This window comes from Callorhinus ursinus, unplaced genomic scaffold (genome assembly GCF_003265705.2).
Source record: "Callorhinus ursinus isolate GAN/ISIS: 27379988/994484 unplaced genomic scaffold, GSC_fseal_2.0 scaffold6, whole genome shotgun sequence".
In the NCBI taxonomy this organism is placed as follows: Eukaryota; Metazoa; Chordata; class Mammalia; order Carnivora; family Otariidae; genus Callorhinus; species Callorhinus ursinus.
In genome coordinates this window covers 50,684,994-50,757,082 of record NW_027397068.1, presented here as the reverse complement: position 1 = coordinate 50,757,082, position 72,089 = coordinate 50,684,994, and the positions used below count along the sequence as shown (strand labels likewise).

Below are 72,089 nucleotides of genomic sequence, written 5' to 3'. Positions count from 1 at the left end.
GTGATTCAACAGTCTTGCACAATTCACAGCACTAACATTATTATTCTTATTCATGAAAAAACACTTCTAAATTCGATAGAAGTATCATTTTCCCATGTGATTTATTTATTTAAGATTTTATTTATTTATTTGACAGAGAGAGAGAAACACAGTGATAGAGGGAACACAAGCAGGGGGAGGGAGAGAGGGAGAAGCAGGCTTCCCGCAGAGCAGGGACCCCGATGCGAGGCTCGATCCCAGAACCCTGAGATCATGACCTAAGCCGAAGGCAGACGCTTAAGGACTGAGCCACCCGGCGCCCCCCCCCATGTGATTTATAAACAGTGAAATTGAGTACAAGGAAATGAAAGAGTAAGTATGGACTTTCAACATGGAGGCGGTTCAGGTACCATATATATTTCTATCAAAAAGATCCTGGTTTTTCTCTTAAAATTCCATTCTGTTCTCTCTCTCTCTACTAGAAATTTGTTTACTCCAAAAAAAAAAAAAATTCTCCCTATTCTCTTCCTAAATGTTACTACCACTCACTAACTCCCTTGGGGGAAGAGTATCATTCTTTCCCATCATAGATATTTAGTAAGTGCTGCATAGGGTCAGGAACACCTGTGATAAGTTTGATTGCTTTTCTCTTGTTATCAATCCCTGTAGTTCAGTGTGACAAGGCAAAAACCTGAAGAAAATCCACAGAAATTCTATTTAAACTACATTTAGTAAAACTAAGCCAATAAGTTTAGAAGCAGAAGACCATTCTGAAGTGACCTTAGTTACATAAAACATATAAACAAAACCTAATATTAATGAATTCAGATCTCTTTGTTTAGGAATATCTGGACATTAAATTGGCAAAATTCCTTGAAGATTTGTCTTCAACTTACCTGGCAAGCCCTCTAGGTTTGATACCCACAGAGTACCACTTTAGTTCAAGAATCTGTTTCAATAAATATTTACTGAGTACCTAGTATGTGTGACATCCTGGGCAAGGCATTGCAGATACGGCTTGTAATGAGAGGGATATCAAATAATCTTCTACTTTTTTTGAACATCAGCACTATGCTAAGAATTATTTTGAGCTATGATCTAATTTTTAACCCAGAATAGGATTATCCCGTGGGTTTAAAATATGACTCTAGTAAAGTAACTATTGTCCCCATTATGCATTCCCGATAATAACAAATACTCAAATATTTTGATCACTGGAGCGTCAAGTGAGAGAATATAATTTCAGCAGAAATCCATCCTGTAAATGAGAATATAATCCTGAGGTCCTGAACCAAGGGCAGAGCATTTTTGTCAGTTGCACACTTTTTCTAGGCTCCAATTTGTACTGAATACGTTTGTTATAAAGATCAAAAGATCAAAATTGATGAATGTATGGAGAATTTGTGAATTTAAAGCACCATACAAATGTAAAATGGGATAATTCTGTGTGTTTTTACACACCGAATTTACGGAGTCAGCTTTTGATGAACCCATAGTATTAAAAGTGTATCTCTCCTTCCAGAAAACATTAAAAGTTAGTCAATATCTGTCTTTTTATTTTCCCACAGTTAATCTGAGAGAACTGTAACTTCCCTCCATGGTGGGAGTTATATTTTGCCCTTTATTTCTGGAATCCTTTTGCTTCTTTCCTTCTTTCTTTCTCTTTCTTTTTAAAAAGATCTTATTTATTTACTTTTAGAGAGAGAGAGAGTGAGCAGGGGGAAGAACAGAGGGAGAGGGAGAGAGGAGCTCAAGCAGACTCCACACTGAGTGCGGAGCCTGAGGGGGTGGGACGCCTAACCTACTGAGCCACTCAGGCCCCCCTCTCTCTCTTTTTTTAAACATATATCCTCCCTTCCTCAGAGAGCTTAATAACTGTTATTATTACTATTATTATTATTAGCATCTTGACTTTTATAGGTGAGAGAAACTGAGCCTTGAGCTCATCTGTAATATGTATTCATGTTACAGATGAAGAAACTGAGAACCCCATGAGTCATTGTCAGTCAGAGATAGTGGAAATGATAAGACTAAAGCCTAGAGTCTCAACTCCTAATCAGGTATTTTCTCTGAAGTTCAGCCCAAGAGGAAAGAAATAAGTTTTGAGGATTCCTAAGCTTTGGCTCAGAGAAAGAAAGTTATATTAAGTCAGAGTTGAATGGAATAAAAATAATGTAACTTATATATTGATTTGGGGTGATCCTTTAGTGAGAGACACGTCACAATAGACACTATCTATATTTACCTTGAAATATCTAAATTGTTGTAATGCATGGTGATTGACATAACAATAAAAAATTTAAAAAAAAGAAATATCTAAACTGTTTTGTTGAATTATATAGTTGAATGCATGGATTATTTACTCATTTGGGTATAGAGAAACCAAATCCAAATATTTCTCTGTGCACATTTTTCCTAGATTGCTTTCCACATATGGATTCATCATTATGGTGAAATGCTATTACCAGTATGTAAGTTTTTCCCCAATCAAATTTCCTTTATATTCATCCACTGACATGTAATTTCATGTATTACATTTTTCAGTTCTAAATTTCTATTTGGTTCTCTTCTATAGTTCTTTGCCAAAATTTGTGGTCTTGTCTTTTAATTCCTTAAACATGTATAACATTTAAAAATAAATCTCTGATAAGTGCATTTAGACATATTTCTATTTCTGTGGATTATTGTTATTTTGGATTTTGGTCATATGGTCTTGTTTCCTATCGTGCCTAGTTATTTTTGACTGGGTGCTGGACAACATATATGAAGAATTTGGAAGTAAGCTTTTAATGATTTAATCTTTCTCTAAAGTCGATTTATTCTTGTTTCCACCAAGTTGCTAGGTTTGAGGTATGAGCTATCTGAAATCATTGCAAATCCTATTATAGATTAAGATGACTCAAAGATGGGGTTCGTTCTCTATGAGGGCTTATCTGTTACTGGAATTGGCAATCATTTCAAGGCAGAAAAATGGTCCCCAAATACCAGGATCAATTCTCTGGCTTCTTTCCTCTTCCAATCTTTGTCCCACAATGTCTCACTGAATTGTTACTGCCCTAGGGTAAAATCAATAAATTCTTTAAAAATTTACTGAATGCTGACAATTTCATGCACTTAGCTTAGTACCAAGCACTGCATAAATTTGGATAGATTGATGAGGTTTTTCAAAACATCTTGAGCCATGCAATTCAAAAGGGTAATTTACATAGGCTGTAATCTACTTTTCCATAATTTTTTTCTGATGTTGTTCAACTATTTCATATTTGTTGAACTTGGGACAATGCTTCATGAAATTCCAGAGCCTTTGAGCCTTTTTGAAGTGTACATATCCACAGAAGACTTGGTGTGCTCTGTTAACTTGTTAACTTGATCCTATATCCCACCTCCCCAGACTCCTCCTCTATTTTTCCTCTCTTATCCAACCCTTAAATCGTGATTCTGCTAAGGTATGGTGAAATAACTAGACAAGACTAACTCTCTGAACTTTTGGGAAGCATTAATCACTACCCTTTGTAATTCTCTATTAATAGGCACAGACAAAGAGTTCATTCTAAAATATAAAAGCATTTTATGCTTCATAGAGACTTCCTCCAGAAGGGCTGAAAGAGATTTCCAAGTCTTGTATTACAAATCAGAAAGTAGATAGACATTCTTAACCTGATAAAAAAGCCAAAATACAGAGGAAATAAATGGCAAGGTCTTATCAGATTGATGTCAAAATTGGCAATACTAGGTCAGCCTCCAGATATTTACTTTAGATTTCAAACCATAAGAGGGTAGATATGTTTAAGTGAAATAAGCAGTAAGATGATAAGCTAGTAATATCATTCTCTTTGTTTTTTCAAAAATTTTTTTCTCATTGTTTCAGTTAGTTTGGGGACAATAACTTGTCACTTTGCAAACATGGACAGAAACAGTGAGAAATTTCATTTTATCTGTAATCTGTGTGGCTACAGCTGGAGAATATCAGTTCCCCCTTTAAGTCCCCAGTTTCTGGCAATTACATTCAGTAATTATGTGAAGGATGCATATTTCCTTGTTAATTAAATATTTTATTTATTTTGATTATAACCTGTAACCTTTTATATACTCTTTGCAAGGTGACAAGAAAGGTTTTTTTTTTTTGGTGCGGGGAGGATGTCATCCTTGTTTATATTGTTTTTACTCATATTCTTTCCTTGTGGATGACACTGCCTCTCCAGCAATCTCTCTCCTACCTCCAGCCCTCCCTTCCTCTCCATCCCTGTTTCAGAAATCTGGTTACCCAAATTATAAGCTATCTAATATAGAAGGGAAATAATTTTAATGAAGGATAAGTTTTTTTATTTATTTTTATTTATTTATTTATTGAGAGAGAGAGAGTGAGAGTGGGGGGAGGGGCAGAGGGAGAGGGAGAGAGAATCTTAAGTAGGCTCCACATCCAACATGGAACCTGACACAAGGCTTGATCTCAAGATGCTGAGATCATGACCTGAGATGAAATCAGGAGTCAGACACTTAACTGACTGAGCCAACCACATGCCTGGTAGGATAAGTATTAAATTTTTAATTAATTAATTTATTTTTAAGATTTTTATTTACTTATTTGTCAGAGACAGAGAGTGCGTGCGTGCACAAGCAGGGGGAGAGGCAGGTAGAGGGAGAAGCAGGCTCCCTGCTGAGCAAGGAGGCGGGTCTTGATCCCAGACCCTGGGATCATGACCTGAGCTGAAGGCAGACACTTAACCAACTGAGCCACCTGGGTGTTCCAATAGGGTAAATTTTTTAAATGCCTTACCTTCATTCCAGAATTTGCGACAATGGCAGGTATCTTAATAGAGGCAGTGGTCGCTAGATATATTTCTGTAAGGGGACACTGAAACCAAAGGGCAGCATCTAACATGGAGAAAGGACAATAGGGGTGAATACCCCCCAAATTCACATTATCAACAACAGTATAGAACATAGAATAGACTCTGTGAGCCTAGCATGTTGTACCACTATTTAAGTGCCGGTCACACTTGTCAGTGTCAGAGGTCACTTCTTCCTTTGTAGCTGAAAAGTGAAAGATGACTCTTATGTCTTTGCTATTGATGTAAACAAAACGTTATGAAGAGAGATGGAGAAGGGGTTGAGTGAGTTGGTAAGGAAGTAATTTTGCCAGCCTGCTTCTTCTCCCCAACTTGTGCACATGCTGGGCTTTGTAAGGTGTCCAAGGACATCTACTTACTGCACAGCAGGTGCAAACATTCAAGATTACAGTGAGTGCCGACCTTAAATAGCTTAGGTGGCCAATCTAAATTCCACAATCTGTTGACCTGACCTTGTCCTTTCTTCAGGTGTTTATATGGTGCTGGAACAGGAAATATTTCCATTACATAAAGGAAATTACAAAAATAATATACCCATACGCCATAGTCATTACAATACTGCATCAGTTTTACAACAGAGTAAGAATTACAGATCAGCATAACATGTTGGCCAGGGACTGAGTTAGCATGTTTTAAAAGTGAGCCTTTTGGATCTCGTATTTAGTTAAATCCATTGAAAATCTTTATGTCGTTGGCATTTTTCACGCACATTATCATTATAGGGATGTTTGGAGTTAACTTTCAAGAGAGAGAAAGATATGGAAAAGGAGCATCCTGATCCAGTTGTGAATTTTTTATATATGCCTAAATTTTTAGATCTTACATGACAACTGATTTCTGCAGGAACTGGCTTGTAGGATGGGATAAGTTATTTTTAAAGGCACATCTGTTATTTATATTTTAAGCTTGATTTGGGTTTCTTAAGAATTTCCCGTTAAGAAATGCCCTCCTTTCAGGGTCATATCTACCCGAACAAGTGGATACATCTATAATGGAAGAAAAGGGGATTTTAAAGGCAAGACTGTTACTTGAGAATATGTGACGTCTCCCCGTGGCCTGCCATTTCTCTGATGATAGGAGGGGGGTGTAAAGTGCCCCGGCCCTGGGTCAGAAGGTTCTCCGGGGAAGGCTGTCTTTCGCTGCTCCCTGGGTGGGCTGGAGCAGGACACATGCACTGTGACACAGAACACAGAAGGTATAGGAAGGAACAACGAAACAACGATGGCTGTGAACAAGGCACAGCCATCATCTCAAATGTCTCAGGCTGTCAAAACTTTCGTAAAGAAAAGATTCAACATATTTTTCAGCAGTCATAGTGGTGCTTGTTTGGCTTTTTATTTTGTTATTTTATTTTTTTTAAGATTCGATTTATTTATTTGACAGAGACATAGAGAGAGAGAGAGCACAGATAGGCAGAGCGACAGGCAGAGGGAGAGGGAGAGGGAGAAGCCGGCTCCCCACTGAGCTGGGAACCCGATGTGGGGCTTCATACCAGGACCCCGAGATCATGACCCGAGCCCAAGGCAGACACTTAACCCACTGAGCCACCCAGGTGCCCCTTGTTTGGCTTTTTAAAAACAAGCCATTGTCGGTGCCTACTTCTGAGCAGCACGTACCTTCACTGTAAATGTCCAGGGGCTTAGTCACACGGCCCACCCCTTCTCGGTGCATTTCAGGAGGACAAGGGGCGTGTCAGCAGTGTTTGCTACTGAGTCACTGCTGTCCTTACACTGAGCGTTCAGTAATGGGTGATCAGGAAGATGACACAGCCCATCATGGTTGTGGTTTTCAGAAACTAGTAAACACTGAAATCTTGTTTTGGCTAGAAGCAATACCAAACATTGTATTTCTTTTTCTTTTGAAGGTGTGTATGTGTGGATACGAATGTGCTCTCATATAAGAACACACACCCCTGGTAATTCAAATCCATGGGGTGAGACTCAAGAGAGGTGTGTGCTTAGGATCTAAGTAAGTATAAGTAGTAGTTAGCAGATGAGGTTCATTACCAAGGAAACCTAATGGTGAAGCAAGTGTAAATGATGGCTTTGCATGACCCTGAGTTTGCCCATTTCAATTAAAGGATGCCCTGTGGCTTTATCATCCCTGAGTTTTGCCTCTACAAATACAGCATTTTTAATAACTCATATAATTTTATGTTGAAATGAGAATTATAAGTATACAAATTAGAGCTACAAAAATTACTTGAGATTCTTCTATTCTTTCTTATTTATTTATTTACTCATTTATTTAGATCAGAATGAACACCTGGATATTTAATTTTATGCTTTGAGTTATAATCCAATACTGCTTTATCTATTTTCTCACTCAAATTATTCCAGCTTTGGTCATTGGGAGATTTTTCAGTTGGTTCCTGTGTCACTTGGACGTATTCCTGTCATTGTGGGGTTTGGTTTTTTGTTTGTTTGTTTGCTGTTGTTACTGTTGCTTTTCTTTTACCCCTTCCTTATCTTTTGGCACTGTATACAAATATACAAGGTGCCGCAGGCTTACCTTGTACATTTCCTGTCCCAATCCTAAATCAGCCACTTCTCCAAGGCGTCTTGGTTGCTTTTAGGGGAGAACCAGCAAACACCGCTGGCACGCCCTATAGCTCCTTGCTACTGGGCACGGTTATCCTTAGGTCCTCTCAGTTGGCAAAACAAGGAAGTGTGTGTACAAACCAGCATATGTACACACATCTATAAATACTTTGGTATGTATTCATTTGGATCTATATGAAGATAAACATGAATTCCTACTGATGTCTCCAACCCAGAGCCACATGAATCATTCTAGCCTCTCCCTTTTGCTTATCTGTAACCTTCTGTTCCAAAAGTGAGAAACTTGGCTCTCAATATTCACCACCCATTTACTTTTTGTTCAATTCCAGTACACCTGTCAAGTGGTTTTAAAATTAACCCACTCCAGTGGGGTTCATCTTCACCAATAAAGTACGGTCCTTTGCACAGTTCTTTTTCCCCTTGGTCTTATAGTCTTTATTCATTTCCAAAGTTACTTAGATCAGCAGCCTTCCCGCCCGACCCCCTTTGGTAAGATTATTTCCTACTTTCGTAATATAGTTAGATTATTTTGGCATAGCCTGCATTTCATCCTGGGATCCCCCAATCTCCTAAATGATTTTTTAAATTTGCATATATTAAAAAAAGACATATGTTAGCAGTTATATATCTCTGTTAGTACCCTAGCTTCATTCCAAGGCAAGCTAACATACTTGTCCATGAAGCCTCCCTAAATCATTGGAGTCTATAATAATTCCTCTTTGACTTGAGATCAGAATATAGAGACTTCTTTTGCTGTATTTTACCTAAGAGAAGGCAGAGTCTCACAAGGAAGAAATCAAATGACTTTCAAAATCTTATAAAAAGACAAACCATAAGAGACTCTTAATCTTAGGAAACAAACTGAGGGTTGCTGGAGCAGGGGTGTGGAGGGATGGGGTAACAGGGTGATGGACACTGGGGAAGCTATGTGTTGTAATGAGCACTGGTTATTATATAAGACTGATGAATCACAGACCTGTACCCCTGAAACAAATAATACATTATATGTTAATTAATTGAATTTAAATTAAAAAAAATAAATCCAAATATGGTAAAGTTGGCCTCCCTGTTCTGGCTCTGGAATTGATTTTCCTTCTCTGGCTTTGTTCAGATACCTGCCTGGCTTTTGCTCTTGGTCCCCAGCCCATTCCTTCCTTGCTTTGTCACCACACTGATTCTGACTTATCTTTTATCTCGCGACACTACTACTTGACACCAGGTTGACTAAATATGAACCTCATTTATTTCCTTAAAATAATGCTTACATTACATACACATGCTAAATTCTCTCATTTTCTGACTACCAAGGGTGGAAAAAATTGTGATGATTCTAGCTTTCTCTAAATAGGGCTTAAATGGAATAAACCTATTTTACTAGCATAGAAATTTTTGAAAACTTTGCCTTGAGCAGTGTGTTCTCTATAAAAGTGCCCTTTCACCCTCTAAAAAATCTTCCTCAAGGGTCACTTTTCATGCTGTAAAGTTCTACTCTTCACTGAAAAAGCTGGAGCATAAACCTCCTACTGCCCCCCAGTAAGGAGGAGGTGCACAAAATGATTTCCTTCCAAGGAATGGAGCGTGGAAGGAGAGAGAGGACAGTAACTCTATGGTGGAGAAACCTGACAAACACTACCTCAGCCAGATGATCAAGGTTAGCATCATCAGTCCTAAGTCATATTGATAGTAGGTACCCTGCTACGATATGATGAGAATGGCACTTTACCTCTGAGCTCTTCCTCCCAAAACCCATAACCCTAATCCTGAGAACAACATCCAGGAAACCCCAACTGAAGGACACACACACACACACACAAAAACAAACAAAAGAAATCCAAATGTACCATACTGATGTTACCAGTAGGGGAAATCTGTGTGGAGGCTCATGGGGCCTACCTTTTTAACTTTGCCATGAATCTAAAAATATTCTAAAATAGTTTATTCAAAAAAAAATAAAATGGAAAAAATTAGATCTGATACCTTAAGAAAAAAAGATTTGTAAATTTCAGAAAAAGGGACTATCGGGAGATTTTGCTTCCTTTGGCTTATAAAATATATTGTTACTACTAATCTTACAAGGTTTTGACTGTTTTCTCTTTTCTTTCTTCTTCTTTTTTTTTTTTATTTAAAAGTAGGGCACTGCCTATGAATTTAGCAAGTAGGAATGACCCAGAGGAACTCATCTCTGAAGATGCATTTAGATTGGGTTTCTTGCATTAAGAATGAATTGATGACCCAAAAACCTTATTTCAAATGCTAATAAGCATCTATTAAACAGAAAATTGTTATATTCTGGAATGCTATCTGGGTCCGATAATCAGTAATTGGGGTATAAATTCATGTCTACTCTTCTTTGGTATTGCTTTGGAACATAATAGACTATGTTTTTTTGAGGAGAAAACTGGATTTCTCAACCCTGTTGGTCAGCTCAAAACTTACACAATGGGGAATTTTTTTCTTTGTTTTGGTGAAATATATATAACATAACATTTTTAAGTGTATAATTTAGTGACACTAATTAAATTTACAATGTTATGAAATCATCACCACTATTTCTAAAACTTTTTCATCAAAACAGAAACTCTGTCTCCGTTAAAAAATAACTTCCCATTCCCCACTCTTACCAGCCCCTGGTAATTTCTAATCTCCTTTCTTTCTCCATGAATTGGCCCATCCTAGACTTTTTGTTTAAGTGAATCAGACATTTGTCCTTTTGTGTCTAGTTGATTTCACTGAGCGTAATGTTTTCAAGGTATATCTGTGCTGTAGCATCTATCAGAATTTCATTCTTTTTTTATGGCTGAATAATATTCTATTGTATGTATAAACCACATTTTATTTATCCATTCATTTGTTGATGGAATTAAGACTAGTGCCAACTTTTGCTATACGACACAATAGGTTTTACAAGTGTAACTCTTTTAGAAAAGAAAAAAAGAGGTTTGTTATACTTTCCTGGAATTCAAAATTTGGCTTCATTGTAATTAGCATTGATACCTATTGTTTGATGTCGAAGGATAAGTAAATATGCTCAAGATCAGTCACTGAAATTTGTGCCACTGGTATCATCAGAGGGGGCTCTAGAGGCCCAGGCCGAAGTCAGCGGAATGGATAGAGTTCTTCGAAAGGCTTGCTTTTGTCGTTTGCTCGGGTATATTTGGTTCTGCTTCTGCACAACTCTTAAATGTTACACCCCTGTCTTGTTTCCTTTTCTTTCTCCCTTTTCTCATGATTGTATTACTGTCAATAAACTTGGGTTTCACATTTTGATTGATGTAGGTTGATTATTAATTAACACACCAAGTACTACCACAGGTTTAAATTAAGTTCTGCAAGCTGGCGTAATTAACCAGGCTGTACATATGAGAATATGAGCTTGGTTGTGGTCGATAGGATTTATCTGTGGAGGCTGTGTGCCCAAAATGCAGCTCCTCTTTATCCGGAAAGTAGATTCTCCAGATGCTCTCCCTTAGTTAGTAATCTTACGATTCACCTAATTACTCAAGACCCAGGGAATTACTCTTGGCTCTTTCCTCTCCCTCATTTCCTCCTATAAATCGTAGATTTTGCCTTGTGTCAGTTTTTATCAAATCATCGCCTACTCTCTATTCTTTTATCCTTGCTTGCACAGCTATAATGGGAGCCCTCATCATTCCTTGCAGTACTTCCTGGAGACTCAGACAAGAGGGGCCCTTGCCCTGGGTGCTGTGCTATAGAACGACCAGCATATCCCGGACACAAGAGATTGTTGAGGGACACATGGTGACTCTGTCATTCAGGATGTGGTGCTCGGCACTGGAACAAATGTGGGTCAAGCCTCAGGGAAGCATTTTTCCATATCTCTTCTCCCCACATCTTCCCTCAGATCCCTCAAACAAAAGGCAACTATCTATATGCTCTTAAAGGTGGGAATTATGTCATTATATATGTAAGAGAAAAACGCTGCTTTCTTCATGTCACTGAGAAATTGAAGTAGGCAAGTATTTAGGTGAAAGGAAAGACAAATTAATGCTGTTATGGGCTGAATTGTGCCCTTCACAATTCACAGGTTGAAATCCTAACCCCTACTACCTCAGACTGTGACTGCATTTGGAGATAAAGTCCTTAAAGAGGTAATTAAGTTAAAATGAGGTCATTAGGTGGGCCCTAATCCAATATAACTGGTATTTTTATAAGAAGAGGAGATCTGGACACAGACACACAAAGACATAGGGAGAAGACCGCCATTTATAAACCAAAGAGAGACGCCTCAGAAGATATCAACCCTGACGCTAACTTAATCTTGGATTTCTAGCCTCCTACACTGCGAGGAAAAAAATTTCTGTTGTTGAAGCCACCTAGTCTATGGTACTTTATTACAGCAGCGCGAGCAGACTAATATATTTGCCAAAGTTCTTCCTCTCAGACAGCACAACAAAATATTGGCTTGCACACATTCAGATATAACATGTATGGCACATAATATCAATTTTAACATTAGCAGCAAAGTGAATATTGAAAGTAAAATTGCAAATACTTGTGTTGTTATAAACATTTAATAGGATTTCATTAAGTTTTTTAAAAACTCGACAAAAATTTTGTCGTTTAGGTAACTTTGGCCTGGCCTCGTTAAGTGACCACCCTTCAGGCGCCTATAGTTCCCTGTGTACACCTTTAACCTGCACTCTACGTGGCTTTATAAACATCTGCTTATGTGTCTCACTCTTCCAGGAACTAGGAGGGGCTAGGAGCTGCATCAGGAAGAGCCTTATTTTTAAGGCACTCCCTCATTTCACTTTATAAACCAAAGGAGATTTTATAACTCAGTCTACATAGAAACTGATTTGTTTTTATCCCAGGTAAACATATCTACCTACCATTGATATCAAATCATTATGAGATGAAAACGTATCACCTTATATTTTGTTCTGATGTCTCCATCAAATAACTAGTTAAGGGGCACCTGGGTGGCTCAGTGGTTAAGCATCTGCCTTCGGCTCAGGTCGTGATCCCAGGGTCCTGGAATCGAGCCCCGCATCGGGCTCCCCGCTCTGTGGGAAGCCTGCTTCTCCCTCTCCCACTCCCCCTGCTTGTGTTCCCTCTCTCGCTGTGTCTCTCTCTGTCAAATAAATGAATAAAATCTTAAAAAAAAAAAAAAACTAGTTAAAAGTGAAATTTCTCGGTTCTTTGCCAGAGTGAAGATGAGTTATTTAATAAATTTTAATAAGCTAAGTAAATTTTAATACATTCTATTTTCTGTCTTTCTTTTTATTTTTTTACTTTTAATTCATTAAAATCAGTCCACATGCATACACAAAAATGTAAATGTCTAGGAGTATTTAGCATTTACCATCGTTTTCCCAATTGCAACTTATATGTTATAGGTTATTACCACTCCCAAATTATTAATTTTAGGCTTTGATCTCTGAAGTATAATACAGATGTTTCCCCTTCTTTAGCATAAAATGAACATGATATTCTTTCACATAGGAACAAGAAGTGTTGGCATTTGGAGCTAAGTAAGTTTTGTTTTGATCAAAGAATTAAGGTTTTACACTATCTATAAACAAAGACAGTTTTGTTTCCAGTGTCATTGCCTGGCTCCAGGATTCTGGGTCAGAGCATATAGTGTTAGTGGTTAGGATTTCCTTCCATGAAATTAAAGTTTTCACACATCTTAAGAATCCTCTGAATAATTCATTCCACATTGCCCTAACAATAAAATATAATGTGGCATTATAAGATTCCTTATTAGAGCTCATAATGCACTAATCTCTGTAAAATTTTTTCCCCTAAGATTACTTGCATATCTTTCAGGGCTTATCAAGTCTTCCTTTTACATTTTTGGGCATCAGCAGTAGAAAAAGAAATGGAAAACTCATCCTCCAAAATAATATACACAGGCTTCCCTAACCAAAGTTGATAATTTAATTCAGCCAGTTGTTTTGTTTATACCGCACTATTTAAAAGTTTGTTTTGTTTGTTTGTTTGTTTGTTTGTTTGTTTTAGGGACACTTGGGTGGTTCAGTCAGTTAAGCGACCCACTCTTGATTTCGGCTCAGGTCAAAATCTCAGGGTGATGAGATCGAGCCCCACGATGATCGAGCCCAGCGTGGAGCCTGCTTAAGATTCTTTCTTTCCCTCTCCCTCTGCCCCTCGCCATGCTCACACACATTTTCTCTCTCCCTCTAAAAAATAACTAAGTAAGTAAAAGGGGTTTTTTTAATGCCTGATTTTTGATTCAACAAATATTTATTGAGGCATTACTATACACTAGCATTTTTCTAGTCTCTGGGGACACAGTGGTGAACCAGACATAATGGTCCCTGTCTCAAAGGAGTTGATAATCTCATACAGGAAATAAAACTAATGAGTACATAATAATAATATCAGGGTAATCATAATAATCTCAGATGATGCACTGAAGAGACATAAATTCTGTGAAGAAATGAAACTAGGGACAGGCGATACACGGGGGGTCAGGAAAGTGTGCCCACTCAGTGTTGCATGGCTTTGATTCTCTTTGACTGCATCATGGCCACGAGGCGGTCATCAACTTTCCCTGCCAGTCATTTAGTGAGTATTATAACTCTTCTACTCTTGCTGTTCTCTTCTTTCTTACTCACATTATTTGCTGTTTCAGTTCTCTTTCAGCCATCTCTAAGACCACATAAATGATGAGCCAAAGGAAGAAAGTGCAGAAATATTTGGGTGAAACTAATCTATTGGTTCAGCTCTTCTTGGTTTAATCCCTTGAGGCAAATGTCATTTGGTGAGAAGAATAAAAAAAACATGAAGCTAGGAAACTTGGCTTTGAACATCTTCTTTTCTCCTTATTAGCTCTTACTTAATCTGAATCATCGTTTCCTTGTCTCCAAATATTGAGAAAATGATCTCCCTGACATGATGTTTGTGAGACGCTAACTCAGAAGTAACACGTGCATCATCCAGCAAAGAGGAGGGCTCCTGCTTGGTATTCAGCTGACGTCAGAGCTGAGGTCTGCTATTGCCATTCCGATAATGTTGCTAAAAATGCAGGACCCAGCCTGTTCTATTAAAAAAATAAATCAAAATCAAAATAAAGGCAAAATTCCCATTAATATAAACATTCAAGTTCTAGAGACAACACAAAGATAATTTTTGAATAAAGTAAAAAGTCAAGAATAAAATTCAATTATTTAGATAGGTGGAGTCTGTTCATGTTCCGTTGGCAAGAGCATAAATGAAGAATCCATACGTACATAAGGAAACAACCAAAATACTTCGATTCACTGGAATCTGGGAGCATCCTTGACTTCTTTCTCTCCCTTACCTCACACCCCATGGGTCACCAAATTTCATTGATGCTGCCTTCTTAGGTCACCTCTCTATTTCCACAGCATGTTCTTAGCTCACACCTACAGCATCATCTCCCCTGGGCTACTAAAGAGCTTCTTCCCTGATAAAACTTTCCACTTTCATTTCCATTCCTCCTTCTTCTTGCCAATGCCAAAGGAGGAAAACATTCTATCACTGTCCCAAGATTAAGCTTTCGAAAATGCAAACTTAATCTAAACGTTACTCTTTTTCCTGAATCCATACAAAGCCTTTTCCTGGCCTTCGGTGTAAAATCCACTCTGTATCAGGTATTGTTTCCCCTGCTGCTCTTTCCCATCCTTAGCTGTGCTACAGCTAGGATGAACTGCTGGCTGCTCATTCTTGTGCTTCTGAGCTTTTGTGCATGAGGTTCCCTTTGCCTTGATTGGTTCCCTCAGCCCCCTTCCCCAACCCCACTTCATTCAGCTAACTCTAGAATGATGTCCTTTTAGACACTCTCCCTCACCTTCCCCTCTTCCTAGTCCCACATGGGTTATAGGTAAGATCAGCTACATAGGTTTTCAAACTCACAGCAAAATAAGAATGTATAGCTCCTTGCCTAAAAATTATTAGGAGCTTTGAGATAGTGACTGCAGAGCATTGAGCTAAGCCCTAGGTCCTTCTAAGTGCAGGGCTCTCCTTAACATCACAGGTGGTCCACCTGCAAAGATGGCCCCAGTTAAATTTCTGTCCTCAGAGTTTCTGTATAACCATCAGTATCATTTAAAGCAGCACCTTTTAACTATCTATTCACTTATCTGCCTCCTCTTGTAGATTGTGTCCATTAGGGAAAGAAGCCATAACTACTTCATTCTTTAACATTCACTAAACATTTATTCAGGGCACTATACATGCGTCCAGCCTGGGGCTAAATACTTTACATACAATAAAGCAGCATCTGGACCCAGTGGCCTGGTTTCCTGTTCCCACCTAGCCTGAACTCCCCAGCTCTCCGGTTTGCTATTTTTATTTGCCTCATCCCCAGCCTGGGCCCATCCTCTAGCATTGTCTCCCCCTGTCTCATGCCTGGTACTGCTCTACAGTCCAAATCCCCTATCCAGTTTGTGTGATCAAATGTCCAGGAACATCATGGCAAATCGAATCTCTGAAACACAGATACCTCTTATACCTCAGGATTTCAAGTACTAAAAGGTCTGCCTCAGCTTCCTTTATCTTTCTTTAGGCCTGAAGGGGAAAGATGGGGCAGTGTGGAGAGATGAGGTTGATCAGAAAAAGGACCTAACATCTTTCTATCTTACTTAATTTCCTTTTGTTGGTCATAGTTAAAATAACTCTAAGAGCTTCACAAGGCCTCAGTTCAAACACAGAAAAGGGGAATTTCCTCTGTTCCCCAGAAGACCATAATAGAAATTATTCTCTAGTTAGAAGAAATAGCTGGTAGCTGCAGAAAGGGAAGCAGATGGGCCCTTGGAAAGTAATGGCACCAATAACACCTTCTGGGGACACCAGTAGGAGGTTCTAGAACCTTCCTCCCAGATCATTCTCTTGCTCCAAAGCCTCAGGTTGCTGAGTGCCTGTCCAGGCCAGGAGATTCACCAAGAATGTTGAGTTTGAGCTGAAAGTGACTCTGTTGGCCCTGGCTGGAGAAGTAGGGATTGGAATATGAAGAGGAGTCCCTAATTTTCCTTTTATAATTACAGCTTGGCAGATGTCCTAATACCCCAAACTGCCATTCTCACCTTAAACAAGTAATAGGGCTTCCATTGTGCCATTATTAACATTCTTCATCTATATAGTGTCAACTTGCAAGAATACTTTGGGACTAATAATAATCGGTAACATTACTGATTATCTTTTATATTTCATGACCTGGGCTAAGAATTTCACATATATCTTGCCTAGTCCTTATAACAACTCTATGAAGAGCCAACATTTCTCTGACTTTCATTTTGTAGATGAAGAAACTGATGCCTGGAGTAGTTTAGTTGCACGATTAGGAGGACGTGGGCCTCAGATCCAAATCCAGCTGGACTGACTCCCAAGTCCATGCTCAAACCCCCAGTGTTCACCCTGTCAGGTAATGTTAATCCCATGCTTTGTGAGCCCGGACTCACTGTACTTCTTTAGTCTTTTATCTCTTTGTGTACCTTTTTTTTTTTTTTTGACACTATGTAATTTTTACCAAATATTAGAATTCTTTTTATACCAATCTTACCTCTGTTCCTAGACTTTGAGTTCACTGATCTCCTGCCCTGGATTTGATTCATCTTGGAATCTGAAAAGCTCAGAATTGTGCTTTACACATATCAGGCCTTAAATAACCTTTTTGAATGGAAAAATGAATGTAAGTAAATATAAAAGTAGATTCCAAGTTCTAAACAGTCTGTTTAGGAAGAGCTTTTTAGAACATCACCATTTTGTGAGTTGGGAACTGTCTGTATTCATACTTAGTAAGCAGTATCTCACAAACTATTCATCACACATCAACTTTCCTTAAGCACATCAATATCTAAAACAATATCTAAAACATTTTTCCTCTTAGAAATTCTTTCTTGTATGAAACTATATAAGGAAATATTCTTAATATGTTAAGTATAATAGGAAAATTCCTCAAACTTTCATTTGGCAGATTCTTCAAACACACAAACAACTGCTACCTATAACAATTGTCAAATTCTCCTTTTTCTTAATTCTGCTTTAAGTTTTTTAAAAATAGTCATTCCTTCCTACAAAGATTGTCTTCTAGGTCTCTTTTCTTTCCCTTTGGGGATATTAAACCTCAAATATCCATTCTTCATAGCTTTTGTTCACACACTTTGTACACTTTCACTTGTATTTTATAGTCAGAGGAGAAGAAGAGTGGGAGTGGGCAACCCAGTCCCATTCCTTCCCCACCCCCACCTGCCAGCATCACTCATATTCCATCTTCCCCAGACATGGTGGCCATAAACTTGTCTAACTACTTCTTGGTTTCCTTTTTCTGGACTCTCCCAATATTAAACATGGCAGCTCTACAGAAAAATACTAACTTTATTTCCACCTGAGTTTCCTGGGTTGGTGCAGACAACTGGACAACCACCTCACCAACTGACTCACATCACATCACTGGTTCATGCCTGTGACCATGCTCTAATTTATAGACCATAGAACGTTTTGTCCATCTGGTTGGAGAGGCAGAGGTGACTAATAGGGGTTGTTGCTATTGCCGTTGGTGTTTTGTTTTGTTTTGTTTCACAAAAAAAAACTCCATCTTTTTCATTTTGCAATGGAATGTGAGGCCTCAGTTGCTAAGAACTTTTGCCATTTCATTGGGGGATTTTCCATCCAGTAAAAAAAAAAAAAAAAAAAATTAGGACATGATGAAGAAGTGTTTAGAAATAGCTATTTGTGCTTCTGTTTTGTTTTACAGCACTTGGAAGTTGTATTGTCCCAAGATTTATCTGTATTGACCTCTATGCATAACTGAGAAAGATGAGCTCAAAATCCCAGAAAAATATATCTGACTTTTCTTTAACTAATAATGCAGTGGAGTGAGGAGGTGGGAGGTAGAGATGGACAAAGGGAGGAAATACATTTTCCCTGGTGCAAAGTAACCCTCTGGTTTTATAAAATTACAAGAGAAATTTAGTAGGTGCTCCATGTTAAAAGTAGCCTTAGATTTCCTAAAATCACTATGAAATTGGACAAGCACTATTATAACAATTCATTTTTTTTTAATAAAGAGAAAAACCACATTACACATCAGTCTAACAAATCAGCTGCTTTGATTTTCTCTGGATTGAATACTTGGATCTCTTTTGAATTGTTATTAGATTGGAAAAATATGCATTACGTTATTATTTTTCTTCTTTCATGGACCCTTCTATTTACTTAGGACAAAATAAATTGAAAGTACATATAAAGATCTGAATCACCATCATAAAAAATACATCAATTATCATATGGTTTCACTCATATGAAGAATATAAGAAATACGGCAGAGATCATAGGGGAAGGGAGGAAAAAACAGAATGGGAAGAAATCAGAGAGGGAGACAAACCACGAGAGACTCTTTACTATGGGAAAGAAACTGAGCGTGGCCGGAGGGGAGATGGGTGGGGGGATGTGGTAACTGCGTGACAGACATTAAGGAGGGCACGTGATGTGATGAGCACTGGGTGTTATACGCAACTGATGAATTACTGAATTCTACATCTGAAACTAATGATATTCTATATGTTGGCTAATTGAATTTAAATCTAAAAATACACCTTTTGATCTAATTTGAAGGGATACATGCACCCTGATGTTTATAGCAGCATTATCTACAATACCAAATTATGAAAAGAGCCCAAATGTCCATTGATTGATGAATGGACGAAGATGCAGTATATATATATACACACAATGGAATATTACTCAGCCATTAAAAAATGAAATCTTGTCATTTGCAATGACCTGGATAGAGCTAGAGAGTATTATGCTAAGTGAAATAAGTCAGAGAAAGACAAATAACATATGATTTCACTCATATGTGGAATTGAAGAAACAAAACAAATAATCAGAGGGAGGAAAAAGAGAGAGGCAAACCCAGAAACAGACTCTTCACTATCGAGAACAAACTGATGGTTAACAGAGGGGAGGTAGGTAGGAGGACGGACTAAATAGGTGATGCGGATTAAGGGGTGCACTTTTTGTGATGGGTATCTGGTGTCATTAAATTGTACCTGAAACTGTACACTGTATGGTAACTAACTGGAATTTAAATTTAAAAAATACACCTTGAACACCTCCCCACCCCACTGGCCAAGTGCCATACTAGCTACACTGGGAAACACAAAAATTCCTGTTTTTCAAGACTTTACAATTTGGTGTCAGAGGCAGAACAGATGTATGAAAAAAAAAATAAATGTAGAAGAAAGAATGGATGCTCTGCCTCCCCATGAGATATCCATTTTTTTTTAATGAGAGAGGTCTTAGGCTATGTGAAAGCTGACTTCCCTACATCATTTTCAGGTCCTTTGGTGCTGACTCTAGGAAAGATTAACTAAGATATCATTGTGATATCCATGCAACTATCACTGTGGAGAGCAGACCCTGATCGAAGAACAACAAAAAAGGTGATTTCTTTTCTTGAAGATTGAATCCTTTCCTCTTAACACTTCTGTAAGGTTTTGTTTTGTTTTTGTTGTTGTTGTTGTTTGGGTGTTTTTTTTTTTTTTTTTTTTTTTTTTGCTGAGGATGAGAAATCCAGCCCTAAGGATGTCTGAAGGAAGGAAGCCTGGTGGTCTTGGTGGAGAGAGTGTGAAGAGGTGAGGCGAAGTCCAGATTCTTATGCCAGGAAGAGTCTGGATCATCCTGAACATGAAGGTAAGCCTCAAATCTCTGAGCAGATAAGAGACATAGCGTACTTCAGAACTTTGAGACTGTTATCTATAGGAGGCATGGAGAGAAACAACTCATTAGCTCTATAACAATCAACTACATTGTCTTAAATGAGTGGTCATGGCCTGGCCTAGCCATGGGGATGTCCTCATCTTCTACAACATTGTTGCTACTAAGAAGTATATTTTAGATTTCAAACAACCTACAGGCAAACATACTTTTGAAAAACAACTTGTTCATAAAACAAGGTTCTCCTGCAGTGTATGGGGTCATGAACTCCTGGATTCTAGTTAAAAAAAGAAAGGGCATGGGGCACATGGGTGGCTCAGTCTGTTAATCATCTGCCTTTGGCTCAGGTCATGATCCCAGGGTCCTGGGATCGAGCCCCACATTGGGCTCCCTGCTCGGCGGGGAGTCTGCTTCTCCCTCTGCCCCTCTCCCTGTTCATGCTCTTGCTCTCTCTCAAGTAAATAAATAAAATCTTGAAAAAAAAAAGAAAGGGTAACAACAATATAATCTCTAAAATATTGGGAAGAACAAGCAAAGCAAATGTGCCTTTTTTTCTGAAGAGATGAGAAGGTCAGTCAAAAATTTTGCCCTCAAGTTTGGGTTATTTAGATTAGTTTCCATCTGTCATCCTTAAATGGTGCAATTAACATGGTGCAGTCATTCATTCTGAGAGCTATCCATCCAACATGTATTGATTGAAACTATGTGCTAGGCATTATGCTAAGTTCTTTGCGCACATTATTTAATTAGCCTTTCAATTCTGTTAGGTAGGTATTACCATCTTGTTTTTCAGATGAGGAAATTGAAGCTCAGAAGGTTAGCTGATTTTATCAGGGACATACAGTTATCAAGAAAGCAGAACCAGAGATGAACTCAGAACTGTCTGAGCTCAAACCCAGGGCATTCAACCACTTCCCTGTATGCCTCTGGATCACTTCACCCTCAAACAATTTTTATTTGTGTTCTTTTCAAAACAAGTCCTTTTTAATTGAATGGCTGGCTCAGGTAAGAAGTGCGTTTAAACTGTGCTATTTGTCCAAACCATCCCCACCCCTTCCACTTGAATCTTGTTCAAGTACTCAAACGTGATGATATTTATGCATGCTTTTCAAGTGTATCATTTTACATGTCCAAAATCTTCCAATACCACTCAACAGTAAGTAAATATTAACATCCATTAGCTATGGATTGGTTAACCGAGGTAAAAAGAGGATGAGTGACGAGTTCTGCGCTGTAGCGGAGGTGGGAGGTGTCTCACAAACCCAGGGAAGGTTGATGGACTCATGAGTACACAGGAAGAAATCACTCACCTCAGCGACAGCCAGGACGTTGAGACCTCAGGGTGCATTCTTGGCTAATGATCTCGAGTCCTTCTTCCTCCTTTTATCATCAAATCATAAACACATAAATTATCGCATTTATGAGCCCTCGTCTTTGTCGTAACTGATTCACAGTCTGTTCCTGGGAGTCCTTTGGTAACACATATCAGAATCATGAACTATGTGCTTTCTAGGTCAGAGCAACACCCCATATCCAATTAACCCCAGTTAAGGAATTCCATCCCGTCCAACTCAGGACCACACAGTGACGCCATCAGGGCTTGGATCTTGTGGAAAGGATGAATGGGTGAGGAGGGTAGACTAACCTCTGTGTACTTCCCTACGTCCCTCTTCTGAGGCGCAGGCCCCAGGAAGCCCTTCCAGCTAGCCTGCACGAAGGCCTCAGGCTGTGAGGAGCCTTATCTTGAGGTGCCTCCACTGTATCACAACCTGTCAGTACAAGGCAAGAAGAAGCAATCAAATTCTATTGAACCACAGATGTATAAATCAGAGTGTCCCCAGATGCTTTGCTCTGCAGCAGTTTTCACATGCATTTTAAAGAAATTCAGTGTCCTTGTGGAACATTCCCCAGATGGTTCCAAATTGCTGTTTGACTACAGAATCAATTTATACATGCACACTTGTGTGTATATAAATATAATGTATATAAACGTGTGCGTGTGTGTGCATACAACTTGGCATTTACCATTCGCCAGATGTTGCCCTGAGTGATGTAAACACGTTACTCCAGTTAAACCACATAACCACACACTGAGATATAGGTGGTGCCCTTCTCCCCATTTTATACATGACAACTGAGGCAGAGGTTTATCAAGGACAGCTGGGAAATAGGAAATCAGGCTGTGAGCCTGACTCATCTTAACTGTCACACTCTACTGATGGCAGCTATTGTGAAAAAGACCAACTTTGACAAAATCTCTGTTGCAAAGGAGCCCGACCTTCTGATTTCAACTTTCCTACTGACCAAATTGGATTGCTTCTTCGGCTAATCCAACGGATGGTGCATGCGTAGCCTCAGAGGAAGTAGGCAGCAACAGGTAAATGATTCTAGGAAAATACCCTGGATCAAATTACCTTCTCTCTCTATGAAGGACTGTTCGTTCAAAACTTCACCATTATGACCTCAGCTCCCTTTCCTTTTCTTCCCCCAATATGAAAGAACAAGTGCTTTAAACGAGAACTTAAGAGTGATCATACAAAAAAGCAAACATATGCTTTAAACTGTTCACCTTGATAACTAATTGCTTCTGATTAATGCCCAGGGGAAAAGTAACACTCTGGTGGCAACAAGCATTTCCTTTATTTCTAGTGCTCTCCTTGTGGATCTTTTCCATTCCTCCTCTCTAATGCAGACTCCACAACCATCTGGAATCCCTAGCTGCCACACCCCCCACCCCATCCCTCTTGCTCCTTCCCATCTTCCAGGCCCACGTGGCCGTAAGATTCATGGGCCTCACCGAGGACCTAATCTTGCTTCAGTCAACTGTGCGTTCAAAGATCCACTGATAGAGAATCTTTTGCATGTGTACGGACTCTAACAGAGAAGAAGAGGAGAGAGAAATGTGTAAGAGAGCTTTCAAAATCTCTTTTCTATTACCTTACAGTGGCAGATACTACTCTTCGAAGGGTTCAGATCTCAGCTCCAGCCCTTACCAGCTCTGTGCCCTTCATCTATCTCAGCCTCTGTGTCCACATTTTCAGAATGAAACCAGTGATTCCTAGCATATTACATTGCTTTCCACGAGATAATACATGTGAGTAATTAATTCACGGTATTTCTTAAAAATGCCAATCCCTCAGGAGAACTGAACACTGTTCAAAGGAGAGGCTTTGCTCACAGAGGAAGCATGAAGCCAGGGCCAGGTCCTTTCTGCAGAGAACAAGAGAAATTGGCATTTCCAGTCAGATACAGCAGAAAGGTAGGGAGTCACACTGACAAGTCCCGGGCTTCCCACCGTCTGTCTACTCTTTGAGTAGAGAGCCACTGGCTTTGAGCACATCACATGTAAGCATTTGTGTGTGGGGTGGGGGGAAGGGGATCCGCTTTTCCCTCTGAACTGGAAAGGGGAACCTAAAATTGGGTCAGATGCCCACATTTAACACACAAGGAGATTCCACCCAGAATGCCCCTTTTTTCAGCCTAGTTAATGGCTGGGCCAAGAAGAGCACTGAGGTCCCTAATGCATCACGGCCCCCAGGACCTCTGTACTCCACGTCACAGGGCAAGGGCCTGGGAAAGGAGGGTGGGAGGTGGGAAATGGGGTCACAGCAAGCTATAGCCACCTGCTTTCTTTATTCAGCAGCAAACCACCCGGGCGGCTTGCAACATGAAGCTAAAGGTGATGCAGGCAGCAGAATAGAAAACACAAACCTTAGAAAGAAGTGAGAGACCAGCAGGTGCAGGAAAATTAAAAGTGCTGCAGAGCCCCTGAACACATAATGATCATGTAGGTGTCTGCTTTATTTCTGCTGTGGAACATTGTGGTAAATTATTAATAAAATGGTTTGTGCACGTGGTGATGAAAAAGAGACCTATTTTTGTCTAACTAACTCAAGCAAATGGGAGACAAAGGCCTTTTGCTTTTTGGTCTGAATGTTAAAAATATATTAAAAGCAAATGTGTACTTGGCATCTGTGCTCTTCATAAATAAAAAAGGGAAAGAACAAAGTTTGGATCTGAGTAAAGTTAGCTTAGAACAGTGGCATTCTTGATATATTACCCCTATACCTCCAACCAACCTTAATCGTGGAAGGTATGTTTTACATTTTAAGACTAGAAATAGTTTATTCAGTAAGTCTCTTTATTTTTGGAATAATGGGTTTCCTTCTTAGATTCCTTGACCTGGACACATAGGGACAGACCATATTAGATTTATTTTATTTAGTGGGGTTTTTTTAAGTTTTAAATTTTCTGTGATTTTTATTTTTGTTTTAAATGTGTTTTATTTTAAATGTGTTTTTATTGAGTCCATTATTTTTTAATGGCCAATAATGAGAAATTAAACATCAGATCCTGTTTTTTTTAACTGGAAAGACTGAGAAGTTTTGGGCCCACACTCTTAAGCCAGCAGTGAATCAACTGCAGACTGAAGAAGCTTCACCTGAGGATGAGCAGGTGCTTTTCCTCTCTCCCTGGGCTCCTGCACTCCTGGGGGCCTATCTTCTTCCCACCCACCCCACCGCTCTTCACATGTTCTTTCTCTGGCTTGCTTTTGAAGGTATTTAAATCTGTTTTAAATTGTTCCTCTTCCTTCCAGAAAGAGCACTGAGTTAGATCGGTTGTCTCAACACTTTTCTACTCACTGACCTTAAGCTATGGCACACAGGTCATGGGTAGACAGAAGGCACATTGCCGAATGGCATGTTTTTGAACTTCTATGACAATTACATTGACTTTTTTTAAGACACTCATATCATGTTTAGCAGTTAAATGTTCGTTATTGTGAGGGAAAAGTCATCTTGCGAGATGTCTCTCCTTCAACTCTGTATCCCTTCATTTCTGTGCCTGTCTCGGAAGAGGGAAGTAAGAGATCCATAACACCTTCTGTCTAAGAGTGTTAAAATAATTAGCAGGCACCAACTAAATTGTTTTGAGATATAATTAATGCCATAAGTTTTACAAGTATTATTATTTATGCTGAACAAATGGGAAGCCAGCCTGTGAGCCATACCCCCAAGAGCATTTGGTAAATAAAAATTGACTGGGGGTACTGAGGCCAAGTCCCACATCTTTGCAGATGGGAGGGACATGTACTAAAAGAAGGCAGCAAGTGTTAATCCATCCCTGGTCTGTTCCGTATGTCTTACAGACCCCAAAGAATGCATAAAGAAGGCAGCAAGTGTTAATCCATCCCTGGTCTGTTCCGTATGTCTTACAGACCCCAAAGAATGCATATGCCCTTCCTTGGTGTCTATGCTGGGGAACACTTGGGATTAGAGCACATGCTGTGCATGGAAAGCGGATTCTCTCCCAACAAGCCTGCACCCACCACAACCACCACCGTCCTGCCCCAGCATCTCAGAAGCATACAACGTGAGGCTCTTCTGCAAGCTGCTGAAGACTTCTGGGATGAACAGAAACAGGAAATATGGGTGACTTCTTGGTTCTCCGGGGAGGTACCCTTCCTCCCCTCCATCCCCTTCATTAATGGAGGCAAAGCCATCAGGGTTTTGAACCTCAGCTCTGAAGCCTACTAGCCATGTTAATTCACCAAACCACTCAGAGCCTGTCAAATGAGAAGAGCAGAATTTTCCTGAGCGGGCTACTAGGAAGGTCTGCATCGCACTAGGAAACTCATGTGGGGCCCTCCAGAACCATGTGTTCCTCTTTTCTATCTGAACGGTGTCCTGGGAGGTTGACCATATGCATGCATCAGTAGGCTCTATTGCTACCTGACCTCCACGGAAGCACCTGTGGAAGGCCATGGATGGGAGGTGAGGGAGATCCAGATATTTACTCCCCCAGCCCTCTCCCTGCCAGGTGGCCATGTGATGGCCACTTGTCACATGGAAGCTCACAGCTCCTGTCTGGCCGCGGTCTCTAACAGCTACACTCTGTGGGTTCCAGCCCTGGGGGCCTACTCTTCGTGGCCCCAGGGTACTACCCCATCCTTTGTGGTTTCCTTAAACCCTGCCCACACTTTGTAAGTCTTTCCTTTGTTGACCTCTCTTCCAAGTACCCAGTGGGACTGTTTAGTCTCTCTCCTGCCAGGACCCTGAATGATACTCATGTAAGCCCCTAGCTCCCTGCTGAAGCCTCAGTAGACAGTGATGATGTTCATTGATGCTATAATTATGGTCAGCTTTATAATGTGTTTTAGGTGACCCTATTTCTTGTTTAGAAAAGAAACTATCCTGCAAAAATGTGATTCTGCATCTACATCTGCACAATGGCTGGAAAGTAGAATGCATGAATGAATTCAGTCAAATACGCACTGTATAAAAAATGACTCACTAGGCTAGATACAACCTCATAAATTGACACAGCATCTGGAAAAATCAGAGAGCGGCCCTGAACCCATGAATCAGATTTGCTTCCTGAAGGATGGTTGAAGCCCGAACTTCTAGAAGAGGCAAATTTATTTGAACAATCAGTAGAGTTGTGGTAGTTCTCAAAGTGTGGGGCCCGACATCACCTGGGTTAGAAATGCAAGTTTCCTGACCCCACCCTCAGGCCTGCACAACCAGAAAAATCAGAGTTGGAGCCCAATGATCTGTTTTTTTAACAGGCTCTCCAGGGGATTCTGAAGCACTCTTAAGTTTCAGAACCACTGGACCTGGGTGGTTATTAGAAGTGAGCAAAAGCCAATATACAGGAGTCTAGGTAAGGAAATGGCTTAGGTGGCAGCAAAGAATTCAGGAGCAGGTAGATTCAGAGAGGGTTTTCTTTGGGGGAACTCTGTCATCATGGAGAAAGAATGGGGTCAGAGCCAGACTCTAACATATAATTGAGAAACGATCAAGGCAGCACCCAACATTACAGATGCTGGGGGCTAATGTAAATTAAGAAGCAGAGCATTGTGCACCAGCAATAGGAAAGGCAGGATCTTTATGAGAACTGGGGCCCTCTGTCCCTCATGCCTCAAGTAGAACTGGCCCCTACAATGTAGGGAGCTCTTTCTGGCAACAACTGAAAGTTTTGGCTGTGGGGAGAAGGTGAGTACAATAGCCCAATCTTCAGGCAGCTCTTGACCACCCACTACCCCTCCTCACTGACCACTCTCTGGCTGGCTGGCTTTCTGATTCAGCTCACCATTTGTCAGACTAACTTGGGTAGCCCTGTGGTTGTTAGGCATTAGTGTGTGGTCAGATATTTTATTGAGATACTACTCTGTGCTTTGTTCTCTGTGTTTTCTCTTTGCCTTATTCCTAAAAGTTCACCAGGCTCTTGCTGTAGCCATCCTCTGTGGCTTTTTCAGGGTTGAGAGTAGAGGCTGCTTGAGCATCCCTGTCTGACATCTGGGAAAGCGGAAGCTTATCGAAGGGCAGGGAAACTGAGGAACAGGGAGGTGGGCAGTGTCTTCATAGATGACAAGAAGGGAGGGAGAGACTGTGACAGTTAGGGGAGCTTCCACTATTGTTACCCCACCTTCAGGCATGGGATTCTCAGCCTCTCGAGAAGGTCCTATCCCCCCAAATCTAGCCAGGAAGCAAAGCCTGGGACACTTTATTCTGAGGCAATAGAAGCCTCTACAGGTTTACCCCTAGCCTTCTGATGGGCATAATAATCACCTGCTGAAAGTCAGAATCCGGGGTTCCACCCCAGACCTTCTGATTTGGTAGGAGCTCTGGGGAGGGCCTCAGGCATCCACAACATAACAGGTGTTTCTGATGTATGACTCCACTTAGAAACATTACCAGGAAAGGTAAAGGAGAATCTGCAGTGTTCGACTCATACCTGCAGGAGAGGCTTTTCCTTGCCAATCAGCATGATAGAAACTATCTTCCTAAAAATAAGCAGTCTTATTTCTTTGCGGCTAAGGCCCAGCAGCCCATGGCCCTGGGAGCAAAGCTGGGAAAATTTCTTCTGTCACTCCCAGAACGCTTAATTTCTCTCTTTGCCCTTTATTATGAAACAATTTATAACTAGTGAAAATTAAAGTAGCTTAATCAATTTCACTGTCCATACAAACCATCAGTCAATGACATAACACTCTGATGAATAATGCTACTACCCTGTCTGCAGGAGAAATGTTTCCTCCAAGTGAATTTCCACTGTGTGCTCTTCCAAATGTAATTATTAAGTGGGACAGTATTTGCATGAGTCAGTTGTGAACATGCCATTTTGCTTACCAGATGTGAATCCACACTTCACTCCCACCATGGACACTTGGTGTATAATCTAAATAGAGTCACCATACTGTTCTGGGGCTGCATCATCTTTGTGTAATAATAATTGTTTCCATAGGAGAGATCCTAATAATACACTGTAATCCCATAAGTTACTTGTACAGCTTGCCAGGATCCATGAACCTTCAGCCTACGTGGGTGGAAACACCGAGGATCTGTAACACCAGTCAGCAAAGCAGAGCCAGAAGATCAAATCTGACCCACCACCTGTCTTTGTACAGCCCATAAGCTAAGAATGTTGTGTACATTTTTTAATTGTTGGGGAAAAAAATCAAAAGAAAAATATTTTGTGAACATCAAAATTCTATGAAATTAAAAGGTCAGTGTCCATAGAAATTGTTATTGGCACCCACGCACCCTTATTCATGATGTGTTTATTGTGTGTGGTTGCTTCCGTACTTTCACTGCAGAAGTCAGCAGCCGGGCAGAGACCACATGGTCTGCAAAGCCAAAACTACTTACCCTATAGTTCTTTACAGGAACATTTTATCAACTCCTGACCTCTAACTTTGGACTTTTCGTCTTTTGAATTTTCTGAATGAGGGCAAGATGATAATGGGGATTCTAATAAAGACCTTTGGGAAGTTTGGCATTTACTTATAGTAAGCACGGCAAAGTTTGTTCATATGCGGTCAATAGGTGAATACGTATGGTAGGGGAGATTCTTCCCCTTCGGGGTGTTAATGCTTGGTGTGTTTCCTTCCAGTTTTTTCCCTGCATGTACATGTTTGTTACCTAACTGGTATTATACTATAAATGCAGGCATATGCAGACTATATACTTACAATACTGTGTCCATCTTTTGTTTATTTCCTCATCATCAATGGGTTTCATGTCAATAAAAAGTCTTTGAAATCATGTTTAGATGACTGCATGATATGAAAAGGAGCATTTTAACTTCTCTATTAAGGAGTACAGTATTCATTAAAGACTAATCAGGGAAGTTATTTTGTCCATTGAATTCTCTTCCTTGGAGCAGGTGCCACAAACCAGTACCTACGGAGGTCAGGCAGGTGCTGTAAATGTGAGAAGGAGGTCGGCCCCAAGAAAAATGTACTCTTCCACACGCTTTTGAAATGCATGGCCTTCTCAGTGTATATTTCATTTTCTTATTTTTTTATGGTAACGTATAAAAAATTCATGCTTCCCAGTTATAAGAAAAGCAACAGCACAAGCAAGATGATAAATGACAGCTGACTTGAGGCTCAGTAACACTTAAGACAATAGGGAATGACAGAGATGGTGACAAATGGAATACTGTATTTCCCACCCTGGAGCACAGAAATCACGTGCGAATACCTAGCATTTCTGGATTAAGCATCATCATCAAGAGTAGTATCAAGAAGAGTTGGACATATCCATTTTGGTGAAAGTCTCTCTGTTTTTAAATGCTGGCAACAAATTTTTAAAAATAGACACTCTATTGGCTGAATCTGTGGTCCAACAGTTTGCAACTTCTTGTGATGTTTGGCAACACTGAATTTCAGACCACAGGCTACAGGATCTCTATGTCTAAGGATGCATTATTGTGACCAACCAGCCTGATTTGCCCAAGAGTGTCCTTGTTTAGCGCTGGAAGTCCCATGTTTCAGGAAACTGCCTGGGTCCTGGATAAATCTGGAAGGTTAGTCACCCCCAATCAACGTGCACCACACTCTAATTTGTTTTTTAACATGTGGTCCACACATACACACACACACACACACACACAGGCACGCCCACACACAGATTGTTTTCAAACTTATAGTGAATAGTTGGCTTTTTAGATTTTTTTCCCTTCTTTTTGTACTTTCTTTTTAGCAGCTTTGGTTTCTGATAAACAGATCATCATGTTGAAAGGTCTGAATTGGTCACAGATGTTACATTCCATTTCTGGACCCATTTCATCAGCTCTGCCTGCAAGCCACATTGACCCACAAATGGCAAAGCCAATAGTGAAACTCCATGGCACATCAGGAAACCTGACGCCAGCCATGGGTAGCCTTCTCTTAATAAACATCCTATCCAAGGTCAGGCATTTGAAAAAAAATTAAAAATAAAAGAAAGATTACCAGAGCAGTAGAATTACTTAACATCTATTCTATTCTACTTATTGTAGGTCGAGCTGAACTAGGGTGCTGAACAGTTAAAAAGGGTAGCTCGCTGTCATGGAGCCAATGAACAGGTTGGAGATGCAAGAGAATCTATTCTTCTCCTTAAAAAGAGATGCCCTTGTTCAACTGAAAGTTTTGCCCTTACCAACAACTTGGTGATGGTTCCTGTGGGTTACCTCATTGTCCCTCCACTCCAGGCCCATTGAGGAGTGCTGAGTCTGAAAAGCTAAAACCACATTTCCCAGGTGTGACTTATGGTGCCATTCTGTATGTGATTTGGGAACCTCCAATTCAATGTGTTCACACAAGACGTTGATTCAGAACCAAGTCACATGGGGGAAAGGGCAGGTCCAGGGTTCTCACTGTGCCGGTGCAGACTAGAGCCAAGAGTCCTGGGTCTGAGGAAGCTGAGGTGGCAACTTCTTGATGTGATAGTTTCTTGCTCAGTGTACAGGTGACCATCACTCTTAATGGCCTGGTTCTACAGGGTGGTTGGAGGCTCATGCCTGGTAACTCAGCTTAGATCCATTTCCTCACAACTCCCAATAGCCGGGGAATTATTGATACCCCCTGGTCCGTGCCATTCTGCTTAGCCAGAGAAGATTCTATTCTCTGCAAGAAGAATATTGATTAATACATTGAGTTGTCCTCTCTTAAGGCCTGTAACTTCAAAAATTATTAAGACTAGAGCAGTGGAGAGTAGGACATTTCTTTTGAAGTTCCCTACAGTCCATGGGAAGAGACAGAGGACAACGAAAGGCAAGGGTCCAAATGGTTCAAAATAGTAAAGCTTGGATTGTTGGATCACTGATGGTCATTTCACATTTTCTGATCTTTTTCTGCCTAAAGATTACTGGTTTAATGTCCATCTTCCTTCCCGAAGTATAAACTTTATTGGAACAAGGGTCCATACCTGTTTAGTCAACAATTTCTGTGTGATACCTAGCATCCTTCTGGCATATAGTAGATGCACAATAAACACTGTGAGACTAAAGTCTAGAGGCAGAAAATATTTCTTGAAATATTTCAAGGTAGCAAGTGTATCTGTTTAATAATGTCACTAGTTATTGTTTATCAAACAATTGCTAGGAGAATAGTATTGTGCTAGTCATGTTACACATGTTATTTCACCCTTCTATAGGATAGATTTTTATTACCTTCATTTTACACAGAAGAAACTGAGTCTCAAAGAGGTTAAATAGAGTCATAGCAAAAAAAAAAGGAGTCAAAGCTAGTAATTGTGCTGTATTCAAACCCTAAAACTCTGATTACGAGGCCCATGATATGGTTTCTATTACAGTCACACTCCACATGTTCAGTTTTAAGGATTTAGTGCCTGCTTAGGTGATTATGAATCTCCTCGTGGTGGCTCAATCACATAGGAAAGCCAGAGCTTCTAGCTTCTACAGTACTTTCTTCGATTCATGGGAAGTCCTTTTAAAAGGATTTCTGGGGGCGCCTGGGTGGCTCAGTCAATTAAGCATCCAACTTTTGATCTCAGCTCAGGTCTTAATCTCAGGGTCATGAGTTCAAGCCTGGCGTCGGACTCCACGTTAGATGTGGAGCCTACTTAAAAAAAAAAGGATTTCTGGCATTTGGCTGTATCTATGTATGAAAATATTCCATGTAGGGGGCTTTTCCTTTCCACTCAGAGGGTCATACCTGGAAGTGGGGAGATTTTTTACTACAGGCTAAGAGGCAGGTTGACTGATGTCTTGGTGACTCTGCCAGCCAAACTGAAGTCATATTCACCTTGAGAGCACTTTTGGACTCAACTTAAAAACCCCTTTTAAAAGCCCGTGTGACCCTAAAGGAACTTGGTTGATTCTGTCACACTTTATCATTCACTCATATATTCATTTATCCATTCAACAAACATTGTTATAGCCTCAACCACATGTCAGGAGCTCCACCTAAATGTAGTAGCTTGCTCTTTGCAATCACTACAGTGAAACAAGAAAGGTTGACTGAAACACGCTGTGCTATAGTGAACATTTTGGGTGGTTACATCTTTGGAAACTTGAGGCCTGCCTATAGGACCATAAGAAGCAGTTTCTTGTAGAACTACCTGGACAAAGCTTAGTCACAGAAATACATACACCTCAAACTTGGATGTGACTCATTACCATCCTGATATGTAACTGTCCCTTAGTTGCATATCAAGTTCCACATTAAAAAACGTGCCCCTAGTACCTGACATAAAATCCAATATTTAAAATGTAACATTGTCTTTTTGCTTTCTGAGTTTCTTCCATCCTGATGCCTGTTACAGGAACGACATTTTCTTCATTCTGCTTTGCTCGTCAGAATGCAGGCACCGATTTAGGAAGAAAAGAAAAGACCAACTTCCAGCAGATTTTAAATGAGATATTTTTGCTGGGGCCACTTTAGACAAAGATGGAATTTCCTTGGCCTTTGTGCTTGGCTGTCCTCCCAAGGTGGCAACTTGGACTCCAGCTGATGATTCATTATAGATTCAAAACCAGGTGGGGATACACTTGAGCAAGCGATCAAAGCTCATTATAATTACACCTGCAAAGAAAAGTCTTTGTGGCTCAAGGTCTATTAGAAAGGTTATAGCATGCTTATGAAAAGTTAGCTCTGGGCTAAAATATGGCATCTGAGTTTCTAGTCCTTAAGTACCTTAAAATCAGAAAACTCAATTAGGTAGTCCTAAATTAAATGACTGTTAATTGGCAGAAAATTGAATGTTGATGTTTTAAAACACCTTGCCAAAAGCTGAAGAGACATTTTAATGTTTAACAATATAGTGAAAATATAGCATAGCAATTAGAGTAAGAAATCTGAGAGGTCAATTCAAATCAGGCTCCCTTCCCTCACCCCCAGCCCTGACTATTGGGAGACACTTAACTACTGCTCTGGTGTTTCTCTATGCGGAGAACTGTACGGGTGTTTATCTTTTCCCAGCAGGTGTCACGGAGCCAATTTAATGAGTCTCCTCCTCTTCTCAGGTTCAATAAAGCACTCTTCCAAGGAAGGAGGCCAACATAGATTCCCCCATTTCCCAGGCCCTCTGTGGTGAGTGAGCACAGGCTCACCCCACCTCTCCCAAAACAGGAAGCCGCCATGATCATCTTATTCCTGTTTGTCTGGAGGGAGAAAGGGACTTTTCCTTTTGCTAATTCCCAGCAGAGAGGGTTTTTTTTTTTTACCTCAGAGAATAAAGGATTTAATAGCTTTACCAACCCAGGTTTGAAATTTAGCTTCCACTTTCTAGATGGGGGGAATGTTTTTTGTTTGTGAAGCGAGGATCGCTCTTTGTGAGGAATGGACAAGATGGGAGATGGAAAGTGCCCAGTGTACGGGGGCTGATCAATGATTGCTGCAACAGTGAACACCCAGTGAAAGAGTCCAACCCTGTAATGATCTGCTGGCCAGTCTTGCAGGTCTCGCTGCCAACCTTGGGGAGCCTCCCAGCCTAGAGAAGATCAAGTTCATGCAGGTGCTCTCTCACCTTCATGCAGAGAAGATCAAGTTCATGCAGGCGCTCTCTCACCTTCAGGCAGAGAAGCAAAGCAGATTTGGATTGGGGAAAAATATACTCAGACATTACTTTGGGGAAGTTGCTCCAGGAATAAAGGGTATTTTCATATCTTGTAAATATAAGGTTAGGATTTTCCAACCAGTAGTGTGGCTTTCCTTTTTCTAAATAATTAGTTTCCATAATGATTTCTAATGTGAATGTGCTTATTTAATGGGAATACAATATGCAATTCTGTATTTCTTGTTGAAACTCTAAGGAGCAATAATAGTCAAGGCTAGGAAAGCTTATTAAGACTAATACCCAAATGTGGTTAAATGCATTAAAATGCCTTAGTAAAGTATATGCACTATTGATCCCCCTCACAGCCTTGGCTTTTGCAGAGGGTCCATTAAAGCACAGCACGTTATCAGTGCAAATTAGTCCCCAGAGCGCAGCTCAACTCTATCTTAAAATGAGGTGGCATGAAATTGAAGCTGAAATACCCGGGAAATTGCTGAATAATTATAGCTTTTTTTTCTTCTTTCCATGTTTCATATAATTTACTCATATAGGATTTTCAATATTTAGTATCTCAAGGGCAAACAGCTTTCCAAATTGGTTAACAAGATATAATAAAATACACTTTGTTATATACCTCAAAAAATTGTTTTATCTTCCTCCCTGGGGACCCAATACAAATAAATAATAGACACCAGGCCAAGTTAGATACAAAAAAGCCTCATGATCCAACATTTTATCAAGAAAACTTCTAGACTATTCATCTCCATAAGAACCTACCTTTCCCTCTAATTATTATAATTTTATTCCCTGATGAGCAGCCCATGAAAAATATTTTAAGCATTTTCTGCCAGAGAGCACTAAATAAGGGTTTTTTTTCTCAGTAGATTATTAAAATTGAGGTGAAATTCACATAATATAAAATAGCCTCTGTAAGGCAGACAACTTAGTGGCATTTAGTACATTCACGATGTACAACTACCACCTCTATCTAGTTCCAAAATATTTTCATCACCCCAGAACAAAACCCCTGTACACATTAAGCACTTCTTCCCTATTCCCCTTCCCTCACCTCTGTTCCCAGGTTCTGGTGACCAACCAGATTTGATTGCTCTAAAGGTGTTTGCAGCCAATCACAGAAAGACATTCCTATGTCTTTACCATGGGATTCCTATTAGTGACCCAGACCACTTGATAAAAATGGAGATTCCTGGGTTTCTGCCCACAGATATTCAATACAATCAGTCCTGGACTCTCAGCCTAGAGGTCATTTCACCAGACATCTGAACACACTGGAGAGCTCTCTCTACCTCTAATAAACACTTCCAACATAATAGGGTGACAGAGATGTGAAGAGAAGGTCTCTTGGAGAAATTTCCTCTGATGGATATGGCAAAACATGGCGCAGGGGGGAACCAGGTCCAGTCAGGGGAGGGGTGCGAGTATAATGCAGTATGTCTGCGTATGCCCAAATAGAGATGTGTGCCGGAAGCTTCTATTGGACTGTGTGCTGAGAAAGAGGGAGGGAGGGAAGAAGAAAGGAGGAAGGAAGGTGGGGGGAGGAAGGAGGTAGTAGGTAGGTAGGTATGGCATTCACTGGACCTGTGATCAACTTTGACAGGGGGAGAGCCGACTGCTGTTTTTATGAGGGAGGAAGAAGGGAAGACAGGCCGCTGTGGATTTGGTGGTGGGGAGGGAAAGTGCTCCTTGACTGATGTCTTCAGCTTTCTCCCTGAAGCATGATACATGATTCACCGCTGAGAGTGGGTGGTGGGTGTGTGGGAGTGTGTGGTTCCTTACAGGAGCATGAAAAGTTGCAGAGAAAATGAAGTTGCAGAGAATGAGGGCTCGCTTTCTAGAGGAGCCCAGCGGGTCTGCAAGGCGTCCGTGAGGGTGCCTCTGAGGGGACCGCGGACAAGCTGGCTGCGGAGTTGCCCCAGCAGGCCCTTCTCCTCAGCACAGCCAAGGCAAAGCAAGTGTGCAGTCTCCTCCATGGTTCAGGTTTGCCAGGAAGAGAGAGGGGGTGAGGGCGTGAAGGCGTGAAGGCATTTGCAAGAGAAAAAAAAATCAGACTCTCTCAAGAATCCAGAGAAAAGATTTTCATCATGGGTGAAAAACGATAGGAACGATTAACTATTTTCCCCATCCTCACCTTGAGCTCTTTCTCTACTCCATCCCCTGCCAGGCCTGTCACAAGCATTCCTTTCCTACAGGCTACATTTTTAAGGACCTTTTAAAAATGTACTTACCGTGAAAAGGTAATGCACATAGTGCTCCTACGATCTGGTAACAAAAATGTGAAAACGCTTCAGCCTCACCAGCAAAGAAATGCAAACTTATTTGCTAAATACAACCAGCTTTATTTGTTTCTTATAAAGGAGATGTGTTGTTTTTATATGTCCAGCCTCCCTATCACCCACTTTTATAACCGAATCCTCTTCGCCTACACGTACACGCCCACGCGTACACGGGAGGGACCTCCAGTTCCCTTGACTTGTGTTGATTTGGGTTTCTGTTTGGACAGACCTCCCTCAGGAACATCCCTGATCTTTCTCCCTATTGCCGTCCTCTCCTCCCTAAGCAGGGAGAATTGAGTGCCTTATCTGACAAAACTGAGCTTTCCCATTTCAGACTTCTCTTGCCTGTTTTTATGAACCAGCTTGTATGTAAAGTACATATGTCCTCATCTGCTCTCTGACTTGTGGCAAGGGGTCTGTCCCTGGGGGAGACTGGAAGCAGCCTAGCTCCATCCTGTGATTAAGGGGATAAATCTGTTTCATCAGGTCTGAAGAATTAGCAAATCCACTTGGCCACTGAGGGAAACCCACATTTTCTAGGTTTATCTAAAATTAAGCTGATCTTTAGGTTAAAAAACAAAGAATTACCTAAAGTACTATTGCTTATTGCCTCGGACAGAGCTCAGAGCATCCCAGGATTTCTCCGTTCCTGGTGCCCGAGTGTCTCTGTAATTTTTCCCTGGTACTCCTCAGCCCAGGGACATACCTCACCATTCTGTTCAGTGAGCAGTTAGGTCCAAACAACTTAGTAAGTACTTAAGCCCTGACAATTTCATTGCTGTTTGAAAAAAATACGCATAATGTGAAAGAAGAAATAATGGCCATTTCAATCTTAAACTGTCACAGCTACTTGCCAATGGGATGTGTGTGCCATTTGGGTCCTACACAACTTCTGAAAGCTTAGAATCTGGCTGTGCACCACCACCCTCATTTCCTGTCTTACTCTGACTTTCCTGAGGTACTTTTTACCACAGCAATAACTAAAAAGCCAGCTTTGCAAAGATGTGATATCATCAAAAAAAATGTAATGTGTTCTCGTTTTGAAACCATGAGCTACCTTGAGCTAAGGCTTCCTGTGCTGTTCAACAGATGGTGACCATGGTCGTTTCCCTCAGAAACTGTGATCACCCCATCATGTCCCTGTGAATTTGTTGTGGTGCCCCAGGGCACGGGGATGTACACTTTGGAACCACACACCTGAGATGAGAATTCTGTTTCAAGTTTGGCACCGACACCATGGTGCCCTTCTGCTTCCCCACCCCTGTCACCATGGGGAAGATTATGCTGAAGGTCACAGAAAAGGCCAGGCCCAGCACCTCAGTTAGAGAGATTATGGAGATGAGACTTACAACCCATCCCAGACCAGACTTCCAGGGGCTGTAGTGAGATGGCACAGACACACAGAAAGAGTCAAACTGGGTCACAACTACTCTCCATTCTTATTGCAATGTTTTATAAATCCATTCAGTGTTGGTGCAATTCTTCTACATTGACATCTGTGTCTTGCCTCCTGGAGAGGAGAAGAAGAAAAAGAGAGTGAGACACAGCCTTCCCCAACCCTAGCATGGTCCTTCTCTGATCACTAGAACATTTCTGGGGTAACACACACAGAAAGAGAAGAAGCTTACATTAAACCCGTTTTCTCCCAATTTGGGGTCAGCTTCTAGAGCCAATAATATGTTGTGTGATCCTATGACATCTAACTTAGAGACAAAATACATTTCTATCAATGAGTACAGGAAGCAGCTTTTAAACATTTATTTTTTTTTTTAACATGGGGTACATAGTCTTATAGACCTTGCCCATTTTTTCCTGACTCCACTCTGGCGAAAGAAAATTTATTGTGTCAGAGGGAGATTCATTTTCAGACAAAAACATTTTGATCTTTGGGTCAGTCACCCCATGTGCTAGTGATTGTGTAATTAAGTATTTCATTTTGCCACTGAAATAACTACTTTCGTTTACTTGTTGCCATGATGCTGGCCTAAATCTCATATTGCAACATCATAGTCCCCTAGGTACAAAAGAGAGTTACTCTTCTATTTGGCCCTTCCAGGTTAAACATCATTATGTGATTGGTTAGCATCCATTCCACCTCAGATGTCTAGTTTAATGACAATCCCTTTCCTCCTCCACTGACAGGTCAGAAATGGGGAGTTTTCACCCATTTGAACTGGCGGGAAACACAGAGACCCTAACTCAGAGCTTCTGGGAAAAGAAGTCAATGTCTTTCCCCTGATGATGGTGAACACCATTGGTTTTGGCAGCTGGTATTAGCCAGGCCCCCATCAAGAAATTGCTACCACATTCAAACTGGAATCACTCAGGAGTGATTTTTTAAGATTTTACTTATTTTTTCGAGAGAGAGAGAGAGCGTGAGAGCGAGCAGGAGCAGGGGGAGGGACAGAGGGAGAAGCAGACTTCCAGCCAAGCAGGGAGCTCGATGGGGGGCTCGATTCCAGGACCCTGGGATCATGATCTAAGCTGAAGGCAGATGCTTAACCTACTGAGCCACCCAGGCGCCCCACTCAGGAGTAATTTAATAAAAGGGACTATCTGCAAAGGTAAGGGTAGTGTGAAGTGAAAGCACAAGGGTTCAAGAAGCAGCTTAGGGCAAGCTACAGCAGAACGCACATCACATCTGTGCCCAAGGCATAAGGTGCTGCGGTTACCAGAACCCAGGAGAGACTGGTAGAGAAAGGGCCACCTTGGGAAGAGCTCTGTACTTCAGGTAAGGAAGGTTGTCAGAACACCTTGACCTTGCAGAGAGGAGACCAGACAAATCTCCAGCTTCATTCTCTCCTCTCTGCTCTGTTTCCTACAGGGGCTTCCCATTGGCTGACTCCAGGTAGAAGCCAGGAGGTAAGGGAGCCTATTCATATATCCATACAGGTAGGTCTCTTGGGACACAGAGCAGAGAGAAGGGCAGAGTGTGGGTCTGGAGGAATAACTGAAAACATTCAACACACCAGTCTCTTGTGATGGCCAATGGAGGAGCCAAGATTGAAGCTGATGCTGCAGAAGTCAAAGCAAAGACAAAGTACCTGGGTGACGGGTGACAAGCAACCTTAGAGTCTGTCCTGTCTCTGGTTTCTCTGCTCTGTAAGACAAGTTTCCATATTGTTCAAGCAAGCTGAGCTCATAGGAGCTGGGCCAGCCCACAAACTATATGACCTCAATGCTTTTTCAAGCTGCAAGTGGTAATCCATTAGCGAGTTGTGAAATCAGTTTAGTAGGTTAAAACCAGCACTTTTTAAAAACGGAAGGGACAAACACAGAAAAATTATTGAATATATGAGAGTATAAAAAGAGTAAGTGTCTTTTCATGAAACTTTTATTTCAACCCTTTATGTGTACACATACCCAAACATACTTACACCAGGCATGTAAAATTTATTTCTTACTATGCGTCACAGTAAGAAAAAGTTTGAAAATCTCTCTGCAAACCAGCAAAGGATGTTCATCCCTCAAAAATTTCTCCTGAGGTATATTATGCATTCGAGAAATCTCCTTAGCATCAGAAGCCTGTGGGACATCTTCAAGAGCACAGTAGTCCTCATGGTCATAGCTTCTAGAATTCTCTGTATGTGAAAATAGGCCACATGGTTCACAAGGTTATAGTTCTCTTTATAGTAATAAAATGTTTCTCTCATATTTTTAATATACTATGTATTTTCGAAGTTTGCCACTTTCTATGCAAACAAATGTCCAAACCTTAATTTCAGCAGATACTAAAGAACAATCAGAGTTCCATGTTAACAGTGACTGATTTCTTTCATTCTGATTCCAAAATTCTCTCTAAGAGGACCCTGAGTGTTTTAACCACAGGGCCAACTCACAGGCCCTTATTGTAAAATTCCTCCTGCTAGCCAAGCTTACAATACTAGTAGGCACTTTGATGGTTCTAGCAAATACAAACAGCCCCCTAATATCTGCTAGTAAAATACTGAACAGAATTGTGAACTCATTTTTGAAAGATTATAATCATCTTATTGTCAGACAATGATCCTATCTGGTGTCACAAAGCATTTAAAATTAAGGGGTTTAGAGAAGGTGTATAAGTGTTAATGCCCTTAGGAATATTTTCAGCTGCAAGGAACAGAGAAGTGATAAAAGCATTTAATGTTCTCAGGTAACAAGGTGTCCAGAAGTAGACAGTTCTTGTTCCATTTTGGGGGCGGTAACTCAAAATAACATTAAGGATTCAGGCTCTTTTTACATTCTCACTCTGTACCTTGGCACTTTATCCAGTCACTTTGTCACTTCATGGCTATGGAAATATTGACACAGCTACTAGCTAGTTATGCTCTGGAGCTACTTTCAAGACAAAAAGAAAGGTTTTTAAAAGTTTCTAGAGTTTGAACCAGGAAGAAAATCTCTTCTAGAAAGCCCTTCCCCAACAGATTTTCCTCTTACATCTTTTCAGCCAGAAGTTGGTCACATGCCAAACACTGGCAAGGGGGAACCACATTACCATGACTACTAAGACCTCTGAGAGACACTCCCTGGAGATCACCACGTGGGATCTGAATGAAATCAGGGATCGGTTGGCTTGCAAGGAGGAAACGGCAGTTGGATACTTGCTTTCCTCCTCTCATTCTGCCAGCAAACTTGGACTGCCTTGTCAGAGCAGGTGGAATGACTTTTGTAATGTCAGCTCACCGGGAAGGCTCTTGGCAAAGAAGGTCACTGGTGGGCTTTCTCCATATGGGGAAAAGTTTTAAAAACTGAGGAAGCAAGGAAAAATGACCTGATACTCTTAAATCTTAGCTTCATCAGAAGAAGCTTTCACTGAAAATTTTTGATGCCAAATGCTTACTGTAGTGAGACTAATGGTGTGTAAGCCTCAAAATGTTCAGGTACATGAGTCAACTAGAACAAATGGCCAAGGACATCTCAGATTTGGGGGTTTTTAAAAAGATTTTATTTATCTATTTGAGAAAGAGAGAGTGCACATGAGAGCAGGGGGAGGAGCAGAGGGGGAGGGACAAGCAGGCTCCCCGCTGAGCAGGGAACCAACCAGGGCTTGATCCCAGGACCCTGAGATCATGACCTGAGCTGAAGGCAGGCATTTAACCAACGGAGCCACTCAGGTGCTCCAGGACATCTCAGATTTTGTTTTAAACCTCTGTACACCCATATTCCACAAAATCTTAAGAGCAATTCCAAGTGGCGTATTAGGTGCCCCTGTACGCATCCATGTTAAAATACATTTACAGCAAAGACTAAATTAGTTATTCCCTTGTTGGACATACATCTGAAAATACCTCCCTAGTAGATCACTTCATTATTTAGAATGAAATACCATAAATTCCTGGAGAAACTCAAAACTGCTCACTTGCATTAGTGGAAATCTTGCCTAGTTGCCCTTATAGAAATTAGCTCCCCCTCTTTTTTAACTTTGGTGTATCAAATCTATTTTGTTAAAACTAAATACCAAGTTGATCACTGTTCCGCTAAAATGTTCAAATTAGCAGATAAGTGTTTTAGTCTAAATATAACTATCTAGCAGTCGTTCCTGCATTGTCAAAGACTCAGAGATGTTACTGTATGACAAACTATTAGCATAATTAATTTAATGTTTGAACTTTCCTTGGACTGAAGTATTCACATTATACAGTGAATCATTATCATCATATAGACATTATATAATGACAGCAGCCAAAATATATAGATCGTCTACTTTATGGGGCACTGTGCTCGATATTTTCCAGACATGTTTTCATTGAATTCTCACAAGTCTGGGAAGTAAGCATTATTTTCAAAAATTTACCTATGAGGTAACTTCTTAGGAAGATGATGTGAGCATTCCACAGTTACCAAAATAATATTTTTTAATTGTCAAGTATGTTGAAGTGATTATTACAGAGCTATTAGATTGAACCGAATATTTTACCTTGGCTGCAGTCTATGGAGATTAAAATTATGATTCACTGAATTTGTTTAGGCTATTTAAGTTCTTTGGTTGAATAGCTAAACAAGAGAAACCGATTCTGGTAAACCTAAGTAAAAATGAAACATATTGGAAGGGCATGGGGATCACAGAAGGGTGAACGACTAGATCATTTGAAGAGTAAGAATACAGTTCCCATCAAGGCAGCAGGCACTAGGGGACCAGTTCTTCAGCAAAACACCTTAGAGATGATCAGCTCTTGTCACTTCCTGTTGGTGTGGCTCACAATGCATGTTCCGTGGAGGTTGAATCTGGGTGGCCTTGCTTGGGTCACATGCCCTACTATTTTTCCAGGTGGAGACAAGGATCTTGAGTATTGGCATGAAATAGGGAAGGAGAAGTTTTCTAATGGAAAAGGAAGGTGCTGTTTCCAAAAGATGGAGGAGGACATTGGGCTGGCAAAAACATGAGATGTCCCCAACAATATGAGTGTTTTAACCACAGGGCCAACTCACAGGCCCTTATTGTAAAATTCCTCTCCCCTCCCCTCCCCTTCCTTTTTCTCCCTTCTCTTCCCTTCCCTTCCCCTCTCCTCCCCTCTCTTGTCTTCTCTTTTCCTCTCTCCCTTCCTCCCTCCCTCCCTTCCATCCTTTGTTCCTTCCTTTCTTTTTTGTTTTTTCAATCACTCCTTAGTAATATAATCCCAGCGAGCACAATGAGATAAACCTATGGTAATTATCCCATAAGGCATAGCACTGCTGGATACAAATTCAATGATAGCACCAGCAATCACAGAAGGGTCTTAAGGGAGTACAGTGCCCTTTCTCACTGGGAGCATCTTGCACCATGGCCTGCTTGTTGGGAAGGCCTGCTGGCAGTGAGACTGGTCTAATCAACCGTAGCTGGGACGGCTGAGTTGTCTCAGTTCTCAGTGCAATTGCAGAAGTGGGTACTTCCTATTTCCAGGGGGCTGACATCAGAAAATTAACATTATTGCTACTCTTAGGATCTTCCCCCATTTCATTTGTTGCTTACTGTCTCAGTATCAGCTCTGGGAAACAGCATTTTAGTTTTTAAAATCTCCACATTCTCTTTTGAAATAAAGATCTGTTTTTCCCACAAAATTTCCATGGTCTTCATGAATGAGTAAAGAGACAACTCGGGTTACAAAATGTTGCTTTTAAACTTAAAGGTGTGTTTCAAATTGTGAAGTAGCTACCTGAAAGCCTCTTTGATATTTTAAAATTTCCACCATTCAATATCTTCATTCTTTGAAGCTATAACATGTATTATTTTGAAGTGCCCGAAGGCTTCATTTGGAACTATGAAACAAGGCTTCTTTCTTTTTTTTTCCTCGTAGAATACAGCACATCTTGTAGTGTAGCTTGGGCCTAGTGAGTAACATCAAATAACTAAACTTGAGCAAAAGAAAGAAAGAGAGAGGGAGGGAGAAAGGAAGGAAAAAAGAAAGGAAAAAAAGACAAGAAAAAATTATATAAGAATTATGTTTCGCTGCCATTTATTGAGCCTGTCAGGACATGGGGTCGGGGGCACATCTGCACACACAGTCTCATTTGATGGCAAAAGTCATTACTGCTAAAAATAAGTGTAAGTCCGTGAAGGAAATGAAAGGATGCAAAGAAGAAAGGAAGCACGGCATTGCTCTGACAGAATGGACTCTGGCTGTGCCATATTGAAGAATTTAAGAGGAAGGCATTTGCTATTTTTAAAAGGCTTCTGAAGGTTCAGTTTCGACTTAACCAAGCCGAGGGGGTTAAGGATGCTGCTCTAGATCTAGACCACAGGAGTTCCAATCCCAACTCTGTTGTTTAATAGCTATGTGATTGAAATCAAATCCCACACCATTTCTGTGGGCCCCAGCATCTTCATATGTAAAATGAGGACCATAAAACCACCTACTATATGTTTTTCTGTGAGATAATACTTCTAAGTTACTTAGAATGGTTCCTGGACTTTATATTATTGTATCTATGGGTGGGATACTATGGGACCATGAAAGTTATGTTGTAGAAACAATATCTATTGACATGTGGAAACATTTGTTATAAAACAGTATATAGAACACGAGTCTAATTTTATTTTTATAAGATGTGATGAGCACTGGGTGTTATATGCAACTGATGAATTATTGAACACTACATCTGAAACTAATGATGTACTTACTATATTAGGCTAATTGAATTTAAATTAAAAAAGTCATGTGCATATATATATTCATTAACAAAGGAAACATATAATGTTAATAGTGGTCATCTCTGAGTGGTAGGGTTGAGTGATAGGGTTATGAGTGATAGTTACTTTATTCATTGGGTTCTTCCATATTTTCCAAATTTGGCCAAATGTACCCGACTGATTTTATAGTCAAGAAAATAAAAAAAAAAATCACTGTAAATATAGCCAGTATTTTTTTCATAATACTTCTCTCTAAGCAAGAAAGATAAAATCAAGGAGAACAGGGCCTTTCTGTTTTGATGGTCAAGATCGTAGAAAAACTGGCTGGGTCACAGAGGAGTTAAAAATAAAGTGAGGCTCAGTCCAGGGTGCCTGCAGAGAAAGGAAAATAATATGGGATTCAGATTCAAGTGTGTGTTTAGATCTTAACTGCAAACCTCTAATTGTGTGACCTTATATAAGCAACTTAGCATCTATGACTTTCAGTTCCCTATTATACATTAAGGCTGGTTGATGTCTGTTGTGGAGAATACCAGCTGTATATAAAGAGTTAGGCACATAGTATACACATTTGATAATGGTATCTTTATCTTACAGTGCTGTCAATTCATCATATTCATTACTCATTAAATGAAAAAAAAACATTTTTATGCTTCCTGCCATAAGCTGGAACTTAAGTTAGGCTCATGAATGTAACAAATAACTCAGTAATCTGCATTCCTTTTATTAATGTTTGAGTCCAAAGGGCAAGACTGGCTCCATTTTTTGAAGGTATTATTTCTACCTGGTCTTTATGTAACTAAGGGGAAAAAAAGGTAGATGAGCAAACCAAGTCTCAATTTATTTAGAAAAAGAATGATTTTTTTAAATAAAATAATGGTATTTATATTATTTACTATGGACTTCCAAGCCACCCACCTTGACATCAGGCATTTTTTCCATTATTTTGGGGTTTTGTGACTATTTGGTCTCAAGGTCAAATGCTATCTAAATAAATGAGGGGTGGGGTGGGAGGGGAGTCACTCTATCATTACCTGGCTCCAAACCTAATTACTCTCAAAAGCTACACTTCTCAAATTTTAATGCATATAAGAATTTAATGGGCATCTAATTCAATGGGTCTGGAATAACAACTATGATTCTACATTTCTAATAAGCACCAGGTGATGCCAATGCTATTGGTCCATGGACCACTCTTTGAGTAGTGGATTCTACAAGAGCTCTAGGCATAGCAGTGTATCTGGTCTAAATATCCCTATATTACAGGGGACATAAATAGAGGAAAATGAAAATCTCATGATTTCAACCCCCTTTCCAGCTCAACATTGTCTTTAATTTCTAAGCTTCTGCTCATTTTGTTCCTGTTGACTTGCTCTCCGAAGTCTGCCTCCATCTGGTAAATTGCTACTTGTCCTTTAGGTTCCTCTCCAGCGCTGTCTCCTGGGACAAGACCCTCCCAGGACACGGTGGGAACCAGGCTGCCAACAAACGCCTGTAGGCTGGCAGGGATGGCCATTCTCCCACTGGTTCCTCTGCCCAGGCTCACTTGAGTCACCTGCTCAGTGCCGGTCAAAGGCCCCAAGAGCTCCTCCGGCAGGGCAGGACGCATTTTTAGCCACATTCCTCCCAACCAGACATTTCCTCAGGCTCTGCAGTCCTTCAGGACACCGTAGTTCACCTGCCCAAAAGGGATCAGTGGCCTTTTCACTCTCGAGCTTTTGCATAGTCTTTTGAATCCCTTGAGGGGAAGATCCCTATAAAAATACAAGGTCATATACAAATATCCAAGTAACACAACAGCATTAAGAGCTGTTCTCTTATTTTTTTTTAAAGACTTTATTTATTTGACAGAGAGCGAGACAGCAGAGAGAGGGAACACAAGCAGGGGGAGAGGGAGAGGGAGAAGCAGGCTTCCTGCCAAGCAGGGAGCCTGATGTGGGACTCAGTCCCAGGACCCTGGGATCATGACCTGAGCCAAAGGCAGATGCTTAATGACTGAGCCACCCAGGTGCCCCAAGAGCTGTTTTCTTTAAAACATAAAAATATTTCTGTGCCACTGAACCTCCTTTCTATCTGGCAAGGACACACCAAACGTTCTGGCATAGGTGGGCCAAGAAGGTAACATAAGTCAGTGAGGGTGGTCAGTTAGGGGCAGTGTCTGGGCAAGTTCCACGACTCATCTGAGCAGGGCTGCATCCAGCTACCCTCCCACAGGGAAATGCCACCCAGGGCTGCCAGATCTCCCAGGTGCCAGAAATTCGGAGTTTTATATGAAATCTCCTGCATCAACAAATCCAATTTTTGGTTGTTGTTTAAACACTGTGAAAGCCAAACCAAACAAATCTATGGGCCAGATGCAGCTGGTTAGAGGAATACAGGGAGGAACAGAGGATTTTTTGCATTTCATTTAAAGTGACTCTGCTTTTAAGTAATTTTTCACTTCTAGCCTGTTGAAATCAATTAGAGCCAAGAGTAAAGCTTACCAGTGCCTGACATAGTGGTCCTTGGTGATGGCTTCACTCTCAAGCTGAGAAGTGGGCAATAATGTCAAGTCTTGCTCAAGATACTCTTAGCCCCTATACATATAACCTGACATACAAAGCCCAAAACACCCAGAAGCATCTGGGAAAGTCTGGTTCCTATGTCTGCATCAACTGTTTTTTTTGAGTATTGTTTTTCCTGGCCTTCTTTTCAGAACTGCCATGTAACATGAGGATTCCAGAGGGCTGGGTGAGCACATCTGGTTCTGACCAAAATCTATATGGGCAGTGCAGCATCTGATTCCAATTCTAATTATGCAGCAACTTCTCAAGTCAGGCAGGAGAGGTAAAAGGCTCTTGATATTTAGGTTTAGAATGGCAAAAAGAAATCTATGAAACCTTCCCAGCTTGAACAGCATGTGGGAAGGAGAAAATTAGTGGGTGTATCAGCAATACATTCTGTATCATCTTTAGCCAACAGTAGCCTGCAAAGCAAATGACTACACCTATAAGAATATTATATTTGTGGTGCCCAAAGCACTCTTTTTATTGCTTTCATCTTTTGTGTTTTTCCGCCATTTTTGTCTTTATTTTTCAGATGGGAAAACAACCACCAAGATACCTGAAATAATGTCTTCATGCATTATACACCTTGGTGTCCTCCTTGCACCTCAATAGAAGTTCAATAAATACTTGTCAATTGAACAAATGGACAGATACGTTCTTTTAAATCACAGAGGCTAGAACAATGACATTTCAAAAATTTATTTTTATTTATTTTTTAAGTTTTTATTTTAATTCCAGTTAGTTAGCATACAGCGTTATATTAGTTTCAGGTGTACAATATGGTGATTCAACACTTCTAACACACCCTGTGCTCCAGTCAGAGAAAGACAAATACATGATTTGTGGAATTTAAGAAATAAAGCAAATAAGCAAAGGAAAAAAATAAGAGAGAGAGGGACAAAGCAAGAAACAGACTCTTAATTATAGAGAACAATGTGATGGTTGCCAGAGGGGAGGGGGGTTGGGGGGTGAGGGAAATAGGTGATGGGGATTAGAACAATGACATTTCTTACACTGTCTTATGTACTTAACAACAAGTCAGAGGTGCCCATTCATTGCACATAACAATGAATGAATACCAATGAACAAGGCAAGATGCTTACAAGCTCCTTCCGATCACCAATGGGCAATATAAAATTTCCAGCGTGGCCATTACCACAAAGGTATTAACACATGGCATTATGAAAACATGTAATAGGAGGATTTGCTCTAGTCAGGGGTATCAGAGGAGGCTTCCTTGGGGAAGACACAAAGGATGTATAGGGCTGTTCATTAGGAAAGAAGGGTGGAAAGAACAATCTGGCCTATTTTAGCAAACTGTGGCCCATGGGCCAAATACAGCTCATCACATGTTTTTATAAATAAAGTTTGATTGGATCACAGCTGCACCCATTTGTTCACACACTGTCTATGGCGGCTTTTGCATTATGATGGCATTAGAACATGGCTCATTGATACTTAGATGGACCTATTCTGAAGCCAAACTACACACAAACACACACACACTGTATAGTACATGGGCTTGACAGTATGTTAACTTCTTTTTTTTTTTTTTTTAAGATTTTATTTATTTACTTGAGAGAGAGAGAGAGCACAAGCAGGGTGAGGGGCAGAGGGAGAAGCAGACTCTCCACCAAGCAGGGAGCCCAATGTGGGGCTCAATGCTGGGACTCCAGGATCATGACTTGAGCCAAAGGCAGAAGCTTAACCAACTGAGCCAGCTACCCAGGCGCCCCAACAGTATGTTAACTTCTAACAGTATTTTTCAAGTTACAGGTCACCACCCATCAGTGGGTCATGAATCAACTTAGTGAATTATAGCCATCCGTTGTTTTTTTTTTTTTTAAAGATTTTTATTTATTTGACAGAGAGAGACAGTGAGAGCAGGAACACAGGGGGAGTGGGAGAGGGAGAAGCAGGCTTCCCGCTGAGCAGGGAGCCCGATGTGGGACTCGATCCCAGGACTCTGGGATCATGACCTGAGCCGAAGGCAGACGCTTAACGACTGAGCCACCCAGGCGCCCTAGCCATCCGTTTTTAAAAATAAAGTAGGAGAGATTTTTTTTAAAAATCATAGCACATCACACATAACAAGAAAAAATATTTAGTGAAACTTTTATTCAGATATACATACATATACCAGACCACAATGAGAAATAAGTATTTCTTATTATGGGTCATGGTCCAAAAGTTTTGAAAAACATGGACTCATAAAATAAATTGATAATTCTCTTCCTAAATGTTAGTTTTAAAGTGGAGGTCCCAGGTAGTTTTTTTTTTAGTCAATAGGTAATTTATGCATTGTCTCATTTGATGTGTTCCAATTTTTATGTTTGTTAGAATCAATGGGTTTTGGAGGGCTCAGTTGATTAAACATCCAACTCTTGATTTTGGCTCAGGTCATGATCTCAGGGTGTTGAGATCAAGGCCGGTCTGGCTTCCCACTCAGTGGGGAGTCTGCTTGTCCCTCTCCCTCTGCCCTCCCCCCTCTAAAAGAAATAAATAAATCGTAAAAAAAAAAAAAAAGAATCCATGTGTTTTTGAAGATGAATACTGAGCGACATTCACTTTGTGTTCACTCAGAAAATTTTTTAAAAAAGTATATTCAGGGCATCATCAACAACCACATGTAATGAAAGAGAACTCTAAAACCTGAAAAACAAAACAACAAAAAACCTCAAAAAGAGATCTAACACAAACCAGTGGACAAAAGGAATCCATCACCAAATTCTATTTCCTCTTCTGTGTTCAGTGCCCAAGACCGCTGACAGAAATCAAAAGGCTTACCCGGCCATTTCTGACCCTGAGTAATAGTTTCCAATAATATCCTGATGATAACCGATGTGGTTTCAGGGAAACAAAACAAATGCTTATTCTGCTAAATGATTTTGTTCCTGCAACTCGTCCATTCCTTATCTAAGTGACCCTGAAATACACATGCACACACAGCCCATAAGTGATTAAAGCTAACCAACCACAGACTTGATCTTGCCAGTCCTCCCTGGGACCCACTTCTCTTCGCCAACCAAGGTCACAGGAGTTATCAAAGATTTTCCTTGTTTGTTTAAGAATTAGAATAAATACTAAGTCATTAGTTAACCAAGCTGTCATCAAAGGACATTTCTCACTGTTATTTCATGATCATCCTACCATGGCAGAGTACAAAAGTGTGGAAGGTACCGTTTATAGCATCCGGTTTGCAAAAGCATGGCTGCGAAAAGCCTGGTATATATATTCCTAGTATGTTACACCCACAGGCAATACACTAGAGGGTGTTAGGGTTGGAAGGGACTTACAGGTCACATAGTTGGAACCTGTCATCTTACTGATGAGAAAACTATGCGGTGAAGTGACCTGTTGGAATTCAACCCAGGTGTTTGTGCATCAGTTGAATACATTCTGCCCTTGCTGTTCTGGGAAAATGTTGTGCAAAGCTGAGCCCCTGAGTTCGGTGTGGTCTGTGAGTCTAATTTTCTGAGAGAAGGGCAGAAGTCTAAGCAGCGTGGGACTCTGTATTCCACCAGGCCTGCTGATTCCGGGGGCAAACTGAGCGGTCATCTTGCTGCCTGCCTCACGCAGCACACTCCGTTCGTTTCCCGAGCAACACTGAAGACGGCGAGGCAGGTGCACCAAACAGATGGTCTCCAGTACACTCTGCTTCCTACTCTCCTCCAAGGGCAGCCTGAGCCTCCGTTCCCACATTTTAGGGAGAAGCTGGCCTTGCATTACATCTACCGTGAGTTCCTATACAGGTGTGTACGTTCATGTATTTATGAAACACGTATGATAAGCTAAGAACATGCTACGTGCTGTATGCATGCTGGAGCCTTCAGAGAGAGCAAAAGCAGCACAGCCCAGGGTAGAATGTTATAAATGGCACCCCAGTGGTACACACACAGAGTGAGAATTAAATCATATGTATTGCATTTGGATATATAGGTCTTGGAGTTATATTCAAAGACTTTAGATTCACACAAGATTCTTGCCCGCCAGCTGAATTTCCACCAGCTTGTCCCATGTTTTCTAGTCATGAAAATGTCACTGGAAGCAACTTGGAAGAATTTAGAAACCTGGCTTGGGGCCCTGGTGTTACTATTTACTAGCTGAGTGACCTTGAGCCAATTCCCCAATCTTCCTGATCATCGGTTGCTTTTTCCTTAGCAAGCATGACAGCACCTATCTTATAGCTTGTCAGAGGACGAAGATGATACATGAGAGCAGAGGGGCTAAAAAGCAAGTTACTTCATCTCTCTGTGCTTCTCTGTCTCCACTTATAAAATCAGCATAATAGAATCCCCATCAGGAAATTGCTGTGGAAATGAAATGAGATGATGATGTCTTCAGTACGTAATACACTTTAGTTATCCTAGGGAAGTGTCCTGTGAATTGTAAAATGTTATATAAAAGTGAAATGCTATTAACTATTAAAGTTAAGCTCGGTCAAAAGGAGAGTCCTGGGATCAGAATCATCCCCAGATGCTACACATCCAGGAGATTGGATAAAACAAGCCTTCAGGTTTCCGTGCTGTTCCAGAAGTTCACATAGATGGCTCTGCTTTGGTTGTAATGTCATAGACCTATCCAGCTGAACATAGGCTTCTTTTCAGACCCTCTCCTCTCTTCTTTCTTTTTAGATAGCTTCTCAGAGTGTAATTCCTTTAAGCATCTGTTCTAAAGTATTTATGTTAGTCCTGTGTGCGTAGAAAAAAAATGACACCAAGGTTTTCTGTCTTAGTCTGCTTATTCTTCCTATTCTTTAAAGCGGGAAGAATGATTTTTTCCCATCCTTGAAATGTCACCTCCTCAAAATGAGATAGCTCAGCACCAAAACAATTTGAAACCTAAAGGGTGATCTAGATAGAGAGGATGTAATTACCCACATGAATGTGAAATTACAAAAAGAAGACTCAATATTCTTTTCTTTGGGTTTGAACCCATCACTGTTCATGAGTATTAGTGAATTTCTGCCTCAGTAACCATTAGAAATTGACTGGTAGCCTATCTTTTGACCAATTTTTTAAGATGGTTCAATTCAGGTAAAAAAAAAAAAATCCATTGGAGACTTTATCTTATTCATTCAAGTGACCCATTTTCCAAAACAACCAATTGTTTTTGTTGTTAGAATTCACTCAGTTTCTATTCATACAATAGCTTGCATGTGGAGACAAAACTTAATATCTCAGTTGGGGGAAGAAAATGAGCCTGATTACAATATTAGCATTCCTCAAATCCAGATTTGTTCACTCAATAGTAAGCAAGAGTGTGTGAAGAAGGTATTTAGCTTAAGTCTGCAGAAAGAAAATGACTACCCATGCTTTTAAATTATTGGCCTTATGATTTTTTGAAATGCAAAGTAGAAGGAGGAGAAGGAAGAGATGAGAAGGAGAAGAAAAATCTTGTTACAAAGTATGGACAGATGCAAGTGAGTGTCGGCTGAAAATTCCAGCTACAGTCATCAATAAATATGCATGTCTGTGCCTGTTGCGTAGTTCCAACACAATGACCCTGGTTTTCACATTTTCTAGTGAAGAGTGCTATTCTGACTTAGCTGTCCTGGAAACACCTGCTCTGTTGTGTAATATTGATGAACTTGAGTTTGGAACTGCTAGCTCTATACTTCTCTCTGTGAATTATAGGACACGCATAAATGATTAAAACAAGGCAACCAGAAATCTGATCCTGCCAGGCCTCCTTGGGATCAAATTCATTTATCAGCCCACCAAGGTCACTGACCTTGATTACCCAGAGCCTAGCTACTAAAATGATTAATTGATCTGTTCTCTCATTTCACTCATTTAATTTAAAGGGGGGGGAGCGTAAAAGCAAAAATATTTTCAATGAATTGACCTGTAAGCAATCTTACTTCGCTTGCTGCAGCCTCTAAAGTATTTATTAATGGTAATGAGAAGCATTAATACAGGCTACAGCAGAGAGAAGAACAAACAAAGCAGCCGTAGCTCTTCTTATACATCTTCCTCATATTAATTAACTTGTGATCCCAAGTTTAATCCTCTCTACAATTCTCTATACCATTCTAACTTCAAAAGGTGTGTAGGCATATGAATTGAAAGAATATACTGGAGGATATGAAGATCTAATTTTATTTCTGCAGAGGAAATAATTAAATAATTTTTAATATGTTTATTTTATAATCAATGGATAACCTTAATTTGAGTAAAACATCATTTTTCTCAAAACTTCAAGGAAAAGTTGTCCATTAGAAGTTTCTTGAAAAAAAAAAGGAAATTTCCTTCAAATGATATTGTTGTCTTCTTCATGGAATGGTAAGCATAGAGAATATAATAAAAGCATATGTATAAACTAATTAATTTTCATTGTAGGAGCCAAATAATCAAAGAATTAATTTATTCTAACCATCTGGACAGCGTCATACAATATTGTAAAATGATTAAAATGGGTTCTACTCGAAGTATATTGGTAAATATTTAACAACTGCTTGGGGGATGGGAGCCCGGATTTGTGGTAAATACACCCGCTGGGACTGATTTCAAACTTTCATGTAAAGTCACTGAACACAGAGTTAGGAAGAAATGTGCTGTAATATACCACCGTATGTTATCTTCTTCATACAGAATCTGCAAGATTTAGCAGATAAAAAGTCAGAACGCCCAGTTAAATCTGAGCTTCAGGTAAACAACAAATAATTGTTTTAGTATCAGTATTTCCATGTAATATTTGGGTCACAACTATACTAAGGGATTTTCCATTGTTTATCTGAAACTCACATTTAACTAGGCATCCTAGATCTTATCTGACAATCCTAATGTAGACATCACAGACAGAAAGACCTCAGGTACATAAATAACAGTAAAATGTAATGATGAATTTCTAGTATTTATTACCTTTTTTGAATATAATTTAAATAATCTGCTTTTTCATAATGACTGTGTTTGACAACTCCATGCAAAATTCCTGAAAACTTAACAATCAGTTTTTTGCAAGTCAGCTTTAGCACACCTCTGATATTTTATGTAAGTGTAATAAGGTTCACCAGGGTTAGACTTTGAAAACACAATGATACAGAGTTTAAAGTGTATCTCAGCTCATAATACTAAGATTTTAAAATAACTTAAAATACTACTAAGATTTTAAAATAACTTTAAAATAACTAATAAAATAACTGAAAATAACTTTAAATAATTTAAAATGACATGGCTTCATTCAATTTTACCAGAAGTAAATTTCATTACAACCAAACTCTCCCAAACTCCACCCCGCCCTCCAAGCCCCACCCCTGGGGAAATTTCTCTGTCGCAAGGAAGAGCACATCTTCAGACTTCTTCCTTTCCATTTTTAGGGATTTGTGTGGTATCAGGCCCTCTTTAGAATTGGGTGATCTTAATGAAAAAGCTCTAACTTCAAAGTTTCTGCCATTTTTCTGTGGGACTGAAGGGGGGGACCTAGAGTAGAAGGTCCATCTGTTCCTGTGTTTAGCTGAACACTTTGATCAGATGATGGTAATGCAAAGATAAGCCTGGAATTTTGCTTGGGGTAAAGGGGAAAAATCTGCACTGATCCACAACAAAGTAATGGGGTTAGGAGTGTGTAGGCCTGCAGTTAGGGGAAAAACGTGATGAAGATGAGCTCTACAGAACAGGTTACTGAGGAAGCCAAAACAACAGTTTATCTAATTTTGTTTGTTTTGTTCTTTCTTTTTCTGCAGAGGACCACGTAATCACAGGCCCCTGATGCAGGTGCAGTGGGGGCATGGAAAGGGACCTGGCTGTTTCCAGTGTGAGCCTCTGGGGTGTCTGCAGCACCCCTGTTAGCTTCCAACACACCCCTCTTGCCCTGGGTGCTACCAGGTCCTTCTTCAGCTTGGGGAGCCAGCTGAGTGAAGCTTTTTTTTTTTTTTTTTTTTCAGGTGACAGCTCTGGACCCCATGAGGGTTACAAATCTGGAACACTTCACGAATTTGCCTGTCATCCTTCCGCAGGGGCCATGCTAATCTTCTTTGTATCATTCCAATGTTAGTATATGTACTGCCAAAGCGAGCACCAGTTTATCCAATTTTTAAAAATTAAATAGATACATACATACATGAAACAGATGTCCTTTACTTTAGTCAAACATTATGCTCAAAGGGATTTTTAAAGTCAAGTCATTTTTTTTGACATTTGGGGCATTCTTATTTCATGGTAAAAACTTGTAGGGTGAATGACAAATCACCCTGTATCTATATTATTTTTTTATTAGACTAGGTTTCCTTTTAGGTTTTCTTTAAGTGAGGAACCCCCAGTACAGATACTTTTTTGTATTTATACATTCATGTATGATCTAGTTTAATTTTCATTTAATTTAATTAACATTTGCCTTAAACGTTAACTTCAGATGTCAGTGGAAAATATAAAGGTAGACACTAACTGTAGCATTAAAAACAGTAGTCTGTATTTTATGTCCGAACACATATCTGATATAGACATCTGCATGAAAAATTGCAAATTTGGATATCAAAACCAGTAGCTATGTAGAAAGTTCTATTTTTCTCATTTCTAATATTAGGAAGTTATATGGCAAGTAGCAATAGTTATTAAACATGTTTGCAGTTTCTTCTAGTAATATGAATAGTAACACAGAAGTATTCCTACAAGGTCTTCATTGTTGTTTATAAACCTTTTTTAGTTTCCAAACTGAGGTTTGACTATACCAGAAATCTGTTATATTATTGATAATTATTGAGCTAGACAGAATTAAATCATTTCACTAGAATAACCAGGTCTTCTAATCACTTAATTAAACTGATATTGATTGGTTCAAAAGTGCAACCTAAAATTATTTTAAAGATTACATCATTTGTCAAATTCTCTATATTACCTAAGACACTCAGTGATGAAATTAATCCTCCTACATTTACCATTCTAAAATGAAATTGAATGTATTTCCATTTTTTCTTAGTGATGTTGAAGATGTACAAATCAAAAAAAGAGATGGTAAATTTGTCCCAAATAAAAATGTGAAACTAATTCAAAAGTTTAAACAAAATATTTCATAAATAGTATGGAATAAATAAAATACTAGAAATATAAGAGAAAGTGAAAAGAAATTATTATATCCAAAACTTTGTCTCATTTGTACATAATAGAGTATTATATTGTTGTTGTCATTGTTATTTGCTCTTATTAAAAAAGAAATTATTGTATTTGGGATTTTGTCTCATTCTTACATAATGCAGGGTTATTGTGGTTTCTATTATTATTTGTTCCTATTAATTTTTACTTAAGCCTACTGGAGAGGTTGTAGCATTTTTGATCACACAATAATGAAAAGGTCACCAAAATGGTACTGAGGATCTCAAGTTCACCAACCAGCTGGGTGACTTGGGCAAGTCACCTTGCCTCTCTGCATCTCAGATATACCCTGCAGGAAAAAAAAAAAAAAATTGTGGAAAAAAGCTTAACAATGGGGTATTGGATAAACACATTAAAGAACTTTTAGAGATGGTATAATATACAGTTATTTAAAAGGATAAGATAGGGCGGCTGGGTGGCTCAGTTGGTTAAGCGTCTGCCTTCGGCTCAGGTTATGATCCCAGGGTCCTGGAACCAAGTCCCACATCCGACTACCTGCTCAGCGGAGAGTCTGTTTCTCCCTCTCCCTCTGCCTTCTCCCCCTGCTCATTCTCTGTCTCTGTCTCACTCTTTCTGTAAAATAAATAAATAAAATCTTAATAAAAATAAAAAGAATAAGATAGAACTATGTTTGCTGACATTAAAATATGTTAAAAGTAATTAAAGAAACAAATTGAAGAAGACTGTATATAATACAGCTCTATTTTTGTTAACAAATAAACATGCAAACATAGAAGTCTATGAGTACACAATGGAATATTATGCAGCCATAAAAAGGAATGAGAGCTTGCCATTTGCAATGACGTGGATGGAACTGGAGGGTGTTATGCTGAGTGAAATAAGTCAATCAGAGAAAGACATGTATCATATGACCTCACTGATATGAGAACTTCTTAATCTCAGGAAACAAACTGAGGGTTGCTGGAGTGGTGGGGGGTGGGAGGGATGGGGTGGCTGGGTGATAGACATTGGGTAGGGTATGTGCTATGGTGAGCACTGTGAATTGTGCAAGACTGTTGAATCACAGATCTATACTTCTGAAACAAATAATGCAACATATGTTAAGAAAAAAGAAAAAGAAGAAGAAGATAGCAGGAGGGGAAGAATGAAGGGGAGTGAGTCGGAGGGGGTGACGAACCATGAGAGACGATGGACTCTGAAAAACAAACTGAGGGTTCTAGAGGGGAGGGGGTGGGGGGATGGGCTAGCCTGGTGATGGGTATTAAAGAGGGCACATTCTGCGTGGAGTACTGGGTGTTATGCACAAACAATGAATCATGGAATACTACATCAAAAACTAATGATGTAATGTATGGTGATTAACATAACAATAAAAAATAAAAAAAAAGAAGTCTATGTGTACAGAAAAACATGGAAAAATGCATACTAAACCATTAACTATACTTACATTTGGGTAGTGGAATTGGAGTCAGTTTGGGAGAAAATTACAACTTTTATTTTATATGTTCCTATATATAAATCTTTACTGGGAACAAGTATCATTCGGGTGGCTCAGTTGGTTGAGCGACTGCCTTTGGCTCAGGTCATGATCCTGGAGTCCCGGGATCGAGTCCTGCATCAGGCTCCCTGCTTGGTGGGGAGTCTGCGTCTCCCTCTGACCCTATCCCCTCTCATGTGCTCTCTGTCTCTCCTTCTCTTTCTCAAATAAATAAATAAAATCTTTAAAAAAAAATGCCCAAAATCACTCACAAAAAGCATAATAAAGTTAAAAATATAATTGTTGGAAAGAAGGAATACATTTATTATTCTTTATAGATTATTTTAACTAGAAAAGCCCAAGAATTAATTGAAAACTATTAAAATTAATAAGAGTTTAATAAAGTAGCTGTTTATAAGATAGTCTTCTAAAATATCTTACCAATCTTCTAATCATAACCAGCTAAAAAGTATAATGTACAAACTGTAAATGATCAAGAATAATATTTTTGACTTTCTTTTTCCACTATCCATTCCATTGGTTTCTTTGTCCCTATCCAGAACCTCACCTAGTTTTCTTTTCCCGGTGGAATGACCCAAACTTCATTCCTGAAGGGTTTGAATCCTCAGTGATCCTGACTTAATGTGAGTGCTATAATTTTCTATCGACTTTACTCTGGGACATGAGAATACTAAAAGACAGCCCAGAGAATCCCTTAGCTTCCACATATAGGCCTTCAACTGTTAAGCAGTAACCCAATTTCCTCTTGGTAATTAGGATAAATCACCCTAGCCCTTGGACTAATTTCCTTCTTTTTCTTTTGGCTAAGTGGCATGAGGATTCCAAATTGGCCAGGTGGCAATCTTATGTTCCAATTCAACACAACTATTGTTGGTAGTCCCAGTAGACTATTCTTCCCTTGCAAAGCAAGACCCCCAAACCAGCAGATCTTGTAAGTACAAGGATAAGAAGCAAAAATTCTGCAAGTAGATTATAAACCAAAAAACAGTAAGTTATTAATTAGCCAAAGTGTTAAGTGAACAAACAGAATAAAAGATATATACATTCTAAGTGATAGACTAGAGAAAAAAAAATTAGAACCATGCAATGAGATCAGGATATTATAATAAAAGGACATTCAAAGAATAATCAGAAAAGAGATCTTGGAAATTGAAAATAAAATAGAAGAAAAAATGTTTAATTCAATAGAAGAGGATGAAGATAAAGCTACCGGGAATCTCGCAAAAAGCAAAACAAGAAAAATAAAAGGCAGAAAATAAAAGAGAAAAGATAATAAAATTAGAGGACCTGGCCAAAAGTCCATCATCCAATTGATAAAATTCCAGAAAAAAAGAGAGAGAGAGAGAAAGGGAAACAATGGAAAATATTTAACAAAATATTTTTTTTAATTTCCAGATTTAAAGAATGTGAGTTTCTTAACTGAAATGGCCCACTGAATGCCCTTTACAGTAAAAGAAAATAGATCCACCCCAAAGTTCATCAGAAACGTGAACCAAAGAAAAGATCCTAGAAGCTTCCAGAGGGAGAGAAAAAGTCACATACAAAACATGAGGTAAAAGAATTTCACTAGCAACACTCAAAGTTATAAGCAACTAGAGAAGTGCTTTCAAGATGGTAAAGGAAAATTATTTAATCCAGAACTAAATATCCAGCCAAACTATCAGTTAAGTGCAAGGATAAAACAAAGATATTTTCAGGCATATAAGATTTCGAAATTTACCTCCCATGCACCTTCTTCTGGAAGCTTGTGGAAGCTTCTGGAAGCTGTGTTTCATCAACAAAAGAAGAAATGGGATCCAATAAAAGACAGGTGATAAGAATGTCCAGGATGTGGTTCTAACAGCAAGTGGGGATGGCAACCAATCTATATTGGAATAGTTAAGAATACTCCAGAACAGACTTTTCCATTAAAGTAAAACTGATAGACAATTTAGTATGTCTGAATAACTTGAGAGATTTTAACAATGACAGAGAATCTATGGTTTAATTAGAAATAGCACATGAAAAATTAAGCACATTTATTAACTTGAAGGGAACAGAAAGTAGTGTAGGAAAAAAACAGTGATACCTAACAAATTATATAATTTCCAAAAGAAAAGATTATGCATTGCACATTTAAAAAGTATTGAGAAGACAAAATAGTAAGGCATTTTTGTACATAAGGGAAAGATGATTAATTTAGATTTTTAGATCTAATAAAAAAGAGATGGTACAGCATGATTTCAAAGGAAAAAAATGCTACTCCTTCAAGTAGTTAAACCAGTGGACTCCAAGCTTATCACCATAACTGATTCCTGATTGAAATGAGAGAGATCACAAATGGAACCCCTGGTTGAGTGTATCAATCAGGCTTTGACAGGAAGCAAGTAGCAGACTCCAGGAAGGTTTAGAGAAGGGATTATATATGAGGTATAGGCAGGTATAGGGAAAACATAAAGAAGAATGAGATGCCCCTGGGTTAGTAAGAGCAGGTGTTACAACATGTACATGTAAAGAAACAAGAGGAGGAAGCTAAAAAGTGTTGAAAATGTCACCTTGAGAGGGGCTGTGACCTTTGGCCTTTGGTGGCAGTTATGCAGCTAGCTCCAAGGCAACTTTACAGGGAGGAAGCAGGGAAATATAGGACCTGACCTCACTGTGTTCCTTCCCTCTGACCCCCTGCAGGGACTACTCTTGGGACAAATCCAGCTGGGAACCAGAGGTGAAATGAACCTATTAAAGGCGTGTACACGGGTCTGCCTCTGAGGCAGAGAACTAGGCACAGAAGGGTGAAGAGTGGTTGCAGGGTAGAAATGGAAGGCATCTGGCTCAGTGAACAGGGCACACACTATTCCACATGGTTGCTTTTATCCCACTTAGTACAGCTAATTGCCACATTAAGACAGACAATATATCATCACTATGAAAAATTATACACTTCATTTTAGTGTGTTTCAAATATGAGGCCAAATAATAATAATAATAATGATAATGATAATAAATCAAACTTTCTCAACAAACACTTTAGTGAAGCATTCTTTGGACACATTCTGATCCATTTGAAAATAAAGAAAAATATTTATGAAGATAATTAATTCATTGCATTTTGCATGTGACCATAGGCAGAGAGGATAATGCAATGGAGGGAAGGGCCATGACCAAAAGAAATTTTGGAAATGCATTTGAAGGGCCGGCATTAATATCATTTGGGGGAAGCGTTGATTATTTGATTTCTTTTTTGCAATGGGATTGGATGGATGGAAGAAACACTCAGGATATGGGGCAGATAATGCTTATAAAATTACCTGCAATGGAACAATGTGTTTCTTGATTCTGAAACACAATGGAGATCTGATCCTAGCTTTAAAAATGTATCTCATCCACAAGTCTGTTACCATCCATCAATATCCTTCGCCAAGGATTCAATGATCACACACTCAGTGCTAGGCACCATTCTAGGGGCTATTGATGCCACAATCTATAAAATAACATTGTCTCAGCCTTCGTGAAAGCTTTGTTCAGACAAATCTTGTGCAGAAGTCTATTATACTTACATAGAAGATAGAAAATGGACGATGATAAGAGCAGAGGTGCTCTAGTTTAATCAGGTGCAGGGAGCTTGGAGCCCTGTGCTTCCCCATTCTTTCTGTTGTTTGGAACCCAGTACATCATTATAAACCTACTGTCTTTATAAGCTTCAGAGTATTAACATCTCAGAGGTAGGGAATAGCAGTATCTACTGGAAGAATTTAGGCTCAAGGAAATCCCAGAAAGATGTGTGCCCATAATTGTCACTTAAAACTTTTAGAGAACTATTTACATTATTAAGTTTTAGAATACTCTTGTTTTATGATCCATTCATTCAATAAATGAGTGCCTTCTGTTTGCAAAGCACTGAGAATCCATGTTGAAAAGACAAAAGTTCCTGACCTTTTGTGATGTCCATTCTTGCCAGGAAGATAGATATTAAACACTTAATTACATAATTGGTTATTTAATTCCAACTGTTGGTTAAAAAGCTAACATCATGTGTTCCAAGCCAAAAGTTCTTCCTTGTTCCTTGTTTAAACAGAATCCATTTAGGACACAAATACATGCTTTCTCTGAGTGTGTGTGTGTGTGTGTGTGTGTGTGTGTGTGCAAAGTTTGATATTATCCAGGCTTACTTATTCTGGGAATAATTTAAACTTTTTTTAAAGATTTTATTTATTTATTTATTTGACAGAGAGAGAGAGAGAATGAGCACAAGCAGGGGGAGGGGCAGGCAGAGGGAGAGGGAGAAGCAGGCTCCCCACTGAACCTGACCCTGATATCATGACCTGAGCCAGAGGTAGACGCTTAACCGACTGAGCCACCCAGGCGCCCCTGGGAATAATTTAAACTTTTAATGTAAAGGTGTAAATTAAATGAACTGTCCCCAGACCTCAAATTTACTTTTAGGAGTAAAAGTCAGAATGTAATTTAAAAAAAAAGAAAATCATACTTGTGATGGTTGCCACGAAGGGAAAGTACAGGATGTTTTGAGAGTGTGGGGCTGGCATGGCCTCCTTGAGGAAGTGACATTGGCGCAGATTACCGTTTGGTTGATGGGGATTAATTAGTCCAGGGATTGCAAACTCAAATTCCTTTGTGGGGTGGGGGGCAGACAGGTAACACAAATGTGTGCATCTGGCAGGGGATAAGACTGAAAGAAATATTAAGGCCCAAGGTAGACTGGAGGAAGTCTACTGGCCTTAAGGCATTCAAATTCAAATTTTAAAAATGTATTTCATTTGGGCTGGCCAAACAAAAGAAGTCTGCAGCCAAAGACAGCAGAAGAGCTGGCACGCTTCTCCTGCCCCGACAATTCAGGCAGGGGGAGCAGCAGGTGCAAGAGCCCTGAGGCAGGAGGGAGCCATCTGTTTTGATGAGCTGAAAGAGAGCAGTGGTGGTGGAGGGCAGAAGCAGAAGGACAGAGAGGCTCAGAGGGGCAGGCGGGAGGAGGAGAGCCACAACACTCAGCCTCATCTGCAGGTGGGGGCTGAGGTTTTTACTCTGAGTATCCTTGGAGGCATTGAAAGGTTTTAAGCGGAGAAGTGAATGAATTAGACTTGCATTTTTCAAAGCTCATGGGCAGCAATGTAGGAAAGAATTAAAAGCAGACAGTTAGCAAGCTGCTGTGGTGTTTCCCCATTTTTCCTTTGGATTTTTTTAAACCACACTGTTTAAATAACTGTTCGTGTTCATGCAGTCTTACCCTGGTATTCCTCACTCTAGATAACCAAGCTGGACACTTCCTTCTTGGTCATGACTGTGACAAAGAAATTACAGGTGTCCATGCCGTGGAATGAAAAGCCTGAAATGAAAACCTCACAGCCCATACATAGAATCTTCTATCTGCTGGCAGATATGGCCTTTTGATCACTTTCCCGAAACCCTTATGGGTAAGACAGTCTCTAACCCCCAGAAATTCACATGCCTGGGGAGAGAGATCCTTAAGCCAGTAAATATTAAACGCTGTGGTGCCAACAATGTGAACGTAAATCCCAGGTATTATGGGAGCACCAAGAACATAACCTGCCCCATGTGGAAAATCAGATAGGGCTTCACCTGCAAATCTAAAACTTATTGCTAGATTTATCATTTGGTTCAGTATTTAAAAAGTAATTCTTATTTAGAGATTCTCTCATGTAGACTTTTGTCAGGTAAAAGACATAAATGAATACAATTATATGACTGTGTCAATAAATAACTTGCAACGTTGGTTGGCCCACTCTCTTGGTGGCCCCACTCTTGGTTCTCAAAGACCAAGCAGAAGGGAAGTACTGTGAGTCAGCAAATCTCTATGATTTTTATTGCAAGGCGCAAACTTGAAGATAGGAAAAAATTGAGTAAGCCAGACACATTTGCTTCTCCTTTTAAAAAACGGAAATGACAAACTCTTGCAACTTTCACACACAGCCCAACATGATGTATTTATATTTTTGTTGTTATTGTACAAGACAAATGGAGTGAGCATCTGATGTTAGAATTAATGCACTTTTTCCCCAACTTATATGTTTATTGGCATATTTAGGCTCAAAATAAATTCTTTCCCCTTTCTCTGCTTATGACTTTGTATAAAACATGGTCATACGACATTAGAGTTACAAATAAAACTTGGGGATTAAATGTCATTCCCTTTGTAAAAATGGTCTCCCTTGATGTAGTAATCATTCCTCGTATGATGTCTCTAAATCTAGATTCCAAACTCTCTAGGCTTGTATTAAGGTTTCACACTATAGCTATTTTGTCCTTAGATAAGCAACACAAAATCTTGCGGTGTTGGAAAATCAGCACATGAAAGGGTCATTTATTTCTGCTCATGGTTGAGGGAAGGGGTCTATGCTGCAATCTCTGGGGAAGAGGAAGACTTACAGTGCTCTGCAGAGTGAACGGAGGACATGGAAGTTTCTTTAACACAAGCATTTGCCTCTATGTTCCCATGAATAACAGTGAAGCACAGCTGTGGGACAGCAGATCAATCCAGAAGTCAATCAGGCAAGGTTGGCATCATCATGCTGATTAATTGATTTGTTTTCAGGATGTTGGTCTAATATCTTTATTGCTCAATGAATTAATTTATTCAAGAGTATTCATGAATAAATGCCTCAAAAGCATCTTTCAAATGATAATTCTTCCGACATGGCTATCATATGTCTCTTAAACAAAAGGCAAACTTTGAGAAGCGCTGACTAAGATGAAAGTTCTCCTTTCCACTCTTAGAGGCCTGTATTTTTAATATGGCAAATACATCATGAGGAAAGCAGATGGTAGAGTGGAAGGAACCAGAAGCACTAGCTTTGAATCCCACACTTACCTGCTACTCATGAGTCCTAGCCAGCAGCTGATGGTTGGGTGACAGGAGAATGGGACAAGAAGCTTTTCTCCAGTAAGATCTGGACAGATGCTAGAGTCACACTCCAGTGGACTAAGGTTGAGAGCTGAGCTGCAGGCCCGTGGGGGCACCCAGACTAGTGAATATTCAAATGGCAGCTGGAGGGGAGAGGAGAGTATTGTTGGGATAGAAGTTTAAGTTCACAGTGTGACTCAAGGCAGCCAGGTATTAGCAGCTCAGCACAGGCACACCAGGTCCTACCTGGGGAAGACAGAGGCTGCCAGGGGTATTCTCTGCCCTGAAAGCACTTGGATCAGTGTCTCTCTGGACTTAAGTATCTACGGTAGGTATCTACCAGTAAAGTTCAAATTCCTTAGCTTGACACCAAAGTACTCTGGGGATCGCATGCTACTAGAACTTACTCCTCCCACCTTCAGATGTGTCTTCTATCTACATCATAGCTAAACAGCTAGTTTATGGGTCCAGAAAGTACTCAGCGCTTTTCCAGGGCCATTTCCTTGCTCACACTGCTCCTATTACCTGGGGTACCCCATCTACCCCCACACATCATTACTTGTCCAAACCCTCCGCTCCTTCAGAACCCAGGGCAAAAAGCATCCCCTCCTGGGAAGACTCTCAGACAGGATCTTACTGTCCTCAGAAATCTCACTGCACTTCCTTTGTATTTCACATTTGCCACTTTGTATTTTGCATTAGTTACTTGTATCTGTGGCTGACTCTCCTTCACAGGACCAGAAGCCCCTGGGGGAGTGGTCAAGTCCTCATGCATTTTTGTACTAACCACAGTACCTGGGCTCAGTGCCTTCAATAAAGTGGTTGCCCAATAAATGCCTATTGAGTTGGTCACTGGCTATATTGCTGCCTTGCCTGTTCTACTGAGAGTGAATAAGTAACCATAATTTAATGGCTCATATTGGAGAAGAAGAACAAGAGTGGAGAAGGCAAACCATTATACTGCAAAGCATAAACAATGACACCTGCGTCTGTGTTTTTAAACTGATACAGAAACATATTTCCAAATAATATTGCTCCTACAGGTAACAATAGATCTATTTATTATTAACTGTCACACAGATTTTCTGTAAACTTCAAAGGAATAAGAGGAATGAGGTGAATAGAGGGCTTGAGGTTAGGAATTTCAGACTTCCCCTGGAAGTGGGTGTGCAGAGAAACAAGAAAGCCGGATTCCCTCCTGCAGTGAAAGTGTGCCCCTATGAGTGTACACGGATGCATTGTTTCATGACTTGAGACATTCCTGCTTCACTGAGAGCAAAGGAGGGAGAGATTACAGGAGGGGGTGCCTACTTCACCCCCTCCACGGGCCACAACCAGGACTGTTCCCGCTCTTCCTCTCTCAGTTTCCTTTACAGCACAGGATGCTCTGCCATGAATCCTACCTTCAATGGAGAGAAAAGCAAAGGGGTGTTGAAATGTAGGTCAGGAGAAATTCACCCTGTCAGTCAAGCTAATCATGAGGTCTAACTGGTTGGTTGCACTGATCTGGGTTTTGTGATTGGGATAAAGTACCTTGTATGACTGTGCAAGACTGATTTTCATTCTGGATGTGAACCCGTTTTCCTCACCTGGTGTGTAGTCAAAGTCCCCATGGCTCTTGCCCTCCGGAGGGTGTTGGGTGCCCTTGAGAGGTTGTGAAAGTCGGGCTGGCTCCCATAGCTGCCGAGACAACCAGAAGCTCAGAAAGTGGAGCCTTCACGCTGCTGCCAGAGGGAGTGCCAGGACAGTGCTCAAGCTTTTCAAGTCCCTCTGCGTGCTCACATTCTGTGCCCCAGCTACCACCGCAGTGGAAGAGATTGCCTTTGCGACAGTCTAGGTCACTTGACCCTGGCTCACATGAGGAGAGAGGAGGGCCTTGGAGAGGCAAACAGATCTTCATTATTTCATATGAGGAAAATGCTGCCTATCGAGTAAAGGCCAGGGATTCAAAAAATAAATGGAATCACAGGCAATTTAAATGAGATAATCGAAAGTATAAGTTTAATGCAATTAAGTTCATCAAATCCCATGCGTTTTCATTTTAAAACTCCATTTTCATTAAATCCAATTACTTCCCTCTATGACTTCGGCTTTAAATGAATGTCAGCAATGATTACAAGGAATCCCTCCCTCCTGCCATCCCCACCCCCAACCCCCCAGCCGCTTTCAAGGTAAAGATGCAGGTGGTTGCAGCTACCAAATGCAAGTGCTTCCCAATCCACATAGGGGCAGACACTAGTTAAGGACACCATCTCAATGAATGCACTTGAAAATACTGAGTTTCCTAGGGAGGAGTTAAGATGGCAGAGGAGTAGGGGGACCCTACGTTTGTCTTGTCCCTTGAATCCAATAAAAATACTGAGTTTCTTTTGTTCTTTCTGCCCTCTTACTCAACTTGCCCCCTAGCCCTCCAGAAAAAGGTTTTCATACGTGTGTTCCTCAGACTTTCCAAGGGATTAGCAATTTAGCTCTCATAATTTCTTCACATTTATCTTTCACCAACATCAGAAGCTAACAATTCAACTCCTAAAACTCATTCCATCACATTGACGGATGCAACATTAGGCAGAAAGGACATACTACTGTCCGGGCAGGTGTCCAACCTCCTCCCCATCAAAGGGAACCTGGTGGGATTATTCTCTCAGGCGGTCACTGTCCTCCGAGGACAAATCAGCCTTTCCCTTACCTGCTATTGCTCTCATGGACGTTATTCACCTTCTTACGAAAGGAGATCAGCATCGGTGGCTAGACGGAAGTGCTTCAGCTGGCTCTGTGGGCATAGGTTTGCTTTAGATGAAAGTCCCCACAATCAATCAAGTGCAACCTAACCACAGAAACATCACAGCAGATTTTGTTACACTTGTTGGACTTTACGAGACAAAATTCTCTACAGCTTTGAGGTTAGGAGTTTTATGGACAAATTGAGAAAACAAGCTTTCACTAGCAATCTTACCGAGTGAATAACTTGTTGAATTCTGTTTTCAAAAGAGTATACAAATATGAATTTGGGGATTGTTGTTACTACTTCACCATTGTGTGATGGGAGATCTTCTGTCTGTCTTTTTGGAGTATTGAGTCCTAGAATTCCACTCCAGTCCCTTAAATGGTGAAATACAGTCAAATTCCCAGAAAAACCTCAAACTAAGACCAATGCCTCCGTAAATGACTGAACTGTTAGGATTTGTCAAATCAAAAGCTTTGTTGTCATTGGTGGTGTTTGATCTTAATACAAATGACTCCTTGTAAATGTTATATCATAAAACTAGCAGTGATTCTTAGAACCAGCTGGAAGCTTTGGAACACGTGATGCTAAGGTTTTGAATGGGATGCTAAGGCCCTACCCAAGACCAGTTGAATCAAACTCTCTCTGGTAACAGGACCTGGGTGTTGGAATTTCTCACAGGTCTCTGGATGACTCTAATATGCAGCAAGAGATGAAAACCACCAAGCTATAGCCTGAAATGCAAATTTAAGAGGTAGAAAACAGAAAAAAAAAAAAAGAACTAATCTTTTAATTAACTAAACTCTTTATCATCTAATTAACTCAACCCTATCCTAGGCACTTCAAATAAAATCCTAGATGTCCAAGTCCCCTAATTGTTATTTGGGGGACAAAAAGAGAGCCAAAGAATTTTATTTGTGCTGACTGTATGATGTAAAACAGTAAGCCTTAGTTCCAAGGGATCTCTTCAGATAGCTTTTCTGAGGACTTGATGACAGGAAGGCAGTGGAGATCCCTGACTCAAGGTGGTTCCAGGAGCAAGGCTGCCCGGCTCCCTCACCCACACGCATGGGAGGCAGGAGTGTCTGGGTCTATGTTCCCAGTAAAGTCCTTCACTGATTCCCAGGGAAGAAACAGGCCATCCCTTAGCCCTGCAGGAGTAAATACTTCATTAATTTTTAATTTTTTTATTTTAGAGAGAGAGAGAGAGAGCATGAGCAGGGGGAGGGGCAGAGGGAGGGAGAGAATCTCAAGCAGACTCCCCACTGAGTGCAGAGCCCGACACAGGGATCGAACTAATGATCATAAGATCATGCATGACCTGAGCCGAAATCAAGACTGAGACGCTCAACCGACTGAGCCTCCCAGGCGCCCCTGGAGTAAATACTTTAAAGAGATAAGTGAAGTCTTCTATATCTAGAAGACAATATTCTTTATCCGGTATCCTCCTTCCATTGTTCAAGAGAGCTCCATTAATCAGCAGGAATTGGAACACTCTAGTGAAGTGACTAAGGCCTTCCCTTAACCTAAGATGACTCCACTTTCGGAAGCTCTACTGTGGCTGGCAGGGCTATGGTCCCAAACGATGTCCTCATTTGTTTCCAGGAAAGGATTGAATCATGCCCACAGGATTTAGCTGAGGAGTTACTATTATTTTATATTTCCAGAGAATTCTCTTTAAAGTTGATTTTATTCATCACCATAACTGTAAACATCAATTTTAAAAAATGAGGATATCTGAAGGTTAACAAACGTTTGCAGTATCTATGTCTAACGTCTCATTGTCCTGGCATTGTTTTGAGTAACTCAAGCTTCACTGTGTAGTGCTGCCAGATGGGAAATGGTCCCTACTGAGGCCCAAAGTCCAGAAGGTGGTGGCTCTCAGACTCTAGGGCACTTTAAAATCACCTGTTGAATTTGAATGGGCATTTTAAAGACATACCCCAGGTGCCTTGAATTAGTAGATAGTCCTCAGACCCCAGAGGTAAGAGATGACTACAGGAACCCTCTTTGTGTGTTTTCAGCACAAGGACAATGACTACAGTATCAGTTACATCTGACAATGGTCTCCTGAAAATAAATAGGATTCTTGTAGTCTGGTCCTTATTATTAATGTTTACCATATGAATAAGATTCTGAGGCCTTACAGCCCATCTTAAATCTCTAAAGGAAACAGTAAGAATACCATCATCTTCCACTGAAGGATACCTACAAAGTCCTTCCATCACAACTGAAAAGTCCTATCTCTGCTCCAACTGCCCACCTTCCCCCAGTCAAGTATTCCCCATCAGCCTCCTTGGCTACACGATAGGGAAGTGTAGCAATATCTGGTGTTGTTAACATTTGGATCTTGATCTTTATCTTTGGATCTATTTTGTAATTTGCATTTTAAAAACCTGTGTCTATACATAACCCAGTTTAACTTAATGAAAATTATTATTATTGTTGCTGTTGTCATGATTGACTTCAATGTCGATTTTATGGAGAAAAGAGGCACCTAGCTTTGGGTGGCTGGCATATAAGGAAGCTAAAATAGAAGTATTGTGGATTGCCTGTTTGTCAAATAAGAGATTTGACTAAATGTTTCACCTGGTATGTGAAGGTTCTCTATTGAGACCGGGGACTGCAGAGGAAGTTTAGGGCTCGATTGTGGGAAAGGTCAGAGGGGTAAAGAAACAAATGGTGGTGGTGAAGAAAGTGTTTATAAAGGAAGCAGTTATCTGTGAAGTAGAGAGACTTCAACAGAGTGCAAGGGTGTCCCCAGAAAAACTTCAAACCAAGAAGGCTGCTCTTCATAATGGAGAAGGAGGGAATAGAACGGGGTCTGTGAAAGCCAACCATTGGTCACTGGCAGGACAGGAGGAAGATGGCCTCCTTCAATACATCCCTGGGCTGAGGGAAGTAGGTTTGGAGAGATAGAGAAATAGAGACAGAGACAGAGATAGAGATATGAGAGAAGAGAAAGAGAGAGAGAGAGAGGGAGGTAAGGATGGTACATAAAACAATGCTTCCAGGGGCGCCTGGGTGGCTCAGTTGGTTGAGCAGCCAACTCTTGGTTTTGGCTCAGGTCATGATCTCTGGGTGGGGAGATCAAGCCCTGGTATCAGGCTCCAAGCTCAGCAGGGAGTCTGCTTGAGGATTCTCTTTCCCTCTCCATCCGCCCCTCCCCCAGGTCACATGCTCTCTCTCTCTCTCAAATAAATAAATAAATCTTAAAAAAAATATATAAACAAAAGAAAAAATACAAGACTTCCAAAGAGAGATAGCCGTATTTATTATGAGCTCTTACCACAGGCACTAACAGTCACATGAGGCCAGAACTAGTGAAAACTGCACTTTAAGATAAGGTACAGAAAGCTTAAATATCTTGCCCAAAGTGCTACTAAAGCTAAAATTCTAATAAACCAGGCAGTCTGACTCCAGAAACTGCAGGATTAACTCCTCTGCTTTAGAACTGGAAAAAAAAAAAAAAAAGCTCACAGGGTAGGAATGCCCTACCTTATGTACATCTTTATTGACCCCTCCTATCAAATTTATAATCATATCTAGGACACAAACAGAGAAGATTTTAGAATTAGAAACAGGCTAGTTTTTAAAATATGTAGACTGGGATTTGACAGCTATTAGTTTATTAATTAAATAAAACACAAAGTAAAACAAGATAAGACGGCTGCTTACCATATCCCAGTTATTTAAAAAAGAGAGAATAGATACCTGAACTTAAAGGGATGGTGCTCTGTTTACCCAGCCATCACCAGGAGAGTTAAAATCCCTCTATTTCTGAATGTCTTTATATTACCACAAACAGTACTAACAGATCTTGCTCTTTCACTCTAAATAAGTTATCTGTGGGGAGTTGATTTATGTGATTTTTTTCCTTACCATTTTATTCTAGAAGTTTTCAAACATACCGCAAAGTTGACAGAATTTTCCAGTGAGCCTCCAGGACACTTGGCACCTAGATTTCCAGGTATCCACTGGTGCTGGGTTATCCAGCATATATGTTAGGAATAGCATTCTTAACTGGTCTTCAGCTTCATGTTTGAGTCATCTCCCAGTGCCCAGCATGATGCTTGTTATTAGTGGAGTCATTTGGAAGAACGCAGATCATCTACTATGCCTGAGGCAGGGTAAGTGATGAGCAACTAATCAAGGGAAGATTCCAAAGTAGCAAAACACAGGGTCTTTGTATGGTGTGCATGTTGTTACCGGTAAACTCTCTATACATACTTATGATCAACAATCACCTGGTGGTAAAAGTTTTGAAAAGCTATCAAGATATCAAGTATCAAGCTAAGATTTCTTAGAATTCTTCCTCTCCCTTAATTTCACTCTTCCTTTGCTTTCCACCCATACTGGGTAACAGAATGGGAGGAAATCCACATGGTGTATAAAGGGACGTTTACTCTCACATGGACTAGCCAAAGAATCTCAGTTGCACTTAAACTTCTATTCCAACAATATTTGCCCTTGTAGCAACCATTTGAGCTCGGGGGCCAACTTCGAATTTATAGGCATCTCAGTCTTTTTCTCTTTAGAGAACCGACATCATCAACCTCACTAAAATACCTAGACATATTTCAAGGATTACACACGCCCTGACCCTGACCCACAGCAGTGAGAGCCATTGCCTGCCTTTCCGTGCAATTATTGGCTAAATGTAAATAAAGATTTTTAAGGGTTGAAAGATTTTAAGGGTCTCCCCCAAAAAAGTTGTGTTGATGTCCTAATTCCAAGTACCTCAGAGTATGCCTTATTTGGAAACAGGGTCTTTATTGATTTAAACAAGTTAGGATGAGATCCTTAGAGTGGGCCCTAATCCAACAAAACTTTGTCGTTTTGTAAGGACAAAAGGGGGGCATTTGGACATAAGGGCAGACACAAACTTTGGGAAAATGTCAAGTGAAGAAGAAGACAGAAATGAGTGATTTATCAGCAAACCTCTAGAAGCTCAGGGAGAGCTGATTCTACTTCACAGCCCTCAGAGGAACCAACCCTGCCAACTCCTTGATATCAGACTTCTAGCCTCCAGAATTGTGAGACAATAAATTCCTCTTGTTTAAGCCACCCAGTCTGTGGTACTTTGTTATAGCAGATTAAGACAAGGGGGACTGGCAGGGGCTCAGAGACCAGTGCCTTTGAGAATACCCGACACAACGCTTGAAGCAGTGGTGAGAAAAAAATCAGCTCATGAAAATCA

The 72,089-nt window shown here is 40.2% G+C and overlaps 1 long non-coding RNA gene and 1 other non-coding gene across 2 annotated transcripts; one reads left to right on the top strand and one right to left on the bottom strand.

Annotated features, from left to right (window-relative positions):
* The first annotated feature begins 22,333 nt into the window (after positions 1 to 22,333).
* Positions 22,334 to 23,832, top strand: LOC141372913 (uncharacterized). Its single transcript, XR_012378434.1, has 3 exons — positions 22,334 to 22,433; positions 23,001 to 23,150; positions 23,697 to 23,832. It is a non-coding gene; the product is annotated as an uncharacterized lncRNA (long non-coding RNA).
* A 30,849-nt stretch (positions 23,833 to 54,681) lies between these two features.
* On the bottom strand, positions 54,682 to 54,788 carry LOC112819509 (U6 spliceosomal RNA). Its single transcript, XR_003206881.1, has one exon. It is a non-coding gene; the product is annotated as a U6 spliceosomal RNA (small nuclear RNA).
* Positions 54,789 to 72,089: the final 17,301 nt, after the last annotated feature.